Source organism: Crocuta crocuta, unplaced genomic scaffold, assembly GCF_008692635.1.
Source record: "Crocuta crocuta isolate KB4526 unplaced genomic scaffold, BGI_CrCroc_1.0 scaffold59-1, whole genome shotgun sequence".
Taxonomy (NCBI): Eukaryota; Metazoa; Chordata; class Mammalia; order Carnivora; family Hyaenidae; genus Crocuta; species Crocuta crocuta.
In genome coordinates, this window is record NW_027551579.1 from 614,515 (window position 1) to 686,603 (window position 72,089).

A 72,089-nucleotide genomic window follows, 5' to 3' on the forward strand; every position below is an offset into this window, starting at 1 on the left:
GCTATGAGATCAGTCCCAGATCTCAGCCCACTCTCACACGCTATTGAACAGTTTTTCCTTCTGGTTTATATACGAGGTGAGCATCTCTTTCCCCTGATGAACCGGCGTTGGGGTACAAAACCTATAATTACCTTCTACAGAGATGGCAGAGACTCCAGCAACCTCATCTGATCTCTAGAAAGAATTTCGCAGCAGAAGTCGTGTTCCTCATAAAGTCAAGGGACCTGGTTTGGAATCTTAACTCTGTCCCTTACTAACATTGTAACTTAAGGTAAGCTACTTCATTTCTCTGGGTCTCAGGTTCCTTGCCTTGGAGAATGTGAAAAATAATGACCACCTCACTGAATGTAATACTCAGGTGAAAGCACTTGGCAGTAGCAGGTGCTCAGAAAATGTCAGTTTCCTTCCTTCTACACGGCAAAGGAAGAGGCCACAGAGCTGTATTGGTCAGCTGCCGCTGTGTAAGAAACCACACCAAAACTCAGGGTTCATTCTCGCTCATGCAGCCACAAGTTGGCTGGGGGCACGGTTGTCGACTGTGCGTCATGAGGGTGGCTCTACCTTGGTTGTGTTGTCCCGGATCCCATGCTGATGGGACAGTCACTTGACTGCTACATGTTCTTGTTATGGTCGAGGCAGAAGTGCAGGAGGGCTGACCAAACACACGTGTGGCCTCTTCTGATTGAGGCTCAGAACTGTTGTGATGTCACTTGTACCAACTAGCCAAGCCTGATGTCCATGGCATGGTGAAATATTTACCATGTCCAGTGGAAGGAAATGCAAAGCCACATGCAAAGGGCATGGACACAGGAAGGGCAAGATTTAGGGAAGACGTGCAGTCTCTCAGAGAAGCCAAGACCTCCTAGAATAGGGACCAGACACCCAAAGCCAGGCTGATAAAATGCCCCACAGCCTAGGAGTAGAGGGACAGTGATGTTGACACAGCACAGGATCCCCTGCAGTGTCAGATGAGTTTGGTCTAAAAAAAGAAAAAACCTCCAAAACACAAATGAGGATGTTGAAAATAACTTCTGTGCTCTAACACCCATTTATCAAATGACACTTAGGAAGGGTTGAGTGGTGAATATCTACTTCCTGAGAACTACAAATTAACCGACACACACAGATTCTGTCTCTGCTCATTTCGTCATCCATGAATGTCAACTGGAACACCTGCTATGTGGCAGGCAGTGTGTAGAAAAATTAGCGAGGCGAAGACGAGTGGAGAGATGGACTCATAAGCCATCACAAAACGGCGTGATCAGCGCTATGCGAAGAGGAAACCAGGTGCATCTGGGACACACAGAATGGGTTAGCAAGCCTTGGGAAGCCTTGGGAAGGGGAGGGAAGACTCTGAAGAGGAGGTGTGACTAAACTAATTCCCTAAGCTAGGAATTAGAGTTAAGCAAAAGTTTTAGATCATAAGAGAAAAAGTGAAGTGTTTTATAGTGGTTTTAGGACTACTCTGGCAAAAAAGAAGAGGGACTTGCTTTAATACTCCCTGTTTATATGCCTCTCGGGAAGAAACCCAGCAGTGGTAGACACAGGGAAGGGTCTCTGTTTCCTGGCCACTTCTCACAGATTTAACTTTATTTATTTATTTGTTTATTATTTTAAAAATCTTTTTTAAGTTTATTTTTGAGAGAGAGAGACAGAGAGTGAACAGAGGAGAGGCAGAGAGAGAGGGAGACACAGAATCCGAAGCAGGTTCCAGGCTCTGAGCTGTCAGCATTGGGTCCGATGGGGGGCCCAAACTCACAGCTGTGAGATCATGACCTGAGCTGAAGCCGGATATTTAAACGACTGAGCCACCCATGAGCCCCAATTTAACTCCTTTCGATCATTCAACAAATACCACGTGCCTGGATCCCGCAATGCATGGGACAGCACAGGAAGGACCAGCATGCTGCCTCCTAGAGCTCCATCATTACAAGAAAGTCTGACGTGCTACCATGGCAGAAGCCTCCAGCATGTGAGCCCTTAGCAAGGGGATGTGACCCTGTCCAGGGCACGAAGGAAGACTGGCCGAGGAAAGGGCAGAACGGCCCACATGTATGGGTGAGGCATTACGAGGAAATGCAATCCTGCCATCCAGAAAACAAGAAAAGCAAATGGGATAGACAGGAAGCACTTAGCTTGTGAGGCAGAGGCAGAGATCATAAGATGTTTTAAGTCAAAAACCTGGGAGACATGTTGAACAGAAGGAATGAAGCATGTGTGTGCTACACGTGGGTAAAAAGCATGGAGCAAAGGAGTGTTAGTTACGCACAGAAAGAGATGGAAGCTCCGAGATGGACCTCAGACATTAATCAGGCACAGGCTGCCACTTCCAGGCTGATGGCAATGTCATTCCTACACTGGCTGTATTTGCTGTCACCTGTTCTGTCCTGTGTATGCTCTGTACCCCAAATTCAGGTGAAAGGCGAGCTATGCCGGCTGCGTGTGCTGCCCAAGTCTTTCAGAACAGGAGTGTACTGGATCCAGGCACCTTTCCTCTGCTGACCCCCCATCCAACCCCGAATCTGCTCCTTGGAATCACATCATAAGAAGGCTGGTGGGAAAACAAGAGAGGAAAGACCACCAAACACGGTAGACGGCACGGTTCAGGCACTACGATCCTGCCTGTATCCCTTTCTGTGCTAAGCGACCCTCACGTGTCCCTCTGCTTGCTGCTTCTAGCATCTTTCAGACTGCCCTGATATGCCATGTGGTCCAAGCTTCTTAACTCGACCCATGGGACCTTCCTTTCTGTGACCTCTGGGACAGGCTGCTGGGGCGTGAGCTGGAGGCTGGCACTGCCTCAGAGTGATTGCCTACAGGTCACGCTTTGTGAGTTTCTTCTGCCCAGCTCAGCAGCCACAGGATCAAAGCACCAGGAAGGTTGACAGTTGGGTTTATGTGGGGTTGGGCTAACACGAAGTAGGGTAGGCGATGGAGGACATTGGCAAAAGAAAGCCTGGAGTGATCGACCACGGACTTTAGCTTGATTAGGGAGTGAAGTGGGAGTAAGAAAGGAAGTCAGGGATTTGTGCGGGGCGGGGGAGAGGGACAGGAGGACCAGGAAGAGGGAGGAGTCTGGTTGGCGTGAGCCGCAAGCTAGAAGGATGGGGGGCTGTGGCAGGAGGGAGATATTTGAATGTGTGACTTCCCAAGAGATCCAGGTCACCTATGCGTCAAGTTTGTCATAAAACCTTGAGGTGATTGTACATCTGGGTTCAGAATGGGCTTAGCTGCACCTCCCTTGACTTTGCACTTCAGTACTGAGGACTCATGCTACGTCTCTGTAATAACGGATGATCCATTATGCTAAGACACCCTTGGATTTCACCCCCCGCCCCCTGGGATGGCTGACCGATGGCACGCAGCTCACAGCTGTCCACACACGGTAGTGTCGGCTGTCACATCGTCCCACTTCACCGTATTACAAGATGATACATGTCTTAACATTCAAACTATTTTTTAAAAAAAACTATTTAAACATTTTACTAATACAATCCATTCTCTCTCTCTTTTTTTAAATGTTTATTTTTGAGAGAGGCGGGGGAGGAGTAGACAGAGAAGGAGACAGGATCCGAAGCGAGCTCTGGGCTGACAGCAGTGAGCCCGGTGCGGGGCTTGAGCTCACAAAGTGCAAGATCATGACCTGAGCCGAAGTCGGGTTTTTAAGCACTGAGCACTCAGGGGGGCACTCAGGCTCCCCTAATACAATCCGTTCTTAAATTCAATTCAACACATGATCATTAAGTACCTGCTCAATGCGGGACACTGAGTCAGGTCCTGGGTCGAAGGGTGAAGAAGGAAACACAATGGCTGGCATGCTACGGCCACACTTTGGGGAATGGGGACCTTCGGTGGCATGTAGGTATGTACCACAGGGAGACGAGGAGCCATCCTGCTTCAGGATCTCCCCTGAGGTAGCCCCAGGCTCCAGCTGCACCTGTTTGAAAGCCTCTGCTCCAGTGATGCTAACTTTGTGGCAGGACATAAGTGATGGTCTTCCTCCTTTCTCAGAGTCACCAACACGGTGGACATGGGGAGTCTCCTCTGTCTCCTGGCTGTATACTTTATGTCTCTGTGCGTGTGGCTCTGTGGGCCCATCAAAACAGGGAGCATTGATCTGTTTTTTAAAAATTTACCTAACTAGCATGTTTTACATACTGTTCTACAACCTGACCCTCTCCCTCACCATTATATTTTTTAGTATGAGACCGCACCATCGGATGACGATGCCACACTTTATTCTGGCCAATTCCCCACTGAGGGACATGTAGATAATATTTCTTGTCAGTGAGGCACTGTCCTATGTGCCTTACAAACTCTCATTCATGTATCCTCATCACAGGCAGCATTGCAACAGCCTTATTTTATACACAAGGAAACAAACACAGAGAGGCTAAGTAGCCCATTCAAGGTCACACAGTTCCTAAGTGGTAGAACCAGGATTCAAACCCATATTATCTGTCACAGCAGGTCTTCCTCCTGACCGCTGAGCGATGATGCCTCTTTATGGTGTTTCGGTCTTTCCCTATTACAGTCTTGTAACACTCATTTTTTAAAAAAATGTTTAATTTTATTTTGAAAGAGAGAGAGAGACAGAGCATGAGCTGGGGAGGGGCAGAGAGCATGAGCTGAGGAGGAGCGAGAAATGAAGGAGACACAGAATCTGAAGCAGGCTCCAGGCTCTGAGCTGTCAGCACAGAGCCTGACGCGGGGCTCAAACCCACAAGCAGCGTGATCATGACATGAGCCGAAGCTGGACACTCAACCGACTGATCCACCCAGGCGCCCTTTGCAACACGCATTCTTATGCCTACTGCCATATGCACACAAGTGGAATTTCTTTCCGGTTTTTACTGAGAACTGGGATTGTAGGATCCAGACAGGATCTCTCGCTGTGATGAGTTTTACTAGGCTGGGGACTAAAACGTCATGGGAACAGTTCTGAGGCTTTGAAGGAATTCATAACAGTTAAATAGTTACTTCGATGTTTTATCTAGCTCTTAACTACAGACTTTCTTTCTGGCACTGAGATCCTCGGAGAGGAGGTTAATAGAATATAAAAGTGCTTTGAGAGAAGACAGAACGGCCCATGTCAAATAAGCGACTTTCCTGAATCGCTTATCTTGCTCATCACAAGTGCACTTTAGCACAGCTATATGAGGCCGTGCGATCCACCAGAAACTGACATTTCCTCTGTATGGTTTCAGCCCATAAACTTAACTCATTAATTCGTCTGCTAAACCACTTAGGGGATTCTGTATGTTGGCCTAAACCAATAATTTTGAATGCATTTTTGCAATATTATTATAGTAAGAACAGAACAGCTTTTGGTTTTGCAAACTTCTAGTACAATCGGTCTAAGTCTGAGAACGTTTGTGTGAGTTCTGTCTTGCCACTGTCTCATTCTGATTCGGGTCTGAACTATATAGCACGCTCATCTGAGAAGGACCACTGTATGTGTTACTGTCATATCCAAGGGCGCTCAGTGAATTCAACAAATACAGTCACCTTACAGACGAAATGTCCCCAGTGACTTCAAACATCAAAGTGGTAATAGAATCAGGGGGCTTTTGTTAGCCTTCTCTGAAGGCCTTTTTGCCCTGGCTGAGTCTGAAATAGCAAACACACAAACCACAACGTGCACCTCGGAAATGGTGAGGTCTATGCTCGCTCTTTCTCCCTCTCCGGTCCATCTCTGGGCCACTTTAGGGGAACTAGATACATGTAATGCAATGGAGGAAATCCTTATTTTTTGGTAGGCTGCAAGACATGAAGTTTTATTGCATGAATACTTCGATATTCCCTTTCCGAAGGAAGGACTCCAAGACTTGTAAGTGAATTGGCACACTGGGTGGGAAGAAGCTGATAGTTACACATGAAGAAGGATGCATTCATTCTGGGAGGGAGAAGGGTAGACAGAAGGGACCCTGCCCGTCACACGGGAGGAGTGGGGGAGAAGCACCCAAAGTTGGCGGGACAGATACATCCAAGGGGAATTATAAATTTGTGGGTGATGTAAAGCCTTCCTCCATCCCCCTTATGAAGTCTCCAGCAAAACCGACATTGGCCACTGGTGCTCTTAGTGTGAACGGAATTCTTTCTGGAGAATTCAAAGGCAGCCAGTCATCACACACAAAATAAACACAAAAGTGTTTTCTAAACTGCAGGCTGGGGTCCACTGGTGCGTGTATGAAAGCAGTTTAGTGTTTCAGGCCCAGCATGTAACAAACGAAGTAGAACAGAATAGAAAATATCGGGGCCCCTTGCACAGAATGAAGGTAAGGAGGTTTTTGGAAAATTTTGTATGTTTTTTTAGCCCATGTGGACTGCTATAACAAAATACTGCAGACTGATTGGGTAGCTTATAATCTAGAGGAATGTTCTCACAGTTCTGGAGGCTGGGAAGCCCAGGATGCGGGTGCTGGCACGGCATGGCTGGGTGGGGGCCCTCTTCCTGGTTCATAGCTGCTGACTTCTGTTTGCCCTCCTGCGGTGGAAGGGGCTAGGGAACCCTCCAGAGCCTCTTTTATAAGGGCACTAATCCCCTTCATGATGGCTCCAAGCACCACCCAAAGCTCCCACCTCCTAAGAATCATCTTTGGGGGGTTATGATTACAGCATATTAATTATGACTACGAATACAAAAATGTTAGACCACCGCATTATGTAGGTTCTAAGTTGTGCTATAAAGTTTTTCTTTTTATGGATCATGGTAAAGAAAGTGAGCCACCCCACACTACAGTATAATGCGCCAATTACAGGGGTCATCTTGACAGCTCGCTCAGCTCTGACGTGTGCCCTGTGTCCTCATAAAAGAGTCTTGATGCCCGTTTCCTGCCACACAATTCACAGCTGCCCAGAGGCAGAAGCAACCTAATGTCCGCGCAGGGATGAATACACAGGATACACACAGAATATGTACAAGATATATACAGGATATAACTCTGGTATATACATAGATGGGAACATTATTCAACCTTAAAAAGGAAGGACCCTGTCACGTGTCACAACCTAGATGAAGCCAGGGAACATTATGCCGAGTGACATCAGCCTGTCACAGAAGGACACATAGTGTATGGTTCCATTTATATGAAGTATATTAAGGTAAGCAGGGGCCTGGAAACAGGAAGTTAAATGGTGGTTGAGGGGCTGGGGGAGGGGGACATGGGAGTATAGAATTGTAGTCACTTAGGATGAGAACGTTCTAGAGATGTGTTGTACGACAGTGCATGGAATTAACAAAGCTGTATCGTATACTTAGACCTTGTTAAGAGGGCCAATTGATGTTATGTTTCCTCCTCCCCACCCCCACCCCCATGAGTCTCGCTCAAAGATTCCCCCGGTAGGGTACTAGCTCCTACTGTTGTGCCCGAATCGCAAGTCCCAGAGACCTCCAAGGAGCCGGCACCGATGCAAATACAAAAGGGTCTTTATTACAAGCTCGAGCAGGGGCTCACCAGCCTACCAGTGTCGTGGCAGCAGGGTGAAGCGAAGAACAATAGCGAATAGGGTTTTTAAGGAGTAAGGGATGGGGGTGTTACAGTACATGTAGCATCATCACATAAGCACCAATTACAATTGTACAGCACCCCACCCCTGGTAACAGCTTTGACCATTCAGCATCTGTGAGGTGTTCATTACTTTCGGTGGGACCCAATCATGACTTTTGAGAATCCTTTGAAAATGACCAATTACGAGGTGAGTTCAAAGGGCCCACGTGGGGTTCAGGCAAGCAGTGAGAAATTGGCTAGTTTGTATCTGCAGCTCCCAGCCTTGACTCAGACCATAGGAATGTTTTCTGATTAGCTGAACTGAGGGCAGTCCGAGGATGGCTTTAGCCTTGAACAGTCTGAGGCTTTTCCTGGGGCTGGGACTGGGGCTACGTGCAGCCCGAGGTTGCTCTTAATGGAGGACTTAATTTTTGGCTCTTCACTACCTCCTGTTCTTCCTGCTTTTCTGCTGTTTTCCAGGCCTTGCAAATCTTGTTTTGGCTCTTTGGCTGAGCCCACCTTGCTCAGGGGGCCGCCTCTGACTTGCGGGAACTGGGCTCCACCCGCAGCCCCCTAAGGGCCCTCAGACCCAGGCAGGCTGCCACACGACCAACCAACCGACCCAAGTAGGAGTGGCATCAGGGAGCCCCGCGCATGCGCGGATGCCACCAACCCCACGCCACCTGGCTGCGCCTGCGCAACAGGTGGAACCCATAGAAGAAGGTTGATTTTTTCTGTCCACTTTCCACCCACTGGCTGCCTCCTGGGGAGAGGCTCCTCGGATCACCTGCACGGCCACGTGTGCCAGCCAGGGTCCTTCCTTGCTGGGAGGTTGCTCGCTTCTTGCACTGACAGAGATGTGATCTCAGTGATCCCACTCTGCCCCGGCTCCCCTGGACAGGTGTTCGGCTACACATGACTTTGGGACTTCCTGTTGTTTCTGCGTTGTGCCATTTAGCAAGAATCCTCCTAAATCAGTTTATCCAGGACACCCCACCCTCGATATCTGATCACCTTCCGTAACTGATCCTTCTCCCCGCCCCCAGATCACTGATCACCATGCTGATCACCCCACTGACCCTCAGCAAGAATCCCCGACCCCTGTTTCCTCTCAATAATTTCCATCTACTGCCCCCAACCTGCTACTCGGCTGCGCACCCCCACTTGAGATGCTGTAGGGAGTAGAGCTCAATGTGTCTGACCCACTGCAAGATCCCATTGCAGTGGATCCCTCGCCCTCTGCCTTGAATAAAATCTGCCTTTCCTCTTCAATTAGCATCATGACTATTTTCATAACAGTACTCATGTGGTGGGTTTCAAAGTTCAACAGGTCAGGGACTCTGCAATCAACCTCCTCAATGTTGGGTCGGGGGAGCAGTTTTTGTACAGATGGAAGTAAGGAGCTGACAGCTGGAGTGCTCTGGACTGAATGCAAATCAGATGATGTCACACTCTTTCCCCAAAACTTCTATGGCTCCCTATTGCGCTTCCAGAAAGTCCAAACTCCTTACCTCAGTTTAGCAGGACCCTCATCGTCACCCTCTCCAGCCTGCCCTTTGCTACTTCTCCACTTCTAACTCCTCATCCAGGACTCCAGAGCTGCCTACAGCTCCCAGCCCTTCTCTCCCAAGCTTTTTTTTCACCCTGTCTTTGTCAAGTCCTGCTCTCCATCCCTATAGTTCTTTAGGATGGCTAATTCCTACATACTTTTCAAGTCTTAACAGAAATGGAGCATTTACCGTGAAACTAACAAAGCTTAGGCCTCAGGGTGTGTGCTAAGCCTTCATACCTAATTTTGTAACCTGGTATTCCTTTTCTTCAATAGGGCCCCCAAGTTGTATAAGCCCTAGGCCTCACAAAATCTGAATCTACTTCTGAGTCTCAGTGTAGACAATCCTGTCTTCCTAACTCCTTAAGACAGGGATCTTGATCTCTGTATGTGTTGCCCACTGATCCCACACCCCCTGGGACAGCCCTGACTATACTCCCCTGTGCGCCTATGGACTCAACAGTCTTTGCCCTGAAACTCTTAGAGAAAAGGAATTTTATCTTTGTCCTTCAAGTGCCAGGGTGCAAAGTGCATAGTAGGTAGTAAATAAAAATGTGAATATATGATGCACTGCATAAATTGATTTGGGGAAACACTGGTTTTAAGGCTTCACAAGATGTTCTATGCATAAACCTCTGACAGGAATAAAGAGGAGTGAGCACTGCCCAAGAAGGAATTTCTAGGGGAGCCAGGCTGACTCAGTCGGTTAAGAGGCTGACTTGGGCTCAGGTCATGATCTCACGGTTTGTGGATTTGAGCCCCGCTTCGGGCTTCTGTGCTGACAGCTCGGAGCCCGGACAGAGCCTGCTTCGGATTCTGTGTCTCTCTCTCTCTCTGCCCCTCCCCCCCTTGTGCTCTGTCTCTCAAAAATAAATAAATGTTAAAAAAAAATTTTTTTTAAAGAAGGAGTTTCCAAAGCATTTTCCTGGCATGTGTCTGCAGAGAGCCACTGTTCCAGATTCTGTCCGATTTCTTGTAGCTTGAGGGAATTTGTGGTGACTTCGCTAAATAAATGCAGCTTTATTGTCTGCCCTGCCACCTAAGGATTTCTCTGAAACAGGATGTTTTTATTAAAAAGAAAAAAAGAAAGAAAGAAAAGAGGTGAAAGATATAGCATCCCTTCAAACTTAAGAGCTGTCAAATTTGTCCATTTTTCTTCCTCTGAGAGCTCGTTATATTCGACAATTTACTTCTTCTTCTCCTTTCTTACTGGTCTCAAGTTAGAACAGTTGGACACTTGTCTGCTCTTGACCATGGCTCTTGTCCAGGTGCAGCCCTGGGAGGGTGGGGCCCCTTTCTGTGCTCTTTCTACCCTCTTGGATCCTTGGATGACACAGCGGTTGAAACATGGGCTCTGAAGTCAGACATCTTGGGGTCAAATCACAGCCCTTGGTTTTACTGATTGTGTTCTGTGAATTTGAGTCCGTGACTTGATTGGCCTTAAACATTCAGGAATTTTGCAAACCTGTTGATAAACTTGAAATTGGCCTTGAGGGGAATATCTACAACATGGCAATTGGCAAATGCTGCAGATTGGTACCTGCCCCCTTCCCTAACCTAGTCGTTTCCTTATCTATAAAATAGGAGTAGTAATAGTGCACACCTTCTGGAAAATTCTGGGGGAGTTAAGTTAAATATGCTTGCTTGTGCATGCTAAATACTCAGTAATTGTGACCTGCTCGGTGCTTCTCCTATTTTACATGCTCCAAAGTCTTTCTGCTTGGTGCGCCCCTTTCTGCCATGACTTTAAACACCAGGTCAGATCCAACACATACATTGGTAATACAATTTTTAAAAATCGCTTAGATTAATTAGGGCCTTAAAACAACTAGCTCATAATTGTTAGGAATTGTGTGATCTAATATCGTTTATAAGGCAGACTGTGATGACACATATATTACAAAATTAGAATGCTTCTAAATTTAGACCCGATTGCTTTTGCTGTACACATTTCATTTGGCTAGATGTTAGAAAGACTTTCTTTTCTGGAATAGCTATTCTTTGTCTCCCAATTAAGGCAAGGACTGTAAAGATAGTTTATTACAGCATTTGGTAATTCAGTAAACAAACATGTCCTAAAAATGTAAATAACTGCTTTGAAGTAAAATGTGCTGAAAATTCACATAAATGAGAGGAGGTTTAAAGACTTGGATGAGGGGCGCCTGGGTGACTGAGCTGGGTAAGTGCCTGACTCTTGATTTCAGCTCAGGTCATGATCTTATGGCTTGTAGGATTGAGCACTTCAGGCTCTGTGCTGACAACATGGGATGCTCTCTCTCCCTCTCTCTCTCCCCCTCCATGGCTTTTTCTCTCTGACTCTCAAAATAAATATTTTTAAAAAACTACTCATCCCCTCCTAGATAATTCTTTTTTAAAAATGTTTTATTTATTTTTGGGAGACAGAGAGCATGAGTGGGGGAGGGACAGAAAGAGAGGGAGACACAGAATCCAAAGCAAGCCTCAGGCTCTGAGCTGTCAGCACAGAGCCTGACATGGGACTTGAACTGAAGAACTGTAAGATCATGACCTGAGCCGAAGTTGGACACTCAACTGACTAAGCCACCCAGGCACCCTGCCCTCCTAGATATCTCCAAGATAATTCTTAAAAAACTAAAGACTTTGGTGAACAAATATAAACTCTTGGTAATATATTGCTGTTACCTGACTGCTAAAAATATAATATATAGAGATTCTGGGTAGAAGGAAGACCCTAAGCTTACCTCATCTCACAGATACAAGTAGATAACACCCACATCAGTGTATGTACAGTATGACACCATATACCTAAAATGTAGGGGGAGAGAAGTAAAGAATGGGTTTAAACTTGAGCCACCATCGACTTCATATGGACTGCTATATGTGTAAGATAGTATATACAGAAAACACAAATAAAAAACCAGCAACAGATATATGAAAAATATAGAGAAAAGAATCCAAGTCTATCACTGAAGAAAACTTGCAAATCATGAGCGAAGAAAGCAAGAGAAGAAAGGAACAGAAAAGAATTCCAAAACAACCATAAAGCAACCAAAATGGTGATAAATACATACCTATCAATAATTACTTTGAATGTAAGTAGACTAAGCACTCCAATCAAAAGACATAGCAATGATGAAATGGATAAAAAAGCAAGACATAGGGATGATTAGGTGGCTCAACCAGTTGAACATTGAACACTTGATTTCCAGTCAGGTCATGATCTCACAGTTCATGAGATCGAGCCCCACGTCACGCTCTGCCTTGAGAGTGGAGCCTGCTTGGGATTCTCTCTCTCTCTTCCTCTGCCCATGCCCTGCTTGCATGAGCCTGCACACATGCGCACACTCTCTCTCAAAATAAATAAAAGAACATTAAAAAAAAAAAAAGGCAAGACCCACCACATGCTGCCTCTAAGAGTCACATTTCAGACCTAAAGACATGGAGATTGAAAGTGAAGGATTGGAAAAGTATCTATCATGCAAACAGAAGTGAAAAGAAAGCCAGGGTAGCAATACTTGTATAGGACAAAATAGACTAAAACAAAGACCGGGGCGCCTGGGTGGCTCAGTCGGTTAAGTGTCTGACTTCGGCTCAGGTCATGATCTTGTGGCTCGTGGGCTCAAGTCCCGCATCGAGCTCTGTGCTGACAGCTCAGAGCCTGGAGCCTGCTTCGGATTCTGTGTCTCCCTCTTTCTCGGCCCCTCCCCTGCTCATGCTCTGTCTCTGTCTCAAAAATAAAAATAAGCATTTAAAAAATTAAAAAAAAGATACTTAAAAAATAAATAAAAGACCATAACAAGAGACAAAGGACACCATATAATCATAAAGGGAACAATCCAACAAGCAGATATAACAATTGTAAATATTTATGAGCCCAACATGAGCGTACCCAAATATACAAAACGGTTGATAACAATCATAAAGAAATGAATCGATAATAATGCAGTAACAATAGGAGACTGTAACAACCCACTTACATCAATGGACTGATGATCTAAACAGAAAATCAACAAGGCAACAGTAGCTTTGAATGACACATTAGACCAGATGGATCTAACAGATATATTCAGAACATTCCATCCTAAAACAGTGGAATACATTCTTTTCGAGTGCCCACAGTACATTCTCTAGAATGGATCCCGTATTAGGCCCTACTATGGAATATTTACCCAAAGAACACAAAACACTAATTTGAAAAGATATATGCATTCCTACGTTTATTGCAGCATTATTTACAATAGCCAAATTATGGAAGCAGCCCCCATGTCCATTGATAGATGAATGGCTAAGGAAGATGTGGTGTGTGTATATATATATATATACACAGTGGAATGTTAGCCATAAAAATAATGAAATCTTGCCATTTATAACAACATGGATGGATCCAGAGAGTATAATGTACGTGAAATAAGTCAGTCGGAGAAAGACAAATACCATATGATTTCACTCATATGGGGAATTTAAGAGACAAAACAAACGAACAAAGAAAAGAAGAGACAAACCAAAAAACACACTCTTAACTAGGAGAACAAACGGATGGTCACCAGAGGGGAGGTGGGTGGGGAGGATGGCGGAAATAGGTGATGGGATTAAGGAGCACACTTATCATGATGAGCACCCGGTAACCTGAAGTGCTGAATATTGAAGTGAATATTGTTCACCTGAAACTAATATAACACCGTACATTAACTATAATGGAATTTTTTAAAGTATTTAAGTAGAAATTATACTCAAACACTCACCAGTTAAGATACAAATGTCATATTGAAAAATCACTCATACTTTTCATATTAATTACTTTCAAAAACCTATGTTTAAAATGTATTTTAGCTATAGAATATGATTAAGTGGAACAATGTGACAAATTAGACATTTCAGACGCAAATAATACTTAATGGAGAGGTTTTACTTTTCATTTAAAAATACACTATATCAATTGTCAAAAAACTTGCTGAATAATTTAAAAGATATTATATATATACACCTGACTCACTTTGATCATTAATGAATAGATTGTTTATGTGAATTTAAATATAAATATTATGCCGGTAAAGCTTAAACTCAATGTTTTCTTTCTTTTTTAAATTAAAAAAATTTCTTTAATGTTTGTTTATTTTTGAGAGACAGAGCACGAGTGAGGGAGGTGCAGAGAGGGAGACACAGAATCCATAGCAGGCTCCAGGCTCTGAGCTGCCAGCACAGAGCCCAATGCAGGGTTCGAAGCCTAAACTCAATGTTTTCTTAAATGAGTCCTTCATTTATTCCCTGTAGGTTTTGGGGGGCGGGGTCTTATTTTCTGCTAGCCTTCATGATTAATGAAATATATATATATTTTTTAATCTAACTTTATCAATATTTAGGAAGAAAATATCTAGGAAGAAAAGCGTTACGATATAGTTGATCATAACAAAATCATGACAGATTCCACACCGAGGACAAATGGTACAGGATAACTCTTCAACCAAGATCCTTAGAGTTTCATCCCTTCAAATGCCTGTCCTCTTCAGAAAACAAAAGAAAGTAGCCTGCTTGTCTGGTGTTCAAATAATGGCAGATGATGGGGCACCTGGGTGGGTCAGCTGGTTAAGCATCTGACTGTTGACTTCGGCTCATGGTTCGTGGGTTCGAGCCCCACGTTGGGCTCTGTGTTGAAGTGGGGAGGCTGCTTGGGATTTTCTCCTCCCCTGCTCACTCTCTCTCTCAAAAATAAACATTAAAAAATATTTTTAAAAAAGGGCTGATGCCAACATGCAAGAAGACAATGGTGTTCCAAGGACCACTGAGGCAGAACTTGACAACACTGAAGCTCTTTGTCTTTCAAGATGCTCTGATATCAACGAATACTTTGCTTCTGGGAAACCTGCCCCTTGCAGCTGAGAACATTTTGCAAGCCTTTCTCCATTAGTGAGGTTGAGCTCAATATCGGCGACAGGTGTCAGGAAAATGAATATAAACAGTTACCGCCTCCACAGGTAGGAAAGGACATTCCCAGAAGATACTGGGTCTCCCCATGGAGTTTTCTCCCACTCTTCCCTGTTCCTGCTTCTTCCGGCTCCCAGAGGGGGTTTCCTGAGTCCTATACCGTCAGTTGCAATCCATGCTCACGTACCCTTGGCCCCATCTGAGAGGTTTGGCCCCACTCTTCCTGAGGAGGCTGACTCAGAAAGTGGTACCCATAGGCTGAAACTATGATGTTCTGACCACCGCCCGCTACCTGCTCTGCTCACGAGGCTTCTGCCCCGGAGTCTCCAGGCTGAGGTTCTCCTGCCTATTGTGTGTCCCAGTTTGCAGGATTAGGGGTCTACGATTGTCTCTGCCCCAATTCTTTATTGGCAAATTCTAGTTCTCCAGACATTCCATGGTTTCGGATCTTGCTCTAGCCAGGCCCGTCACGACTGGAGCTTGGCCCGGTGACCCTGCCTTGTGGCTTTGTTCTGGCTACAAAGGTTTGCAGGCTCTCCATCCCCATGTCCCTGTCCCCCATGATGACTGACCACCCGCTGGGGTTCTTCAGCATCACCTGCCAAGCGCGCCGCCCCCCCCCCCATGCCTTTGGTTCCCTGTTCAGCTGCCTACTATTTTCACTGGAACCCTGAGTATTGACTATTTCCTACCTGCTCCAGGGGCGGCAGAGCAGAGTGATTAAGAGCATGCGCTTTGGCATTAGACTTCCCGGCTTCCAGGCTTCTCACACTTCTGTAGGATAGAAGTCCAAGACCAAGGTGTCAGCGGGTTTGCTTCCTTCTGAGGCTGCTCTCTTTGACTTGCAGATGACCACCTTCTCCCTGTGTCTTCCCAGGGCCATCCCCTCTGTGTGTGTTTGTCCTAAGCTCCTCTTAGAAGGACATCAGTCGAGGGGAGGGGGCAAGATGGCGGAGAAGTAAGGAGCTCCATACTTGCACTCGCGCCCNTAAAGAGTCCTCTTGGATATAGCAGCGCTCAGAGATACAGAGAGCATTAACAGGTCTTTAAAACCAACAAGAGCCGGANGAGCACTGGGTGTTATGTGGAAACTAATTTGACAATAAATTATTTGGAAAAAAAAGAAATAATAAAAATCAGCAGATATCAATAAAAATAAACCAATAAAACAAATAAAAAAAAAAAGAAGAAGGACACCAGTCATGTTGGATTAGGTCCCTTTTAAAGACCTCACTTTAATTTAATTACCTCAATAAAGACCCTATCTCCAAATACAGCCACATTCTGAGGTCCTGGGGCTCAGCCCTTCAGCATATGACTTTCTGGAGGACACACTCAGCCTATAACAACAATTAAATAATTTGTGCCCAGATGCTGCCAAGTTCCCTAACAGCCATCCATTCCCCGCCATGGGGTTGGGGCAGCAGGTGGGCACTCCAGGCTCACCTCGCTGGAGCTACAACCCCCTTTCTTCAGCTTCCCGATGACCTGGCATCACAAAGCATGAGTCCAGCCTTTGGTGTCTTAGTGCAGTGTGCCTTCATTCAAAGTCATCTGACGAAGATAACAGATGGAGAAAAAACAACTCACCACAAAAAGATAGCACTACTTAGTACTCGTTACAAAGTGAAGTCCCAGAAAGCCCTCAGTGGTTCGCTGCCTCGGGTGAATACTGTGATCCCTTTCGAGACTCTGAATGTTTTACCAGACAAATGCTTTGACCTCCTTCTAATGAATGTTACCACCGCCCTTGCAAACAGCAGTCTGGAAATCTGTAAACTTATACCAACAGGCTTGACCACCTGCCCCATTGCCGGTTATCGTGAGGGCCTGCCTTGCCTGCATATCACGGTCTCTGGCCCATAAGGCAGTTCCTGGAATGTGTGGGGCCTAGGTTGTTTTTGTGTATAAAATAACCTGTAGTAGCGCCCAGGTGGCTCAGTTGGTGAAACGTCCGACTCTTGATCTTGGTTCAGGTCATGATCTCACGGTTTGTGAGCTTGAGCCCCATATCCAGCTCTGTGCTGACAACACAGAGCCTGCTTGAGATTCTTTCCCTCTCTCTCTGCCCCTCCTCTGGTCACTCATGCTTTCATTCTCTCTCTCAAAATAGATAAATAAACTTTTTTTTAAAAAAGCCTATAATTTTGATGTGTTAAGATTTGGGAATGTAACAGATGCCCAGTTACAGGCTGATAAGTTTGTACCTTCTCTTTCTTTCAAAGCACTCTTGTAAATGACAGTCTTATTGCAAATTCTGAGTCTCTGCCTGGTCTTGTTTCCACAATAATTGTGAACAGGGTAAATAGAGGTTAGTCCCTATTTGTTGAGCATGCATTCCATTCCAGACAGTGCTAAATAGTCACACTACCTCACTGAATGCTCACAAATATTGTTCTCCCCATTTCACTAGATGGAACGAGAGCACAGAGCAGCGGCGGGGCTAGGAAGCGGCAGAGTCAGAACCGGAACCCGAGTCCCTCTGGATCCAAAGTCAGGTTCCTCAGCACTCTATTTTTGTTTTGTTTTGCTTTTTTTTTTTTTAATCTTCTAAAATAACTCCTGGCTTGATCATTACTTGTCTACCAAATGGGGCCCCTCGTTTCTTCTTGTGTTGTCTTGTTCCTATGTCATTGTAACTAAAGCAAGACGTGCAGTGCGGATCTGTCCTTCCAGGGTCAGAGACCAGTAAGGGCACAGACGAATCAAGTTACTTGATCAGAAAACAGGTATCAGCATCAACTGCAAAGCACTGATGTTATCAGAGACAATGCTTTCTTTTATTCTGCCCTAAGAGTTGGCTTATTCTTGAGTTGAATGAAGTCTAACTTAAAAGCAAAAAAGAAAGTATAATAAAAAATGTAAAAGCTCCAAGTAAATGATAAGAATTTTACCAAATAACTTGGAAAGGAAAGTCAGACAATGAATACTTGTACACGCACCTGGCCATGGTTAATAATAGGTTGCTTTTCTCACTGAAACACTTAAATATCCCCTATTCCAAACAATGGGTATTAGGAGTGAACTAAAGTGACCCATGTGACCTTCATGAGATGATGCTTCCTTCCTCTTCAAGCTGTTTTCCCTTTGCTGACCCAGCAGCCCTACCCTGACCTTAATTACACAGCTGAACCGGCTTCAGCTGTGCAGGGGGAGGGTGCCTTTTCAGCACGCAGGTGCCATGTGGTTTTTAAACAGCCAGAAAGCGTGACCATTCCATAAAGTCAAGGGTATGCTTCAAGGTTTCCTAGTAGCTTTTATTTTGTTTTTTATTTTGGGAGACACAGAGATAGCATGAGTCGGGAAGGGGCAGAGAGAGAGAGAGAGAGAGAGAGAGAGAGAATCCCAAGCAGGCTCTGCACTGTCAGCATGGAGCCCCAGGTGGGGTTCAAACTCATGAAACCTGAGATAGTGACCAGAGCTGAAAACAAGAGTTAGATGTTTAACAGACTGAATCATCCAGGCACCCTAAGCTTTTTACATGTTTTTAAATGTGGGGTGGAGGAGATGAGAGACTTGTCTCTGAGGCTCTTGGTTTGACTCGAGGAAGAAGTCAGGGGCACCGACTGGGATCAACTTCAGTCCCTTAGAACTTGTCTGACTTTGGGCAAGTTCCTTTATTTGAGCTAAGCTTCCTCAAATACATATGAGGAACACACATGTACAGAATAAAGGCAATACATCTTACAACACTGTGGTTGTGAGGATTAAAAGGCAAACTCCTTGGCTGAGTGCCTGGCAGATGTAAACACTGCACAAATAATGGTTTTCCTCCCTCCTTCCCTTGGCTTCTGTTTCACGGCATCTTCTGAGGGCTCATTCAGGGGTTAGCAGCTTCTGGACGACCCTGAAAGAGAAGCACCTGTTGTTGAGAAACGACGAGCAGGGACTTGCACGCATGTATGTGGATAATGCTTTCGGAGTGGCTCTCATGTGTCAGCTGATACAGTAGGTGCTGGGACTGCCCGTGAATAAATGACTGCCCTCGTGGAGTTTAGTGTAGTTGGGGAAACAGATGGGCAGAGTGATCACATACACAAATGTTAAAAAAAAAAACAAAAAAACACTGTTCGGAAAGTTTCACAGCGCTGTAAGAATGTACAAACACCATTGACTTGTTTGGAGGGGTCAGGAAGGCTTGAACCCTCACTGATGTCCAAGCTAAGATCTAAAAAGTAAGTAGACTGGCAAAGCGAGGAGTGAAGGGGGGCACTAGGCAGAGCTAGCAGCAGGTGCAAAGACCCTGTGGCAGCAGGGACCAGGGCTGGTGAGGTAGGCTTGGATAATGGCCAGGGTGGATGAGCGCAGGGTTTGGAAGGGGAGTGAGGTATGAAAGCCACTCTGGGGAATAAGTGGAGGCCAGGGCAGGCGGGGCGGACGGAGGCCACTCTGTCAAAGGCGAACCCTTGAAAGTAAGCGGTTCGAGTAACATGAGTGTGTGGTTAATTACCATACAAGCACTTGAAAATTTTACAAGTTAGTATAGTGACTTACAGCTGAAACAGAATCAGGCGTAGGGGTTTTATCAGAATCCGGACAGGATGTCTGGTTCTGAGTTTATTGTCCACTACTGGCTGTACAACCTGGGGAGGGCCGAGTGGCGTGGCCCCCAGGGCACGAAGCTCCCAGGCCAGGGCAGGGAGACTGGTCCTCCATAAAAGATACCCTTGATCTTGTATCTTCTCAACGGCCTGAAGAGCTGACAGAAATGGAAGTGTGAATAAAGAGTCTGAATTCACTCCACGGTCCCTATTCTTCCTACGTCAAAGAGTTAGTTGTTACCATTTCTTTATTAGTATCTTCATTTCGAATTTGAAGTCACCAGAACAAAATTCCTTTGACCTTTGGTCTGTACCCCTACCATGGCCCCTTGGAGGGAGGCTGCTGACAATTCCTAGGCTCGGTGTTGCATTCCGTGGGGGCTGGAGCTCGGACTCCTTTTGACTCATACAGCGGGAGTCCCAGCGCGAAGCTAGTCTGTGATCACCCTGGAATTCAGCGTTCCCTCTCTGCAAGGACCCTGGCCACGAGGTAGCTGGGGGCAAAGGAGACAGCAATGGGTGGCCCTCAGAAGCAATCAGAGGCTTGAAAGGGGACCTAGGGGTGGCAGCACAGTTGAAAAGTCCACGTTTGTCTCTGGTGTCTATGGGCTGGGTGGCCAGGGGAACAGGGCCGCGTTCAGAAGATGCATCATCATGGGGCCAGCTGGTGCCTTGGCTGCCCTTCCGTCCTTCAGAGGTGGTGTCTGAGAACAGGGTTTTGTGGCCACCACCCCCCCATTCATTCCTGATGGTCAGGAGGCAGGAGGGGCCGAGAGGATGTCACCTGCCTCATGTACAGAGAGGTGGATCCAAGTGGGAATCCTCAGCGGGACTTCTCGCTGTTTTCCCCAAAGACACAGATATTGTCGCACGGCGCTCACAGATCTTGCCACATGGCGCTCACAGATCTTGCCGCCTGGGAACCATCTGCACTCTGCCGGCAGATGGTTCTCTGGCCAGATAGCTGTGCATTGTAAGTGTTTCACATTTCAAAATGTCGTCAAATACCCTCCTAAATGCTCCACTAATAACGTTTTACCTAAAGGGGAGTAAAAAGTTGAGTGAAAGAAAAAAAACCCAATAGGACTGATGGTGAGCCACAAAAGCCACTTTTTATTGAAGTGTAACATACATACAGAAAAGTGCATGACCAGAAGTATACAGCTCGAGGACTTGCGCGCACCGGACACACCCAGGTCACCAGCAACCAGATCAAGAGACAGAATATCCCAGAAGCTCCCCCTGTGCTCCTTCTGGTTCCCATCCCCCAAAGAGTAACTAATAGTCCCCTACCTGTCACAGCACAGATTAGCTTTGCTGGGCTTTGCCCTTGACATAAATGGAATTGCAGAGTATGTACTTGCCTTATGTCGTGAGCCCCACACTGTGCTGTGTGGGTCTTTCATCCCCGCTGCCGCACAGGATTTCACTGCGTGAACACACCGTAATCCCTTTATCCATTCAGCATGGGCATTTGTGTGCTTTCCGGTTTGGGGTTCTTGTGAATAGTGCTTCTACGCACATTCTAGTACTTTCCTTTTGGTGGATACATACATATATTTCTGTAAAATACACACTCAGGAATGGAGTTTTTAGAGCATAGGATAGGTATACCCAACCCAGGCTATTTCAGAGAAGAATAAGAAATTTAGTGGATAGAGCTTGGAGGCTCAAAGAATTGACAGAAAGCTAGAGAGGAGACCTAAAAGGATGTGGGGGGCCGGGTGGGGGCACGAGACAGCTCAGTGGGACCAAGGAAAGGGCAGGAATGGTCTGCTCAGGACTCCGCCATCCCTGGACGCTAGGAGCGGTGAGCACAGAATCCCTGCAGCCTGCTGGTCTTAGAGCCTCCCTGGCTGGACCACCGCGGGTCCCATAGAATGAACCTCAGTGCCTTTTCATGTCTGTGCCATTTGCTCTGAGCTTACAGGTCCAGGCAAAGGAGCCCAAGCAGTTCCCATCAGGTCACTGGCCCCTCCCTGGCCGGTCTGGTGCTGGAAAGGGGGTGTCCCCGGGAAGGCTTCCCCGCCTCAGCATTCACGGTGAACGGGGATTCTACTGCATCCCACTAAGTTGATATGCAGGAGGTGATCTCCCCCTATAGGAAAGGGGGTCAGATGCCGGCCACACTGCGATCACAAAGCGACAACTGTCGGCTGCAGAGGCACCCCATTTTGTTTACCTCCCAGTGACTGCTAGCAGGGCGAGAGGCTCATTCACATGTTCGTGTGTCTCACAGCCCACGTGAGTGACCTTGCCTTTAGGAAGGTGGCACTGAGCTCAGGGACACTTTAGAAGGGGCACACCACCCACACCGCCACAGGACTGGGAGGAAAAGGTGTGAGCACAAAGACAACACAGCGTCTCATGGAGGAAGGTAAGGAAGAGAGGAGGAAAAGGACTAAGAGGGAGAGAAAGGAGAGGACAGTAAAAGTTAAATACAAAGGAGAGAAGGTTCCGAAGAAGCCTAGAAGTATAGTTCCTTCCTGACCTGGAGGTTTAGCCACCCTCCGTGCTGCCCCACTTTCTCCGTCTCTCTGACGTGCTTCTATGAATGGTGCTTTGCTTTATCAGGTTAATGATGTTGACACGGACCAGGGAATAAAGACCCTCTGGTCACAAACCCAGACAGGGAAGGGTGTGAAGTCTTCTTATCACACCCAGCATACAACTCGGCTGTAGTCTGAGCACACGGCTTCCTGACCTCACTGGTCGTAACGGTGAGCTTTAGTGAAATGAAGAACGGCTTTCAGCAAAAGCAGCAAAGAATACACATGTACTGAAGCCATTTGCAAGGCGGCAAGTTAGGAACTGATCTGAAATTATATTTGGCTCTTCGTGGGCCATCTGACACTATTTCTCCGGCCGAACCGCGGTCTCTTTGCAGTCCGCCCTCCTGCCGCTATGACATTAGTAACTTATTTGTTTTCAATGATAATCAGGGCGTCCATCTCTGGAGCACCTCTCGGTGCCCTCCCAGACAGAAAGGCAGGAGGAGTCATTATCATCACCCCCGATTAGCAGGTTAGAACATTCCAGGTGCACAGTGGCTTGCCAGGATCACACAGCCAGCTGCTGGCAGAGCCAGGGAGCGAGGCAGTTTCTATACAAGAGGAATCACACAAACTCGGACATGGAGCTCTCTGTCCCCCATGGTTTATTCTCTTTTGTCGTTTTTGTTTTGGGCTGGGCCTGCAAGTTTGTCTCAGAAACACCAAGAGCTGTCTGGGGCATCCACATATCATCTATCTTATCTATCCATCTATCTATCTATCTATCATCTATCCATCATCTTCCATAAGCTATTGGCACCCACATTCCTCCTCCTGGCAAAGACGGCAGAGTGGACACAGCGAAGGCGCCTCACGGCGTGCAGCACAGGCTGCCTGGAGGCCTGCTGACCTGCAAACGGGCAGAGCCGAAGGCAGCGTGCCTCGGGGTTCCGGGAGGTCCATGGGGCCAGGCTCAAGCCCCAGATTTCCTGCCTTCTAATGATCATCTTGGGGAAACCACAGAACCTGTCGGTGCCTCGGTCTTCCTCTCTGTAAAACAGACATACTCTCGTGGTATTTTACTAATTGCCAGAGGATCGAATAATGAATGCCTGTCAGTGCTCAGATCGGCAGACGGCTGCTGTCCCTGTGGCTCACTGAGCTGGGCCACCCCGGTGAAACCCCGCGGGACCCCACGTTAGAACTACCGAGGAGGAGCCAGAAGAGGGGAGCAGGAAGGGGTGGCCTGTGGAGAGGGGAGCGGAGCCCCGGGCTGGCCTAGCTGGAGCGCATGCACAGTCAAGCTTGCTGCACTATTCACCCAACATCTACATTCGTAGGAGGCCCACCTCCCAAGTGGTCCATGATCATCGGGGGGAAACGGGGCCCTGTGTCCTCAGCGGGGTCTGGGCCCTGGTGAGGGACATATTAGGAAAACCGTTGGATGCTGTGGGTCATTTCGTTTCTAACAGGAGGACAGGAAGGCAGGGAATGTAGAACTTCCGGATGAAAAGAGATGAACCCTATACCCATGTGTTCCAGGTGGTTGAGATACTCTAATTTCAGAGTGAATTATTTGTGAACGGGGGATTGCCAAGGATAGTTTTCCTTCTTTTTTTAAAATTTTTAATGTTTATTTATTTTTGAGAGAGAGAGAGAGACGGAGCATGAGCAGGGGAGAGGCAGAGAGAGAGAGAGGGAGGCAAAGAATGCAAAGCAGGCTCCAGGCTCTGAGCTGTCAGGACAGAGCCAGACGCAGGGCTTGAACTCACAAACCGCGAGATCATGACCAGAGCTAATGTCAGACAGTTAAACAATTGAGCCACCCAGACACCCCTGGTTTTTCTCTTTTCAATAAATTATCCACTGGGATGTATTAATTTGATGTATTTAAATCCTCGAATTGATGTTTAAAAAAAAAAAGAAACCCTTAATCTCATACTTATTTGGACTTGGCGCATTTGTTATTTGCTACAAAAATGTCTACTTTCTTTGCTGATAATGCAAATAACACGAGAATGACAGGAAGTAGTGGAATCGAATGCAGAGAAGAAAACGGATGAAGGGAGACCGGCCCGGGCGGGTGGGGACAAGGTGGGGACGGGGGTGGTTGGAAGCCCTACTGCTAAGGACATGCGGGCTCTACCAGGGAGTTTCCGGACGGACAAGGAGACACTTCATAACGAACGGGGTCAGAGGATGGTGCAAAAGAACTTCTTCTCCCGGAAGGGGTTTTCTGACGCAGGCACTGGGATGATGAGAGGGTCTTCGCGCACGTGGGCTTCGCAGTAGGCCAGGAGGTCTGCGGCCGCCTGGGACACCTGCGGGGCGACACAGCACAGGGGTGGGTTAGAGGCCAGCCCCCAGTGCGTCCAGTGCAGAGGCGGCTGCGTGGCCCAGCCCAGGACAGGCCGTGTCATGTGCGCCACAGCCGCCCCAGCAGCCGTAGCAGCCGTTCCCAGCCCGGAGAGACAGGGTCTGCGCAAACCCAGAGGAGACCAGGTTTCAAGCACTCCTCTGAGGAAAGAGATGTGGCCCAGGGGCCGTCAGATCAACCTCCAGACAGGAATGAGAAGCCAGCAGGGACGGTCCAGACATCCTGTTCTGTTCCCAACTGCGTGATGAGTGGAGGCCTGGGACACTAGCTTCTCCTTACTCTGCTAAACCATTTCTAGATGGATAAAGCTGAGCGCTGGCCCTGCGCAGGCCAGTGGGATTGTAGTTAGTATTATTATTGGGAATTGTTTGATTGCAATCCACTCTGGTGATCACATAGCAGGTCATTTCATGCTCCTCAACAGAATACATATTAGCGTATTTTATATATCACATACATAAGTTATATACTCGAAGCACTTTTTTTAAGGTTTATTTATTTTTGAGACAGAGACAGAGACAGAGAGAGAGAGAGAGAGAGAGAATGAGTGGGGGAGAGGCAGAGAGAGAGAGGGAGAGAGAAAGAGAGCATCCCAAGGAGGCCCCGTGATGTGAGTGCAGAACTGGACACGGGGCTCGAACTTATGAACTGTGAGATCATGACCTGAGCCAAAATCAAGACCCAGGACACTTAACTGACTGAGCCACCCAGGTGCCCCTCTAAGCACACATTTCATCTCACAACGGCCACTCCCCCGTGTAAGGAGCTGCTATTGACCAGAAGGTTCCTTCTCCGTTTTCCTTCCAGTCTTGCGTGAAGCCCTGCTGACACAAGGCAGCTGAGCACTGCACTGTCCCCCTCGTTCAAACCCAGGGGTTTCGGAGGACCAAACGAGCTAGGGGCGGCAGACGGCCAAGGCACACTAGCTAACAGGAAGATGAAGTTCCCAGCTCATCTCACCCGTATGAGATGGGTCGCATGCTGGTCAGATGAGCAGCCTGTGCATTAATGCCTCCTGCTGATTATGTTGTTCCGCCTGTAAGTGCTTATTATGGGCTACAGGCGGGGTAAGTATACAGCAGACGAATGAGATCCTTTCCGTATATTCAAGGTCTTCATCTTTCCTAGAATGTTAAAAACGTTCCACAAACAATGAAAAAATGTTTTAGAGCCTTCAGGGTATACAAGCCACACACATTACCTCGAGGTTCTTAAAATTGGCCTGGCTTCCAAATTTTTCCAGAAATTCTTCTTCTTTTTAAAAAACTGTTATTTTGAGAGAGACAGTGTAAGCAGGGGAGGGGCAGAGAGAGAGGGAGAGGACCCCAAGCAGGCTCCACAATGTCAGTGCAGAACCCGACGCAGGGCTCGCACTCATGAACTGTGAGATCATGACCTGAGCCTAGATCAAGAGTTGGATGCTTAACCGACTGAGCCACCAGGTGTCCCTTAATAGTCTTAAAGCCACTTCACAGATGAGGAAACTGAGGCACAAGAGTTAAAAAACTTGCCCAAGGAGACACACACACACACACACACACACACACACACACACACACACGGCATGACCGGGGGAGGGGGAGAGAGGAGGAGACACAGAATANCAAGGAGACACACACACACACACACACACACACACACACACACACACACGGCATGACCGGGGGAGGGGCAGAGAGTAGGAGACACAGAATCCAAAGCAGGCTCCAGGCTCTGAGCATAGAGCCTGACATGGGGCTCAAACTCACAAACCTTTAGATAATGACCTGAGCTAAAGTTGGGCACTTAACCAACTGAGCCACCCAGCTGTCCCAGAGACTTTTTTTTAGTGTTTATTTATTTTTGAGAGACAGTGTGAATGGGGGAGGGGCAGAGAGAGAGACACACACACAGAATCTGAAGCAGGCTCCAGGCTCTGAGCTGTCAGCACAGAGCCCGACACGGGGCTTGAACTCATGAACAGTGAGATCATGACCTGAGCCGAAGTGGGACACTTAACCGACTGAGCCCCAAAGGTGCCCTGACAAAGCCAGGATTTGAAGCCACACTGTCTGGCCACAGATTCCATGTGCCATAGTAGCCGCTTGATTTGTTGATAATGAAACTGTAGCTGTCAAGTGGGCTGGAATGTTCTGCCAGACCAGAAAACTCTCCTTGGAGACCAGCTACCTGGGAACTCACACGACCAATCAAATAACTTCTGCTTTGGCATCTTCTCTATGAAACCTTGCCCCAGCTCCTGGGGGTGGTGTGCACTGAATTTGAATCGATGCACGCTCAAACAAACTCTTGAGAAACTTTAATGTGCCTAAGTTTACCTTTTCATGACACGATCCAGCTGGCCCGAAGCTAGCCTGCTAAGTTATAAATACAGCTTCCTTCCCCTGGATCGTACTTGTTCAGATGTTTGTTAACATCTTTCCGGGGCAGATGTGCATAGTTGAATTTCTTGGAAGCAACCGCAAGGGGGCACCTCTCTGGGAGCTGCTGCATAGTTAACCTGGCCATTGGGCCAAGGCAGTAGAGGAGGGGCCCCAAAATGTAACTTTGTAGATACCAACTTCCAGTTATAAAATAGTCACAGGGATGAAAAGTACGGCATAGGGAATACAAATAATATTTTAATAATGTTGTGTGGTGACAGATAACAACACTTATTGTGGTATTTTGTAACATATAGGATTGTCGAATCAGTTTCACACCCGAAACTGATCTAACATTGTACGTCAGCTATAGTTCAGTTTAAAAAATGAGGCTTGGTAGGACAGCTGCGTGAAGGAAAGAAGGGGCTGGGCTGTGATCCTGTCTCCTATCAGTGTATCTGCTGCCCGTTCAGCTCCGTGTCTTCATCACCCCAACGACTAAGCTGTTTGTGTCTGGCCTTGCTAGTTTTAAGCAGATCTAATCTAGGGATTTTTCTATCACCTCTAAAGGTGATATTGCACTTATTCTATAATTTTTCTTTCAGGAAAACAGGCTGTTCTTCGATTGCCTCCTTTTGCTATGGTGTTTTAGGATCACAAACACACTTACTGAGTTGTAACTACACTCCTCTGGACGACGGAGTCCTGTCTGGGCACCTGTACAGCAGGATGAATACAGAATGTAGCCTGTATTGGAGCCAAGTAATAGCGCCCACTTTCAGACCAAATGTGTGGATCTGGATTGGTTCCCTGCAGTGTTAAAATCCTAGATGCCCTAGTTGTGTTGAAATAACACTCTAAGAGAGTGTCGGTGGTTGTACAAGGAAACGATCAAGGGAGGTTTCTACCTCGGCCATCAGCCCCCCGTATTTCACACCGGGTCCAATGTTCCTTTATTCCTGTGTAAACAAAATATTCGGAGAACCCTTGAGTTTGTTGTTAAGAGATCTGTAAAGATAAACATAGGTAATGAGCATCTTAATGAGTCTTACACATGAAAGGTGACATCCTGACACACAGCTTAATATCTAGGCATTAATTAACCCAAATCTGCTCATTAGGTTGAGTGGGAGGGTTTTCTTAATCAGTTCTAGGTTGACTTTTATAGCAGAAAGTTTCACTTTATAAGCTCATACATATAAAGTATGAGCTGCAGCCATTGCCAAATTGCATAAAACATCTGCCATCTTTGAAACAAAAAAAAACACAAATGATTTGCTTTCAAAGAGAAAATTTTATTTGGGTTGGAAATTTAAAACTCCCTTACTGTGTATGCTTTCTCGTCAAGCCTCAAGTCTGCTTTACCTAAAGTCCTCTATTATGAAATGCCCAGAGCATCTCTGTCTCCTCTCGTTGGTACTAATCTGTTACAAGACAACAGATGTTGAAAAGAATCAGCAGCCTGGGAACAACTGCGGAATTTTACCATTGCATTTCAGAGTAAAAGAGGTGATTAAAACAGCCCAAGTTAGCACATAATCCTGTTAGTTGCACTATAATTACAAGCTTCAATGATGGGAGAAAATGTTGCAATTACTATAGTCAAATTCTTCGACAAGACAGATGACATAATTACTATTCTGGCTGTGACACCCACTGCATTTATCCCTTGCAACTAAAGTGGAGCAACTCACACCTAGCTCTCAGCAATCCTGGTCTATTTAACAATATTACTTGGAATCAATTTCAAGCCTCTTTGAGGGCTCTGCCTGTTCTTCCCTCCACCCCAAGAAAACAATGCAGGATTAATTGTTGAGGGCACAGCCAGGTTGGAGCCCCCCACGGTGCAACAGTATCTTTTACAAAAGTCAAACTTGGAGCACACTCTCAATAGAAGGAATCATGTGCCTGTTTTCCCTAGTGGAATCTTCAGGACATTCTATACCTCACCTCTAAAGTCTGAGCAAACACCGCCCGGGGTGAATCCTTGTGAATTTCATCTTCCTTCTAATGTTGCGATGTACTGAGATCAACACACCGGTTCCCAAGCACCCACTCAAGATATTTCCATATTATGACGCTGGAAACAGAATGTCTGTGTCCTCCCGCACCCCAATCCAAAAACGGAAGCCTAAATCTCAAGGTAGTGGTGTTTAGAGGTGGGGCCTTTGGGAGGTAATTAGGTCATGAGGGCCGAACCCTTATGAATGGGATTAGTGCCCTTCTAAGAAGAGAAATGAGAGAGAACGCTCTCCACTTGCCGTGTAAGGTCACAGCATGGAGGTGGCCATCTATAAACCAGGGAGGGAGCTCCCACCAGAACCTGACCATGCGGGCACCCTAATCTCGGACTTCTCAACTTGCAGAGCAGCGAGAAAGGAATTTCTTTGTTTAAGCCACTGGGTCTATGGTACTTTGTTACAGCAGCATGAACTAAGACATTTGGCTTCTAGTGGCTTGCACTGATCCATTTCATTTTAGGCAATCCTATTGCTGGGTTCTCAGCCACAGATATGGCAGCTAGTTGGGGGGTGGATGAGGTTATACCTGGAGGATGTCAGAGGGAGTGTAAGATATGTGTGAATACGTGAATAATATAACAGAGAGGCCCTCTCTGAATTCTAAAATCCAATGTTCATACTATTGGATTAGCTGCTGTTTACTATCATCAGCATAAAGGTGTTTTTTCTCCACATGAAAAGTTGATTGCACATTGAGAGGTATTTCCAAGATGCTTGAACTAGAGTTTTATATTTTTAAAACAATTTTTTAATGTTTATTCATTTTCGAGAGAGAGGGAGACAGAGCACGAGCAGGGGAAGGGCAGAGAGAGAGGGAGACACAGAATTCGAAGCAGGCTCTAGGCTCTGAGCTGTCAGCACAGAGCCTGATGCAGGGCATGAACTCCCAAGCTGTGAGATCATGACCTGAGATGAAGCTGGATGCCTAACCAACTGAGCCACCCAGGCGCCCCTTGAAAGAGAGTTTTAATATCTCCAAGTTAACCTAGTTAAGAGCTGATATTATATAGTCTTCACCACCAGAAGAGTGAAGCCCTCACTCAGCTTAATTAGAATGACTGACTCAAATCCACTCTCGACTTCAACTTAACAAAACCCCTTTAAGAGGTTGGTACACGTCCTATATGACTCTGACCACCTCTCAGTTTTGACACATCCCAATTTTCCAGAAAGGAAACCATAATTCAACCATTTTGCGAGTTCACCACGAGTAACTTATTTGGTGATGGGAACCAGTGTGAGTCACTGAAGAGGTTTCTGTGACTTACTTAGAGGTGAAAGGTGACTGTAGCAAGTAGGTTCTTGGCTTTAGAGATTCTAGAAAGCCAGTGGCATCTCTTCGAGGAAAAGCACTGGGCTGTGAGTCAAGAAACAACTTCTCTGACTGAGCGGCACTGGGCGCTAATGAGTTGTGTCATTCTGGGCAAGACTCTGCCACTCAGTTTTCACTCCTGTAAGTGGGGAGTGCATTACTTGCTGCATAGGATGGATGCTGTTATACACACAACATGCTCTTGCTTCATGATTCACCTGGCTACTTTCTGGGAGGGCGCTAAGAAGCAGACATGAGGAGGTGTCTCTGAAATTATTGGGGCAATTTGATGCCCACAGTGCCCCTACCCTGAATCTTTTCCAACAGGAAGCGTCCTTGGTCTTTTTCAAAAGACACCTTTTGCCTTCTTGTTCTACTATTTAATGTCCTTCTCTTTGATTTAATTCAAAGATTTTCCTTCCTTGATCTGATGGCTATTCTAGAATTGCTCATTCACATCCCCCTTTCTTTGAACTGATTTCTAAATCTGATGGTAGAAAGTTACCATGTGCGTCGGTCTGGGGGAGACCCGTGGACATGTCTGGTAGAGGAGGAGACAGTGACGGAAAGGCTCACAGCTGAACTGTTAAAACTGGCAAAAGGTGGGGCAACGAAGGGGCGCCACCCAGGGTTCAGAGGAGGCACAGAGAAAAGGCAAAATCAGTAAGCACTGCCTTGACTTCCGGCTGGGTCATAGAGCATCATTTATATTTACTTTCTTTGAGAAATGTCACTTTCAACCTTCACATCATTTATCATCTTAATCCGATCCTTTCCCTGGACCTTCTCTGGACCCTGTGAACCAGCTGTCAGTGACTTATCAGAACACGAGACTCCCTGCTTTTGCTCTTTTTCCATTTTCCAGAGGGAACACTGTGATATTTGAGCCCCGCTCATCTTCCGTTTTAATTTTTTTTTTTAAATTTCTGAGAGAGACAGAATGAACAGGGGAGGGTCAGAGGAAGAGGGAGACACAGAATCTGAAACAGGCTCCAGGCTCTGAGCTAGCTGTCAGCACAGAGCCTGAGCCCGATGCAGGGCTTGAACCCATGAACCGTGAGATCATGACCTGAGCCAAAGTCGGACACTTAACTGACTGAGCCACCCAGGTGCCCCTCATCTTCCGTTTTAACAACGACTGGCTTTTGCTTTAGAATTTTCTCGTTTGGCTTCGTAACTCAGCCATACGTGTTTTATCTCTTGGAAAAAATGGAGCCATAAAGAACATATTTTGTTCTTTTAAAGGAACTCACAAACCAGCAGCACTGTCATGACTCGTAGGAAATTCTAGAAAAAAAATAAGGGCAAGACATGTGAAAGACCTGGGGTGCCTGGATGGCTCTGTCCGTTAAGCGTCTGGCTTTGACTCATCATGATCTCCAGGTTCGTGTTTTAGAGAAAAGTGTACTTAATGTTTTCTGAATAAAGATCTACACCTTATCATCTATCTGTTTACCTACCCATCAGATCAACCTACCTGATTTTATTATTAATATCTGCTTACCTCTCTTTTGTCTAATCAATCCAGCATGGACTAGGAAACGCACCCTATACTCTTACACAACTTGTTCATCTTCCTTGACATTTCTTCAAATTTTGTTTTGCATATTTTTTATATAATTGGATTGTATGGTAAGACTATGTTTAGCTTTGTAAGAAACTGCCTTCCAAAGTGGCTGTACAATTTTTGCATTCCCATCAGCAATAAATGAGAGTTCCTATCACTCCACATCCTTGTCAGCATTTGCTACTGTTTTTTTTATTCTAGTCATTCTAATAGTTGTGTAGTAGTGTCTAAATGTTATTTTAATTTGTAATTCTCTAGTGACATATGATATGGAGGATTTTTTCATATGCTCCTTTGCCATCTGTATATCTTCTTTGGTGAAGTGTGTGTTCAGTTCTTTGGTCTATTTTTTTTAATAGGGTGCTTTGTTTTCTCACTGTTGAGGTTTAAGAGTTCTTTGTATATTTTGGATACCAGTCCTTCATCAGATATGTGTTCTGCAAACATCTTCTCCCTGTCTGTGGCTTGTCTTCTCAACGTCTTAACAGTGTCTTTCACAGAGAAGTTCTTAATTTGAATGACGTCCATCTTATCAATTCTTTCGTGGATTTTGTTTTTGGTGTTATAGCTAAAAACTAATTGCCAGACACAAGGTCATCTAGATTTTCTCCTGTGCTGTCCTCTAGAAGTTTTCTAGTTCTGCCTTATAGTTTGGGTCTCTGATTGATTTTGAGCTCATTTTTGTAAAAAGCGTAAAGTCTATGTCTAGATTTATATTTTCCATGGGGATGTCTACTTGTTCCAGCCACATTTGTTACAGAGACTATCCTTTCTCTACTGTATTGCTTTTGCCTTTTTATAGATCAATTGACCCTATTTATGGGAGTCTGTTTCTGGCCTGTCTATTCAGTTTCATTGATATATTTGTCTATTCTTTGTCAATATCACATTGTCTTAATCACTGCAGCTTTAAAGTAGGTCTTGAAGTTGGGTATTGTCAGCCTTCCTGCTTTCTCTTCTCTTTCTTTTTTTTTTTTTTTTAATGTTTACTTATTCATTTTGAGCAAGAGAGAGATACAGCATGGGGGAGAGAACAGAGAAAAAGGGAGACAGAGAATCTCAAGTAGGCTCTGCACTGACAACAGGGCTTAGACCCACAAATCGAGAGATCATGACCTGAGACAAAATCAAGAATCCGATGCTCAACCACTGAGCCACCCAGGTGCCCCTCTTCTCTTTCAATTTTGTGTTGGCTATTCAAATTTTTTTCTTTTCTGTTTTCCCTTCTCCATATAAGCTTTATTAAAAACATTGTTTAAATTTTTTTTGAGAGAGAGTGAAAGAGAGAGCATCGGAGTAGGGGAGGGGCAGAGAAAGAGAGAGAGAGAGAGAGAGAGAGAGAATCCCAAGCAAACTCCATGCTTTCAGTGCAGAGCAACACAGGGCTTGAACTCTTAAACCATGAGATCATGAGCTGAGCCGAAATCAAGATTTGGGCACTCAACCAACTAAACCACTCAGATATCCCGCCATATAAACTTTAGAATCAGTTTATCAGTATCAGAAAGCCAATTTGCTGGGATTTTTGACTAGGATTGTCTTGAATCTATAGACTAAGTTGGGAAGAACCAACATCTTAACAATATTGAGTCCTCCTGTCCATGAACGTGGGATATCTTCATTTATTTAGATTTTCTTTGATCTCTTTCATAGGTTTTGCAATTTTTCTCATTTAGATCTTGTACATATTGTAACCAGTGGTTACAAATGATTGACCTGAAATAGTGAAGGTGAGTGGATTAAACCTGAAGTGATAGCTATAGACGCTGAAATGAATTGCGTCAAAATCGACTGGGAGAAAAGTTGTGAACAAAGTGGCTGCTGATACAGGAAAGAGGGTGGGTCCTATTCCTGTTAGAGTTGGAGCTGTGACAGTTTTAAGTAATGCACAGCATAGTAGCTTTGGAGAAATTTGGGCCAGGAAAGTGGACTATTCAGCTGAAGCAACTCAGTCTCAAATAACACTCATCTCAAGTGATATTAATATAATACAATCTTGTAAACCAAACCCCATTGGTAACCTGGGCTTGCAAAGATGGTTTGTTTTCTAGGCAGACCTATGTGGTCAAACTAAGATTAAGATTGTGTTAAACATTAAAATGCTCAAAGCATAAATCTAATGAAAAATACATAGCAGTGACTAGAATAACCTCAAAGGTTGAAAGTAACAAACAATCACAATGGGTGGGTGTAAATTCTTCATCGGATTGTGCTTGTTTATAATCAACCTATGTTAGGGTCTAACTTTTGTAATAAAAGGTAGTGTTGAAGGTAGTAGACTCTCAGGTCATTCCTTTGGAAGAAGTTCACCCTCTGCCTTACTGGTGACATTCACACTATAAGACACGTAACGTTCTTTTTGCTGCTGTTGTTGATATTTATATAGTCTATGAACTGAAATAGATGGGCAGAGATATTTTTAATCATTTGGTACCCAATGAAGCAAAAATGTTGTCTGATGCTCAAATCTGAAGTCTATAAAGAGTAAAAATTGAAAAGAGTGACGCTATCACATTAATATCCAGCAGAATTCCAAGACTGAATATTGATCTAGAAATCATAACCTGGTAAAGACTTTGTATACCAGTGATAGACTTTTTTTTTTTTTAAATGTTTATATATCTTAGAGAAAAAGACAGACGGAAAGAGCTGGGGAGGGGTAGAGAGAGAAAGGGATAGAGGATCCGAAGCAGGCTCTGCACTGACAGCTGTTCTAAATAGATCAAGTCCATCCTTCAATGTGACCAATGCCTACTATGACCCACACAGGGTGTGGGTTGTACAGACAAGACACTCAGCCCCTTCTTGGATGGAGTTTCTGAGAAAAATTCCCCAGAAATTTCCAGTGAGATTTCCCCAGAAAATGTCTTATAGTCTTAATATATGTTATCATGCATAAATTAACACAAACTGTGCACATCTGTATCTCCTTTAGGGAAACCCAAATGGATAAAATGAAATAATTCTGCTAAAGAAAGGAAACACAAATGTGCATTATATTTAACTTTCTGCCTAATCGAGAGTATCATTTTTGTTGTCTAGGATTTAAGGGACCACTTGGCTACATAGAGTTCTTTGCAGAATTTTAGAATTTTTACATAATCTTAGGCTGCAATAAACTGAGATGCAATGCTGTCTAGACTGACATTTCTGCCCTTTGTAGGGAGGGCCCTGTAGTTTAATAGTAAGACTTGAGGTTCTGGGTTGGTATGCCCACTTCATCACATAACTGTGGGCCAAAGTTTTCTTGTCTGTGAAGTAGGGTGAAGCAGCACCAATATCTCAGGGTTAGGGTGAGGGCGCAAGCACTTAACACACATTAAGTTAGGTGTACTTGTCCTAAATCATTGCTTCCTCTGCCTGTATACTTAATGGGCTTTTTCTTTACTTTTGAGCTTAAGTAGCCTCAGCAGTCTATGTGTCTACGGGCTCATTATCCTCTATTATAGTCTTTCCTGGAACATGATGAGCTGTTTGCATCTGCAGATTCAAGTCTTCCTTTATTTAATGAAACCTTTTTACATTCTACCCTTAAGAGCATTTTCTATTCCATTTGTTATCTCTGCCAGGGACACCAGCATTCAAAGCTTGGAATATTGCTGTCAGTCTTTATTTCTATCACTCTCTCTCTAACTGCTTTGATCTGGCTGTTCATATTTTGCATTATGTAGGAGTTTCATAAGCCTGTGCTCCGTGTCACTAATTTGGTTTTCTCTAGCATGTGTTACACTCCTTGCTGCTTCTAATGGCATTTCCCATCCCCCATCAACTTTCTCCCTTAGTTTTTCTACCTCCTTTTTCAACTTATTATTTTTGTCTCTCCTTTGAGCTAGGGTTTCATAGATTCTATGTTTGCTTTACATTTTCTGAGACTATAAGGCAGTTACCTGAAGTTTTCTTTGGTTTTCTGGAAGAAAACTTTTTCCTACATGAATATCTTATTGGTCTTTTACATGCTGTAGCCTAGTCCTTGATTTTTTTGGCAGTACATTTACATAGGTCTATAAAATTTGTATGGAGCCATAAAAAGACCCTGTGTAGCCAAAGCAATCTTGAGGAAGAAGAACAAAGCTGGAGGTGTTTTGATACAGGGATCACAATCCCAGATTTCAAGATATACAATAAAGCTACAGTAATTAAAACAGTATGGTACTGTCACAAAAACATACACACAGATCAGTAGAACAGAATAAAGAGCACAGAAATAAATCCATGCTTGAAGTGCCTGGGGGACTCAGTGGTTTAAGCATCCAACTCTTGATTTTGGCTCAGGTCATGATCTCATGGTTTATGGGATTGAGCCTTGCAATGGCCTCCATGCTCACAGTGCAGAGCCTGCTTGAGATTCTCTCTCTCCCTCACTCTCTGTCCTTCCCCCCTGCTCTCACTTTCTCTCAAAATAAATAAACTTAAAAAAATAATCCCATGCTTCTATAGTCAACTAACCTATGACAAAGGAGGCAAGAACATACATCGGAGAAAACACAGTTTCTTCAAAAAATGGTGCTGGGAAAACTGGGCAGCTACACACAAAAGAATGAAACTGGGCCACTTTCTCACAGCATACACAAAAATAAACTCAAAATGGATTAAAGATCTAAATGTGAAAACGAAGCCATAAAACTCCTAGAAGAAAATATAGGCAGTAATTTCTTTAGCATCAGCCATAGAAACATTGTTCCAGATAAATCTTCTAAGGCAAGAGAAACAAAAAGCAAAATTAAACTGTTGGGACTACACCAAAATAAAAAGCTTCTGCACAGCAAAGGAAACAAAAAAAAAAAAGGAAAAGGTAATCTACTGAATGGGAAAATATATTTGCAAATGATATATCTGATAAGGGGTTAGTATCCAAAATATATAAAAAACCTGTACAACTCAACACCAAAAACACAAATAATGCAATTAAAAAATGGACAGAGGACCTAATAGACATTTTTCCAAAGAAGACAAGTAGATGGCCAACAGACACATGAAAAGATGCTTCACATCACTCATCACCGGAGAATGGGAATTAAAACCACGAGATGTCACACTTTATACCTGACAGAGTGGCTAGAATCAAATGCGCAAGAAACAACAAGTGCTGGGGTTCCTAGGAGGCTCAGTCGGTTAAGCATCCGACTTCGGCTCAGGTCATGATCTCGTGGTTCATGGGTTCGAGCCCCGTGTCGGGCTCTGTGCTGACAGCTCAGAGCCTGGAGCCTGCTTCTGATTCTGTGTCTCCCTCTCTCTCTGACCCTCCCTGCTCATGCTGTCTGTCTCTGTCTCCCAAAAAAATAAATAAAACATTTAAAAAAGTTTTTTTTTTCCACACTGAGATACCACCTCACACCAGTCAGAGTGGCTAAAATGAGCAACTCAGAGAACTCTAGATGCTGGTGAGGATGTGGAGAAACGGGCACCCTCCCCATTTGGTGGGAATGTAAACTGGTGCAGCCCCTCTGGAAAACAGTGTGGAGGTTCCTCAGGNTAAAATAAATAAAACAATATGAGCTATGTGAAAGAAAAAAAAAGGTGTTTTGTTTTTGTGTTTTTTTTTTAAAGAAACAAGTGTTGGTGAGCATGTGGAGAAAAAAGAATGCTCATGCACTGCTGGTGGGACTGTAAAGTAGCCTCTGTAGAAGATGGTATGGAGGCTCCTCAAAAAGTGAAAAATAGAACTATCATATGAGCCAGTAATCCTCTTAGTAGGTATTCACCCTAAAAAAACAAAACATTAATTTGAAAAGATATATACACCCTTATACTTATAGCAGCATTATTTATAATAGTCAAGATATGGAAGCAGCCAAATTTCCATTGATATGTGGATGAAGAGGATACGGTATTTACCTACAATCAATATTACCCAGCCACACAAAAATAGAAATTCTACCACGTGCAACGACATCGGTGGACCTAGAGGGTACAATCAATAAAAAGGGAAGTACCACAACAGAAAATGTGCTTTTAAAGTGGAGTGGACAGCGACATGTAAAAATATTAAACTGGACAGTTTTTTTACACCATACACAAAAATTAACACAAAATGGAGTGAAGACTTGAATGTGAGACTTTTCAAAAATTGTTTGGGGGCACCTGGCTGGCTCAGTCTGTACAGCATGTGACTCTTAATCTCAGGGTTGTAAATTTGAGTCCCACGCTGGGTTATATAGAGATTACTTAGAAAGAAAATATTTAGATTTCACGGTCTGTGAGATGAAATCCCACGTGGGTGCAAAGCCTGCTTGGGATTCTGTCTCCCTCTATCTCTGTCTCTTCTTCTCTTGCTCACTCTCTCTCTCTCTCTCTCAAAATAAATAAACTTTTAAAAAAAGGAAATGAAACCTTTAAAAAATTGCTTGAAACAGAAATTGAGGGGCACCTGGGTGGCTCAGCTGGTTGAGTGTCCAATTGCAGTTCAGGTCATGATCTCATCGCTCATGAGTTCGAACCCCTCCTTGGGCTCTGTGCTGACAGCTCAGAGCCTGGAGCCTGCTTCAGATTCTGTGTCTCCCTCATGCTCTTTGTCTCTTTCTCTCAAAACTAAAATTAAAAAAAAATTTTAAAGACCACAAACTTATTCTCAAAATAGTATATAAAAGCATAAATTGAGGGTACTTAAATGTTTCACTCTCTTCCTCCACTGACTCCCTGGCTCTCTGAATGCCAGGGAGAATGCAGATGAATGAAACACGCAACCACCATCAAACTGGTCTGGCTCTAATAATGGTACAAGGGAGAGCCTGGGGAACAGACTCATTCATTGCTGATAAGAATTTAAACTAGTACCATGTTTCTTTTCATTTTTTAATGTTTATTTATTTTTAGAGAGAGAGCTCGCATGCAGGGTGGGACAGAAAGAAAGAGAGAGAGAGAGAGAGAGAGAGAGAGAGGAAATGAGTGGGGGAGGGGCAGGGAGAGAGGGAGAGAGAAAATCCTATCCAAGCAGGCTCTGAGCTCTCAGCTTGGAGCCTGCCACGGGGCTCAATCCCATGAACCATGAGATCATGACCTGAGCCAAAATCAAGAGTTGGAAACAACCCACTGAGCCACCCAGGCGGTACCACTTTTCATAGGGAAGTCTGATTTGGATTCAGACACTTTAGAATAGAAAATATCCTTTGACTGGGCAATTTCAGCCCATAGGAATTTATCCTAAAGAGATCATGAAACACGTGCAAGTTTTATCTAGCAGTGTGTTTGCTACAGTGTTTTTAAAAAAGAAATACTGCAAAATTGGAAATAAGGGAAATGTCCAAGGATAGGAGACCAGTTAAATAAATTATTGAAAGAGAAAAGAGACAGTAGAAATGACATTTTAGGAGAGTATTTACTGACGTGGATATATCATCACAATATACTGTTTGGTGATAAACCAGGTTGCAAAAAGTAATAACCACAATTTTATAAAAAGAAAGCCAACATCTAGCCAACAGCTAGATGGAAAAATATTCAAGTGTACTGGTTATAAATTATTTACATTTCCTTCCTTATACTTTTATTTTCCAAATTCTTGAAGTAAATGAATACCATTTTCATGAACAGCGAAATAGTGTTCTTTTCAAAACAGGAATTAAAGCCCCCAGAACAGGACACCTACTTTCTCACAGTCTCACTGTTACGGAGAAGGACTGTGAATGACTGTCATTACTTGGCATGATACACTCTCTTTTCTTCCATGTCAACCACTTCCCACACTAGTCTACTTCCACCTCTGTTTCTTGGGCTTCAGTTTTAAAGCATGCATCAACTGACACTGTCCCCACTGCCCTCATTTTTTAGTCTATACAGCTCAAGTTGATATCAAACCAGTTGATCTATCTATCAGCAATCAGCACATCAAGCTTGTGTTGACAAAATTAATCTCTGCCTAATGACAGCCCCATTAGGGATTGTTAGCCCATCCCACAGACGTTTAAATCACCTGCCACAGGCCGTCAGGCAAGAGACAGACAGACAGACAGACAACTGAGCATAATGTCGCTCAGCAAGTCTGTCGGCTGTTTCCTGCTGGTCTTGTTGGAGAGTTACGTTTGCTAAAGGGTGTTGTCCAGCTCCAGAGCGCACCAAGTCACAGCCCCCCGGGACTGGCTCAGCACCAGCTGTTCCTTTTCCCCCTGGGGTCCGGGGAATCAAAGCACCCTCAGTGGTGCCCGGGCAGAGACCGCTTCCACAAGCCTTCCTCGGAGCCTGCGGCCCAGCCTGCTCAGGACCCAGGTGCCTTGCCCATGGGACACCACCTTCCCCACAGCTGCTCTCCTCTGGGGCTGACAGGCCAGCTCCAGAGACCGTTTTCTCCACTTACACCTCTTACGCTTTGCTCAGCGTGTATCTGCCACAGCCGTTCGACGAATTTCCACTGTTTGGTGATCAGTGTCATTTATGCACCTTCCTGACAGAATTTTATGTAGCATAAGCCTCTAATAGGTTAGAGAGAGAACAGGCTATGGGGTATTCTTTTCCCCAGGACCACAGCAGTCTCCATGACGTCATCTGTATGTGTTTTCTATTTCTTTTTTAGGACCCTGAGTATCCTTTCCCAAGATTTTTGCTTTTGGGGAGGCATAAAGCTATGTTGAATCTTCTTTGCTCTTACAATACATTGTGAATATATACTTTTTGGCAGCTGATAGAGCAGTTTCTCTTCTTTCCCCCTTTAACAGACATCCCCTTTATTCTCATGAACTGCAAGCACCTTCGTCCCCTTCCTTCCACATTAGACACTCTCCCACACACGTAAAACTGCAACGCCCAGAGGTGGGCTCCGCAGTTGGCTACGTACCCTGCCAGCCGTGTCCTTTTCTGCTTCCTGCCCGACACCTGTCCGAGCTCGCGCTGTCTTCCGGTCCAGCTTCCATGTAGGGGCTGGCTTCCGGGGAACTTGCAGTTGCGATGATTTCCTCCGAGGAGCCTCCAGATGTTTCCCCTCCAGTGTGTTCTTCCCTCTCTCCAGGGCCCCACAAAGGGCAATGCACACTCACCTTTTCTGCGTTTTCCCCATACACTCAGCCTGTCCTTTCCAGACTCCCCGTTTCCTTCCCCCATCCTCTAGTGGCCTCTTGCTCATTCTAGAAAGTCCATTTCTCCCTGGTGATTCTCTTTCCTCCCTCTTCAAGGCCCTTATCAAGGTCAACTCGGAGTGTCCTTGATGGCTTCTTTTTCTATTGTCTGGCTAATTGATACCAATACACGTCTCATTTTGCCAAAAGTTGCATTAAGTAGATTTCCCCCCAAAGCCATGCTGTGTTCAGAAGCAAGAGGGGTCAAGTACTTAAAACCAGGTGTGAAGGGGCACCTGGGTGGCTCAGTTGGTTAACTGTACGACTTCAGCTCAGGTTATGATCTTGGTTTGTGAGTTTGAGCCCCGCGTCGGGCTCTGTGCTGACAGCTCAGAGCCTGGAGCCTGCTTCCAATTCTGCGTCTTCCTCTCTCTCTGTCCCTCCCCCGCTCGCACATGCTCACATGCTTGCTCTCTCTCTCTCAAAAATAAATAAACATTAAAAAATTAAAAAAAGACACATGTGGACTTCACACTCATTAGGATGGCTATTATATTTTTTTAAAAAAGGAAAAGCAGCATTGGCGAGGATGTGGAGAAAACGGAGTCCTGGGGCACTGCTGGGAATGGCCGCCGGCGTGGTGGTTCCTCAGATAGCTGAACAAACCCCTGCCATGTGATCCAGCAATCCCACTTCTGGATATATATCCATGAGAACTGAAACCAGGGACTCCAAACACTTGCACACCCATGTTCAGAGCAGAACTACTCACAAAAGCCCAAAGGTGGAAACACCCCAAGATGATGAACACCAGCAACAGATGAAAGGGTACAGAAGATGGGGTCTCTGCAGTGCAATATTCTTTAGCCATAAAAAGGAATGGAATTCTGACACACACGACAGTGTGGACAAACCCTGAAGACGTGTGCAAGGGAAATAAGCCACACATAAAAGGACAAACAGTGTATGAGTCCTCTTACATGAATGAGGTGCCTAGAATAGTCAAATTCATAGGGACAGAGAGTAGAAAAGAGGTTGCCAGGGCCTGAGGAGGGCGGGATGGGGGGGCTAGAGCAGATCTCTGTTGGAGATCATGGAAAGTTCTGGAGATGGATGGTGGTGATGAACCCACAATACTGTGAATGAGCTTAACGCACACTTGAAAATGGTTAATAAGGGGGGGGTGGTGGCTGGGTGGCTCAGTCAGTTAAGCGTCCGACTTCAGCTCAGGTCATAATCTCATGGTTCATGGGTTTGAGCCCTGCATCAGGCTCTGTGCTGACAGCTCAGAGCCCACTTCAGATGCTATGCCCCCTCTTCCTCTGTCCCTCCCCTGCTCATTCTTTCTCAAAAAATAAACTTAAAAAAATGGTTAATATGGTACATGTTATGTGTACCTTACTACACTTAAAAAAATAAATAAACGTTGGGGCGCCTGGGTGGCTCAGTCGGTTGAGCGTCCGACTTTGGCTCAGGTCATGATCTCACGGTTCGTGGGTTCAAGCCCCGCATCGGGCTCTGTGCTAACAGCTAGCTCAGAGCCTGGAGCCTACTACAGAGGGAGATTCTGTGTCTCCCTCTCTCTCTCACCCTCCCCTGCTCACACTGTGTGTGTGTCTCTCTCTCTCAGAAATAAATAAAACATTAAAAATTAAAATAAATAAATAAATGTTGAAGGTTTTATGAGTGAGAAAACACGTGATTGCACAGCAGGGATGTGGGTCCTTGGGGCTACCGCTCTCCTCAGGAAGCCCTGCGTCATCTCTTCAATGACAACTCTGCCACCTCGGAAGCAAATGTGACATGGCTATCAGTGGCCTCCTGCCTGGAGTCACCACAGAGTCTGAAGGTGTCTCCAGGAAGCCCCTTCCTGGGATCCAGGAGCCACATTTCCATAGCACAGTCACCCCAGGAACCAGATGACCTGCCCCTCCAAACACCATCGAACAAACTTGACTTTGAATTGGCTGATGGTTTCTCCTTGGTCTTTAAGAGACTGCACATGGGCCCCTAGTGACTCTTGAGGAGCCCTTCATTGCGGGGACATGTGGTGACTGTCACAAGTGAGGGTCTGTTTTTACAGAATTTGTCTTCCTTGCCAGAGTCGGACCCCCTGGCGTGGCAACGGTCCCGGGTGCCTGTGGTCCTTCCAGCCTCTGGCCATGGAGTTCGACGGTTGGGTTACGACTTCTTGCTCCCTAGCACCTCCCACGTTGACTACCTGAGATCTGCACCCATTTCTTGGGGCATCTGCTTCTCTGACTCCACCTCAGCTCTTTGCTGCATGCTACACCTGCTTCTGTAGCTTTGGCTGCCTCCTGCCTCATCTGCCACTGACAGGTCAGTTCATCTCCCAGCCCAGGCTCCACACGTACTCGTCCGCGTCATCCACACCTGTGTACCCGGCACCCCCAAGCTGCCCACGGCCACCTTCCCCGGCACAACCGAAAGGAGCCCTGGTGAGCTCACACGAGCCTTCCCTTCTCCACTATCCCCTCAGAACCAGCTCCCAGCTCAGCAAAGCCCTCTCTCAGCGACAGGACGTGGGCATCATTCCGTTGGTGTTTGCATCCCAGCACCACGCCTCGAGCAGAGCAGGTACTCAGGCGCGTTTATCAGAAGAGCGAGTCTCCGACACCCCCCTCCTCTCAGCAAATGTCTGTCCCTGGGGAGCACTCACTGTCTATGGCGCTCATTCTCACATCCGTCTCTGCCCTCATGGGGCTCTCCCCCTTTCACGGTGGTTTGCTTTCTCCTCCCTCCTCTAGCCGAGACTTCAAGGGGCGATGCCTCATCTGCAGCTGGTACTGGAGTGTGCAAGGCGGAGACACCTGGGTAACACTGGTCCACTTAGACCAATTTGCATCACGCTGGACTCCCTCCTTGGACTCCCTCCTATCGTTATGTCACTTCCTGTGCATGCTACTGCCTCCTTGGATATCAAACCCCAAAGCCCTAGCGGGGAGAATAACTGTCCCAGTAGAGGCAGGAGCCGGTGCTATCTAGCCATAACTGCAGCATGAGTTGGGGGGGGAGGGGGTCTTGGTGATGGGAACCTTGGGGAGGGACCGTCTGCTCTGCCAGCGGAAGGCTTATTAGTCACCCGTTGCCCCCATGCAATCTGTCTTCTTTGAATCCCTGACGCTGGGGCGAGACCCTGGACCCCTGTGCCCGAGGACCATAGGACCTGAGCCTCCCGGTGTCAGACTCCCGGCAGGGTTCCAACTCTATCACTGTCAATGGATGTGAATGGTATTTCAGAGTGACATGCTCTGCCTGGCCTCCTGCAAATCTAAGTGACATCCGGAGACGAGGTGGCTTCATTCTGCCCTGGCTCTCCCAGCATGAACAGATCTACACTCAGCGGCGAAATGAACACGGCAGGAGGCGACTGGCACCTCCTTCACTTTCCCCAAAGGAACATATGACAAACACGGTGCGCGGTTCAATGCTTCACTCTCAACAGCGCCTCTGTCAAAACACCTGATGTCGCCTAACCTCGAAGCCACCAGATCAGGGGGGAGAACTCTGATCTCACCATTAAACTCTCCCGCTTATCGGCATGACAACAGAGCTAAATAGAGCTGAGACGAATGTGTGTCTATTTTTGGCAGCTCCTTACGGAATTCATGCACACTGTGTATTCGGCATCATTTGGAGCCTTGAGCACACTTGGAACTCGGAGGCGAACACTCATTTGTAAATGTTACAGCTGCCAAGGCTGGCCGGCTGCTCTGCTGGGTGACGTGTTAACTCTCACAGGGAAGCAGGAGGATTGCTCTGAGCTGGGTCTGGGGCAGATGGTAAGGTTGGCTTGGGTGTGCTCACCTTCACCCTGTCCATACAGGCTTCCATTTTCAGCTGCTCGACAGCCTTCCGGGCTTGGGAGATGCTAGTGGTGCTGTTGTTGGACATGCCTTCTTTCATCCTCTGCCCCTGAAACAAAGTCAAAGGGTTGGAAGTGCTGCTCTCCCCAGAGGTAAGACGGATTCCTCGCTCTTCCGCCTGCTCCCACCACCCGCAGCGTCCCTGTCCAAGCCAGGGAGCATCTGTGAGCAAACCTTCCTAGGACGAGAGAAAGAAATGTTTCACGAGGGGAGCAAGACCTTATGCTTTCGGTTGGTGAGACTTTCCCAGCCATGGGTAGAGGGAGCAGAAGAGACCAGATGGTCCCAGCGTCAAACCCTTGACTTTTGTGTAGTGCTTTGTTAGTAGTAAATCATTTTCCTACACATTTGTTCATTCATTCCTCTAGAAGCCCTGAAGGCTGGCAAAACACATAAAGTTTTGTTAAGTAAGGAAAGTGCAAAACTCAGAGAAAATAAGCCAATAGCTAAAGGTCTCACAGCCAAACTTTGTGGATCCAGAACCCAAACTCAAAGCTTCAAAACCTAGCTAAGGATTCTTTCTATGGCTTCATACAGCCTGTTGGCATTGTACAGCTCTCAGAACAAGTTTCCCCTGGATCCAACTGCTTTATTATTAATGTTAATTTTTCCTTGTTCCAAAAATTCTATAGACTTTATGCTGGGAGTTATTTTTAAATGTTTATTTATTTTTGAGATAGCACACACACATGCGGAGAAGGGGGGGCAGGGACGGGCAAGAGGATCCAAAGCAGGCTCTGCCCTGAAAGCAAAGAGCCCAATGCGGGGCTCAAACTCATGAACTGTGAGATCATGACCTGAGCTAGAGTTGGAGAGTTGGACACTTAACCATCTGAGCCACCCAGGTGCCCCTGAGAGATTGTTTTTAAACAATCACTCACTCACACACACACACACACACACACATACACACACACACACACCCTCCCTATCCCAAGCATAGATCTATATTTCTAAAGGAAGAAAGAAATTCTCCCTGATCCGACATGTAATGATGCCACATGACTAAGCAATGTTTCAGTTGCCCCATCTAATGAAAGATGACTTGGCAGAGGCCTCATCATTCAGCCTCAGAGCTGCAGGGGAGTCACACAGGTAACAGTGGCTTCCAAAGGCACATAGTGAGGCTCGAGGTGACCCGGCCAGTATCCTGATGTACAGGCCACGCTCTGTGGGTTTTCCACATATGTGCTAACTCTGTGGTCCAGGTGAGGCATGGCAGTAGCTTCATTTGTTCACAGGCTATTTTTTGAAAAATAAGTTTCTTGTTTTTTTATGTCTGTTTATTTATTTTGAGAGAGACAGAGAATCCTAAGCAGGCTCCATAATGTCAGTGCAGAGCCCACTTGGACCTGAGCTGAAATCAAGAGTCAGATGCTTAGCTGACTGAGCCACTCAAGTGCCCCAAAAGTTTCTTATTACAAGATACAGATCAACCACCTAAACTAGAGTTTAGGTTCCTGTGTTAGTTGGGAGCTTCTACTCAACAAGAAGAGAAGGAGAATAATAAATAGTTGGGGCTTGGAAACCCAGGGGAGCAGGCACCTAAATCCCGCTACGTAGAGATGTGCATGCATTTCTACATGTGTGTTCAGGTCTGTGTGTGTCCCTGTGTGTGCCCACATGCCTGTGGTGCGTGCCCTGTGCCAGTCCATGTGTGTGTACCTGTTCCTCTGTGGGTGTGGGTGTTCATGTGTATCTGAGTTCCTGTGTGTCCACACAAAAGGAAGAGGGGCCACAGTCTGGTTCCCAAGCCTCCCCAGCCTGATGCAAGTAAAAAAGGATCCTAAAATCATTGCTCTCAGATCCTGACCCTCCCTTCCCATTCCAGAATTCATCCTTCTCTTTGGTCTTGGGATTTTAGAAGTTGGGGGAAATCACCAAACCGGGGCTCAGGGATGGCTGAGGAGAAGGAAGCTGAGGCCAGGAGTGAAGACGGAAGACACAGGGGAAGGGTCAACCGAGGAGGAGGAGAGGGGCTCTGCATTGAGTCTGTCTGGGTGAGTGTGAGTGTGTTTAAGCGAGAGCAGGTGTGCCTGTATCAGAACTGTTACTAGCAGAACCAGAGCCTTGTCAGACCCTGGAGCAGCTTTCTCCTTCCCTTTGGCCTCTGACCGGCTGCATTTAGAATACCCCGATCCCACCCCATGACTTCCTCATTCTTCCTCTGTTTACAGAAAGGGGCACATTGTCAACTACTCCACTCCGCAACACAGGAGAACTCTGGCTGATGGCTTAATATTCAGAAAGATCCCAATGAGATGTGTTTGGCTTCTTCTGTCTTGGAGATAAAATCGGCTGGTGGGGAGGGGGGGTCCAGAACATGAGATGCATGGACTCTTCACCCTGCCTTGTCCTGTAGCCCCTCCACCTCCCTGGGGGCCCCTCCTGTGTCTCCTCCAGACTGTGTCTGTCCACAGACCCAGTGTCACCTTCTCACCACACCCTCTGAGCCTTCCTTGCTCACCCCTTTCCTCCCTCTCAGCCTCAAAGTGCTATGTCTCTCTGTGGCTGTCTCCTAGGTGACTTCCCTAGTGTCACCCAGGGCCACAGTTAGCCTAGTGGACAACCCAACTCACAGTCGCTCTCACTCAAGACTTGTCTTTCCTTTGTACTTCCCATCATATCAATCCGACACCCTCCACACTCCACTCACCCTACAGGGCTGCAAGGTGCTGCTCTGGAAGTCTCGCATGTGCTGGGATCGGTGCCATCACACACAGTCAGCCTTAGCGGGCCCTCAAGGCTGCCCACCATCTCACGCCCATTCCCAGTTATCCCTCGTTTACCGCCCTCATTGAGGCACAAGAGGAGAAACCCCATCTCTGGCTGTCTTGACTGGGTCCTGCCATACTGGCCACTGGGGACTGACCCCAGGCAGAGTCAGGAAACACACAGGGAAGCCAGCTGGAGCCCTGAGCTGGACGTACCTTAGACAGTCTACTTTTTAAAAGAAATACATATTTATTTTTGGGAGAGCATGAGCAGGGGAGGGGCAGAGAGAAGGAGACAGAGGATCGGAAGCAGGCTCTGCACTGACAGGCTGCCAGATAGCAGCAAGCCCGATGCAGGGCTCCAGCTCATGAACCGCGAGATCATGACCTGAGCCAAAGTCGTACGCTCAACTGACTGAGCCACCCAGGGGCCCCTCCTAGACTGCCCACTTCTACTCCGTGGTACTGGGAGAACATATCTTCACAGTTCAGGCCACGTCTACTGGGTCACCTGGCCCTTGTAGCTGGAAGTATGGCCTCATCCAAGGCTGATACTGCGCGTGTGGTGGGCCCATCCCTCCCCAAGCTCCGCCCTGTCACTCACCCCTCTTTCTCCTGTAATGTTGGTGTCTGTGGGTGCCCTCTCCTCGGCATATACAGATATACTGATGTCTCCTTCAACACGTTAAAACAAATAGACAACAATGAAACAGAAATCCTTTGCTCTCCCCAATTCCCACTCTTGCTCGAGAAAGAAGAGGAAATAATTAATTACAGATGCCCGTAAAACGGCCCCCCTCCACAATCAATAGTGGAGATGCAACAAATAAGGACAGGAGGCACTCTTCCTGGGACACAGGATGACAAGTCTGGTCCACTCCACCCCCTCTGCTCTCCTTGGCCCTGTCGGACCCCCTTATAGGGGTTACTCTTATTGCCATCAGTGACTGTACTGTTGCATGTCTGTATGCTCATGATCTCTCTCCAAGTGGCCAGTAAGCTTTCTCCCAGCACACGTACTCAGGACCTAGACTGTGACCGCCCCCCCCCCCCGCCCCGATCTAGACACTTGTACTTCACAACCTCCTGAGGGGATTCCAGCATGGGCCACAGGGGGAGAACCGTGGCTGGCTTTAAACCAACTCTGTGTTCACCAAATTATCTTTTGAGGTGTTCCATGCACCTCAGGACTCTCTAAATCAGTCCTGTACAAAATTTAAGAGGAGTCTGGGTGGCTCAGCTAGTTCAGCATCTGACTCTTGATTTAGGATCAAGTCATGCTCTCACAGTTTGTGAGTTTGAGCCCCGGGCTGGGCTCTGTGCTGACAGCGTGGAGTCTGCTTGGGATTTTCTCTGTCTCCCTCTCTCTCTGCTCTGCCCCTCCTCCACTCATGAGTGCACACATTCTCTCTCTCTCTCAAAGTAAATAAACTTATAAAAAATTTAATCAGTGTATGAATCTCTGGGGATCTTGATAATACACAGATTTTGATGGAGTAAGTTTGGGTATGATCCAATAATCTGCACTTCTTTTTTTTTTTTTGGAGAGAGAGAAAAGGAGCATGAGAGGAGAGGGGCAGAGGGAGAGAGAGAATCCCAAGCAGGCCCCATGCTCAGTGGGATCACGGCCTGAGCCCAAATCAAGGGTCGGACACTCAGCAGACTGAGCCACCCAGGCACCCTCAAGAATCTGCATTTTGTAAAAAGCGAAAGATTTATACGATCTGAAGAGAAACCAGAGTATAAGAATCTGCATTTTGAACAAGCTCCCAGTTGCTGCTGATCCGTGGACCACTCTGAGTAGCTAGGCTCCGAACTGCTGAATGTCAATGTTGGAACTTGGAGGTCCAGGTCCAATCCCCTTACTTTTCAAATGAGGAAACCTATTCAGGAAGGTTCAATAACTTAATTTTGTTGGGCTCCCAGTGGAAGTGGGAGGAAGCATTTTCCTAGCATGCCTCCCAGCTTGTCCCCTCTCCTGGGCCTAGTAAGGCACCTGGGGCAGGAACAGGGTTTCTCCCTTGCCACTGGTCTCTCCTGCTCTCCCAGGACAGACTCACCCCTTGAGTGGTCCTGAACTTTGCCTAACTTGGGACTGAGACAGCAGGGGGCCTCCTCCGTGGTAGCAGGGTGACGCAGGGAGATTAGCTGGTGCTTTTGCCAACCGGAGCTAAAGGCACTGAGGCTCTTAAAGATGACCCACAGGAAGGTGTGTGAGGCTCTCCCTTCCCAACCTGGCCAGGTGACTCTTAGGTAGCCCCTGAATGACATGTCTGTCCTGCCAAGGCTATCCACACACTGGACTTGCACATGAACTGACAGTGTCTCCCCACCTGCACCAGTGCACCCCCAACTTGACCCAAAAAGAAAAATGGGCATACTGACAAAGCAGAGATGGAACCAAGCTGAATGTGCACATTGGCTACTGGTAGATTGTTCACCTGACTTGGATTTTTAGAAGACGAAGCAGAAGGGACACTGAGCCAACTGCTCGGGGCATGGGCTCTGTCACTGCCATGGTCAGACAGTCTTTTCTTCTTGGGCACACAGGAACCCACTGACACACAGGCAGGTTTCACAGGGAGATACTTACAGGCTGCGTCCTGCAGTGTGTAACTCAGAGTCAGGTGGGAGGGGACAGGCAGCGCAAGGTGCACGCCATCCGGGCCCACAGCCCACGGAGCTGCTTGGTTCTCCTCCCTTCTCCCCCAAGAGGGGACCCAACCACTCACATGGGGAATGACATGAAGGGGAGGGCAATTTGTAAGGTTGGCTTCATAAGCGCCCTACATCTGCCACGGAAGGGGGCTGGGGAACAGGATGATGATGGTGGGTGTGAGGAGAAAGTGACACGGAGGACCTGGCCACACACGGAGGACCCTGACAGCCCAGCCTCACCCAGGCCCACATGCGCACCGCAGGCAAAGACAGCCGCTGTCCAGAGGGAACCCGTTTCTGGACAGGACACATCACTTCCTTACCTGCTGAGAGGCGGCGGTGACAGGCCCGGGCAGGGGACAGGTGGGTGGTGGCAGCAGTGGCTGACGGCTGTCAGATGGGAGGCTGATTTGGAGCTCCTGCTTTGAGGCTCACCTGGAGGCACAACCAGAGACGGGTCGGCAGGTGTGGCAGAAGCCGGCTGTCCCCCAGCCGCCCAGCCCCCAGTGCCCTCTGCTCCTGCTTTGCCGGCTGTCTCTGCAGCCCGCTGAGTCTCTGTATCAGACCGCACAGGAGACGGCGAGCCACAGGCAGAAAGAGAAGCCCCGATCCCACATAGCAGAGCGGGAACACCTCGGGGCCACGGGCCGGCCTGCCCGTCACCCCAACCCCAAACGCCACCCCACTTCTGGCCAACCTCTACCAAACAGAAATAGTTTAGACATCTTTTCTTGTTATAAAAAGTGAAGCCCATTGTAGAAATGTGGGAAGAGAGAAAATTACAGCAAAGAAAATAAAAATCAGTTAATAGTGCCTTTTCCCATTCATGTTATCCCTACACTTATTAGAAATAATCTGATTCCAACCAAACAACATTTAGCACAGAAGAGATGACTTGATCAGGTGGCTTTAAAAGTTTCTTTAATGCCAAGGACTCTTTGGAGGGACGCCGAGCCTGGTGCTTGCTCCCTCCTCTGGAGAGGCCGACTCTGGGATGATGGGCTCGTCCCCAGGGGTTTTGTGACCATCCCACGCTGCAGCATACATGTCCCAGGGATCCCAGTGAACTGCAGCTAACATAAAGGCTGGCCAGGAACGAGTGGACTTGGGGGAAGGATGTGTGAAGTTGTGCCCGGCGCATTTTCCCCAGCCCAGGGCGGAGGGTGGAATAGTTCCCACAGTGAGTTTCCCTCACCCTGTCCATCTTCCAAAGGGAGACAGACAGACAGACAGACAGACAAAGTCTGAGAAAGGAGGCCTGCTGTCCTGCAGGGGCAGAGCATAAAGCCTGTCCCCTCAGCAAGTGATTTTATAATTTTTTAAGTTTATTTATTTTGAAAGAGAGCGAGAGAGAGAGCAGGGGAGGGGCAGAGAGAGAGAATCCCAAGCAGGCTCTGCGCTACCAGCATAGAGCCCCACGTGGGGCTTCAACTCATGAACCATGAGATCATGACTGAGCTGAAATCAAGAGTTGGGCGCTTAACTGACTGAGCCATCCATGCGCCCGTAGGCAAGTGACTTTAAAACTGGGCTCCAGGGGTCTTCCCTGCACACCCTCTGGACAGACAGGGAACCCCGAGGCTGGGGAACAAGCCACAAGACCAACCCAAGACCCCTTCCAAGTCTTGACCTCTGCTCCAGTTATGTGATCTTTGTCTTAAAATCAGATATGCCCAGGGCAATGCGCTATACTCTCACTGTCTTCGTCTTTAAAAGAAAAGGCAGACGGTCCTCTGAATGGGTCCACATCACAGGTCCCCACAAATGTCCTGCAATAAATGCTACAAATGGAATGAAGAAAGCTAGGACTATCTGCTTTATGAAGTAGACTAGACAACCGGGACACATCCTGTCGTAGGGGTCTAAAGGCTTTGGACAGCAAATTCTCTTTTCAAAAAAGTTTTAAGTTTATCTGAAAGAGAGGGACAGTGCAAGTGGAGGAGGGGCAGAGAGAGAGACAGGGAGAGAGAGAATCCATGCTGCTAGCACAGAGCCTGATGTGGGGCTTGAACCCAGAAAACCGTGAGATCATGATATGAGCCGAAGCCAAGAGTTGGACAGTTAACCGATGGGCCACCCAGGCGCTCCTCAAGTTTTTAAAATGTTTATTTTTGAGAAAGAGAGAGAAAGCAAGAGTGTAGGGGAGGGGTAGAGAGAGAGGGAGGACAGAAGATCCAAAGTGGGCTCTGGACTCAGAGCAGAGAGCCTGCCATGGGTCTTGGACTCACGAATGGCGAGATCGTGACCAGAGCTGAAGTCGGACACTTATAACAGACTGAGCCACCCCGGCTCCCCTGGGCAGCAAATTCTCTCGTTTGGCTCCATGAAAAAGGGTTCTCTGGTCATAGACGTTTGAGAAATGGCCATTACTCCACTCCCCCATTTGGAGGGCCACACCGCACACTAGCCCAGAAAAGGCTCTGAGGGGTCCTGCAGTGAAGAAACCTGTTGACTGAAACCTGCCAATTCCCAAATGACTGATTCAGGAACACCCAGGTTTTGTTTCTGTTTTGGATGCAACAATGCATCTCACACTGTTGCTGTCCCACACTGGGCTGAAGAGACCCAGTGAGTCAGCCGGCTGCCCAGAGGGCTGAGGGGACGGGGAACGGTGCCGCACCTGCTGCTCCCCAGCCCACCGTGGGCAGGTCCACCTCTACCAGCGGTGCCTACACCGGCAGACTCAGAACCACTCAGGAACCCAATTCCACTCCCATGACCCTGGCGTCGGTTCCTTCCTGGGCTCTCCAGGGGATTCTGTCGCCTCAAGTCCCCAAACCACTGCCCCGCTCCATTGGTTCTGAGGCATGGCTGTGCATCTCAATCAGTGGGGCCTTTAGAGAGGAGATGCCGCGGTCACACCCCAGACCACAATGACTTTTGAGGAAATTCCAGTGTGCAAGCCACATCTGAAAAGACACAGCTCTAGTCTGCATCTAAGCTGGGCCTTGCCATACTCTTGTCACGTGATTCACGTGGATCTCAGAGGCTTACTGACAGATCCAGGTGGGTCTGGGAAGGGGACAGATACAGAATCTCAGGTCCCACCCAGACCTTTGAAATTAAATCCACATTTTCACCGGAGTGATTCATGTGTAAATTAGAGTTGGAGATGTTCTGTGTTAGGGCTGGGAGTTGTGGGGGGCGGGGGGAGTGCCACTTTATGGAGGGTCTCTGACCCCAGGGTGAAGAGACTTTATTGAAGACACAGGAGTCAGTAGGTGGGGGGATGGCAGAGCTTCTGCTCTCCTGACCCTTCTGCTATTCACAGTCCCATCCAGCTCTCTGTGCTGCTCTTCTAGATGATTTAGTTGATTGTGGTAGTTCTTTGAGAATTGTATTTCAGGAAAAGAGTATCAATTTCTCCTTGTCCACTGGGCATTTGCCTAGCATTTTCCATCCAATGCTTGGGGCTTTCTTCAGATGTCATCCCACCAAACTGCCCTGGGCCCCAGGAAGGAGCTTTAGACACCTCCCCGTATCACTACTGCTTCTCAAAGTGAGACAAATTATTGGTGCTGACAGGAATTAGCTCCTGACTGGTCTGCTTGATCTGTAAGTAAAAAACACTGCTTTAATGGCACTAGGGGTGCCTGGGTGGCTCAGTCGGGTAAGCATCCCACTTCGGCTCAGGTCATGATCTCACAGTTTCTGGGTTTGAGTCCCGCGTCGGGCTCTGTACTGACAGCTCAGAGCCTGGAGCCTGCTTCAGATTCTGTGTCTCCCTCTCTCTCTGCCCCTCCCCTACTCATGCTCTGTTTCTGTCTCAATAATAAATAAACATTAAGAAATATTTAATGGCACTAAATATGCTGCCATGATGTTTTCATGGCTTTTTTCCTTCTTTAAATAGGAAAAACATATTCATCTGTGAACAAAATGCTATGGTCTCATTGTGGAGAAGGTTCTACCACGTGGCCACCAGCTGGCTGGGAGGCCCTCAAGGGCAGAGGGTGCTTTTACTAATGTCTGTGTGCCCAAGACTATCTCAGGACAGGCCCTCTGTCCATGTTCATATAACCATGACTCATGTCTACATGAAAGAACTATCTCAGGCTTCACAGCAATGATGTTGATTCTGCATGACTGCTGTGGTTTCAATTCTTAAATGGAGCTAATTCAGCTCCCAGTTGTGAAGTGTAATGACCTAAAGTCATGCATCTTTGCTGATGGTGTGGGTGCTGGGTCTTGAGGAACAAAAATCATAGTCTCTATTCTCACAGGGCTTACTGTCCAATGGGGTATGTGATGCACTGTTCAAACAATCATACTGATGAATCCATTCTCATACATGGAAGCACACAATTCTTAGGGGGTGTATAACCAAAGAACTTGACCTGACCTGAAGACCTACGTTGGTTTCTATGAGAGATTCTGAAGCCACAAGGAGGAATGAGACTTCCCTGCCCTCACAGAGCTCAGTGCCTGAGGGGAAAAAGGTAAATAAGTAATGGTCATAGTGTAATAGGTGTATATGGGGATGAATCCATTCTCTCCTTTTCTTATAATAATATAATTGTGGCCAATTCTGAGGGGAGTAGGAAGATTCTGAGCTTACCTCTTCCTATGCACATACCAAGGCTGTAACTACACATAGAGCAACTCTTTCTGAGGGTGACCTGAAGACGACAGAACAGATGTTCGGCAGCTAAAGACATCAGGAGAGATAAAGGCACGAAGTCCTCCTTGAGGAGTGAGGAGCCCAAGCCCCAAACTGGGCACCCCCTGCCCTGGGGATCTGCACCTCCAAGTAGACAAGCCCCCAGTACACCTGGTCTTGAAAATCAGCAGGGCTTAACTCTGGGAGCTGATGTGCTATAGGAAACTGAGCCTCTACTGTTAAATCTCTCACATTCTGAGAACCATAACTTTGAAAAGTGTCTGGGTTATGTGTGGAGATTTTATTTATTTATTTTTTTATTTGAAAGAAAGAGAGAGTGTGCACACAGGGGAGAAGGGCAGAAGGAGAAAGAGAGAATTCCAATCAGGTTCCATGCTCAGCACAGAGCCTGATGTGGGGCTTGATTCCAGGACCCTGGGATCACGGACCTGAGCTGAATCCAGGTGAGCTTAAGTCAGACACTTAACCGACTGAGCCACTCAGGTGCCCCTGTGAAGATTTATTAATTAATTTTAGGGTATGTGCCATAGGGACAGGGTTCTGTAGGAACTTTCTCTGGGAATGGAAGTGTGGGCAGGTGGCACTTTTTCTTGCCCTCCTTCAGCCTAAATGACAGCAAGAGGAAAGACAACACTTATACACAAGGGGAATCTCTGCTGATTTTCCAGCAGAAACTTTGCAGGCCAGAAAGAGTGGCATGATAGCTTCAAAGTGCTAAAGGGAAAAAATCTGCAACCAAAAATATTCTACCTGGCAAGGTTATCATTCAGAACTTGATAGGGAAAATCTGTTGTAAGGTGGCCCGCAGGACTAATAGGAAACACCTGTCCCTGATCAAAGAGGAATGCAGAAGTAACAGGCTATAAATTGTTCCCTCTGCTAATGCTCTGGGCTCAGACCTCTGGAGAATGATCCCTTCTGAGCCCACTGGTGTAAAGTAAACCTCCTCCCTTCCAAGATCTCTGAGTGCCGCTTGGTTCTTCTGCTGGGTGATCCAGACCAGATTTGGCAACAAACTGAAGGAGAGATAAAGAGTTTCCCATATAAATAAAGTTTAAAGAGTTTATCACCATTAAATTGGTCTTATAAGAAGTGTTAAAAGGACTTGTTTGAGCAGAAAAGGCCATAACTAGAAGTAAAAAAAAATTATCAAGGAAAATAAAAAGATGTAAAACATGGAGAGGGGACTAAAAACGTAGTGCTCTTAGGATGTGTACAAACTTAAGCAACCATCAACTTAAAACAGACTGCTATATCTCCATATGGTGTTATATATGAACCCCATGGTAACTAAAACCACAAACCTATAATAGATCTACAAAAATAAAGAGAAAGGAATCTGAGCCCAAGACCAAAAAAAGTAATCAAATCATCAAATGACAAGAGAAGAGAGCAAGAGAAGAAAGGAACAGGGAAGAACCACATAAACAACCAGAAATAATGAACAAAATGGCAATAAAAACATAGCAATCAACAATTACCTTAAATGTAAATGGAACAAATGCTCCAATCAAAAGACAGAGAGTGACTGAATGATAAGAAACCCACGTCTCATCTATATGCTGCCTACAAAAGACCCACTTCATATCCAAAGACACATGCAGACTGAAAGTGACGGGATATAAAAAGATAGTTCGTGCAGTGGAAATGAAAAAAGCTGGAGTAGCAATACATATAGCAAATAAAACAGACTTCAAAACAAAGACTTTAAGGGGTGCATATGTGGCTCAGTTGGTTAAGTGTCTGACTCTTGATCTCAGCTCAGGTCATGATCTTATGGTTTGTAGGTTCAAGTCCCACATCGGGCTCCACATTGACAGTACGAGGCCTTCTTGGGATTCTCTCACCCTCTCTTTTTGCCCCTCCTCCTCTCTCTCTCTCTCTCAAAATTAATAAACTTAAAACTAAAAAAATATAAAAAGATTGTAACAAGAGACATAGAAGGACATTAGGTAACAATAAAAGGGTCAATCCAACAAGAGGATATAATAATTGTTAATATATATGCACCCAACATAAAAGCACCTAAATACATAAAACAAATATTAACAGACATAAAGGGAGACGTTGACACCAATACAATAACAGTAGAAGACTTTAACACCCACTTAAATCAACAGCTAGAACAGACAGCAAATCAATATAAAAACCAGTGGCTTTGAATGACACATTAGACCATATGAACTTAACAGATACATATGGAATGTTCCATCCCCCAAAGGTAGAATACAAAGTCTTTTTTAGTGAACACAGAACATTCTCCAGGAAGAACCTTATGTTAGGCCTCAAAAGTCTCAAAGAAAAATTTAAGAAGACTGAAATCATCTGAAGCATCTTTTCTCCCACAATGCTATGAAACTGAAATGACTGGCTTTATTACGAGAAAGTAAACCTGGAAAAACACAAACATGTGGAGGCTGAACAACATGCCAGTAAACAACCAGTGGGTCAATGAAGAAATCAAGGAGGAAATTAAAAAGGTACCTGGAGACAAATGAAAATGAAAATGCAACATTCCCCAACCTCTGGGATACAGAAAAGCTGTCCAAAAAGGGGGTTATAGAGGCACAGGCCCACATCAAGAAACAAGAAAAATCTGAAATGAACAATCTAACTTATACCTGAAGGAACCAGGGGAAAAAAACAAAGCTCAAGGTAGTAGATGGAAAGGAATAAAGATCAGAGCAGAAATAAATGAAATAGAGACTAAAACAAACAAATACATGGGACTCCAGGGTAGTTTAGTTGGTTGAGCATCTGACTCTTGATTTTGGCTCAGGTTGTGATCCCAGGGTCACGGGATTGAACCCCATGTTGGGCTTCTTGCTGACTTCTGTGGAGCCTGCTTGAGATTTTCTTTCTCTCTCTCTCTCTCTCTCTCAAAGAAGGTTTAAAACAAAAACCAATAAAAAAGGTCAATGAAACCAAGATCTGGTTCTCTGAAAAGATAAACACAATCGATAAAACTAGCTAGACTCATCAAGAAAAAAAGGAGAGGACTCTAATAAATAAACTCAGAAAAGTTACAACTATCATCTCAGAAATAGAGGACTTTAAGAGACTATTACAAAAAATTTTATGGCAACAAATTGGACAATCTAGAAGAAATGGATAAATTCTTAGAAACATATAATCTTCCAGGACTGAATCAGGAAGACATAGAAAATCTGAACGGACCAATTACTAGTAATGAAATTGAACTGGTAATCAAAAAGCTCTTAACAAAAGTATAGGACCCAATGGCTTCACAGGTGAATTCTACCAAACGTTCAAAGAAGAGTTAAGGTTTATTCTTCTCAAAGTATTCAGGAAATAGAAGGAAAACTTCTAGATTCATTCTATGAGGCTGGCATTAACTTGATATCAAGACCAGACAAAGACACTACAAAAAAAGAATTATAAGCCAATATCCCTCATGAACAGATACAAATATCCACAACAAAATATTGACAAACTGAATTCAGCAATAAATTAAAAAGATCATTCACCATTATCAAGTGTAATTTATTCCACGGATACAAGGATGGTTCAATATTTGCAAATCAGCGTGATACACCACATTACCAAAATGAAGGATACAAATCAGAAGATTATCTTAATAGATGCAGAAAAAGCATTGGACAAAATTCAATATCCATTCATGATAAAAGCTTGAAAATACTTTCAAATCTTGACACAAAGTAGTAATTTAAGAAATTCTATTTGGAAAACCAAATGTGAGGCATTAATTATAGCAAAGATTCCTCCTTGTGAAACCGTGTTCACTTTCTGGGCATAGACTGGTGGGGCGGGCTGGCCAGATCCCGTATGTCCCCAGGAAGCAGCTCACTGGAGAGAGAGCCTGACACACAGCCCTGGATCACTAACCACACCTTGGCCTTGAGTCACTATTTCCAGTACTGCGTGGTACCTGTCATGCAGATTTGCTCTTTGGTCCAATCCCCACAGGTTAGTAGAAATGTAAGGATGTTGCTGTTTTCATCCTACAATCGTGTTAGATGTCAGGTGGCACTGCCACCTGGGCATAAAAGCTGAGGAAAGGATCTCCCAATGTTCACAAAATCATTTAGTTATGATCTCTCTTCTTTAGCTTTAAGACAAATTGGTTTTGAATTGCCACAAAGATTTTATATATTGAGTCAACATGTTGGGGTGTCTCCCCAACAATGGAGGTCACATTAGCTTCAAAACAAGGGTTGTAAAAGGGAGAGAGGTCTTTCACCTGGAAAGTCATAACCACTGTAGTAGCAAAGGGTACAGACTTTATGTACCACACACCCAGAAGCATAAGGTGGTATTTTAGTCTCCCAAGAGAAATTTTGCTTCTTCCCCCAGCCATCCCAGGACAAAGCCAAATATCTTGATCCCTGAGCAGATAATCAGGTGCTGTCACACCAGTCTGCAGTAGGAACATGGTCCCCGTGGTCCCCTCAGTAGGGACAAGGCCACGGCCAGCCCCACCCCTGCTTGAACTTCCACTCTGCAAATTAAATACTGTGATGGTCTAGCTCGGTGCAGTTTACAATCTGGGTCTCAATTACTCAATTTACATCTTGATTGCCTGACAGCATCTGCCTGATCTGATAATATGTCATCACACTGATGCTAAACAAACAGAGTTAAGGAGCCTTTAGCCTGGCACAGATTGTAAGGGACCCAAGGGGCAAGAGGTTCTTAGGAGAGCACTGGGAGTCTGAAAGAGGCTGGAGCCTGCTGGTCAGCAGTCACCATGTGACTGCCCTCCTTATCTGGCCTTGACTAAGGTTAAGAAAATTAGAGAAGGTTGGCAGACCAGCCACTATGTTTAAGGGCATTTGACAAGTCAGTGCAGAATAAACAGAAAGAGAAAGCAGGTCCATCTTCTGTGTGACCCTTAATACCTCCCAGTCTCTCATCTACGTGGCTACCCCAGGCATCTTCTAATCATTTCTTTGGCCTTGCAGATGGAGTCCAAAAATCTTATTTGACAGGAACAAGCATGCCAAGAGCGAGACGGCACCTGGGTGGCTGTCAGTTGAGCGTCCAATTTCCGCTCAGGTCATGATCTCATGGTCCATGGGTTCAAGCCCCATGTGGGGCTCTGTGCTGACAGCTCAGAGCCTGGAGCCTGCTTCAGATTCTGTGTCTCCTTCTCTCTCTACCCTTCTCCTGCTTATGCTCTGTCTCTCTCTGCCTCTCAAAAAAGTAAAAAATAAACATTAAAAATTAAAAAAAAGAAAGGCCAAGAGCTGTTGCTCTTCCATCAGCCTTCATAGAGTATGAAGTAAATTCTTTTTTTTTTAATTTTTTTTGTTTTTTTTTAAATTTATTTCTGAGAGAGAGACACACAGCATGAGCAGGGGAGGGTCAGATAGAGAGGGAGATACAGAATCTGAAGTAGGCTCCAGGCTCTGAGCTGTCAGCACAGAGCCCGATATATGGCCCGAACCCACGAACCGTGAGATCATGACCTGAGCCAAAGTCAGACGCTTAACCGACTGAGCCACCCAGGTGCCCCTGAAGTTAATTCTTTTACTGCCTGCCGGATTACATACTTATTACTCAAACTAGACCATGCCCTTGCCTAGTGTGAATACAACAGCAAAGACCCATGTCCTGTGTGAGGTATCTTACAGTATATAATGAGATACTTTTCCTTTGTCTCACGGTGAGTCTACTGAAATGGGGAGATGGCTGCATCAAGGAGGAAGGGGTAGTTGAGAAGTGATGTGGCCGGGCCAATGTACGGTTTTCCTAGGACCGCCATAACAAATCACCACAAATTTGGTGGCTTGAAAACTGGTGTTATTTATTCTTATATTTCTGGAGGCAAGAAGTCTGAAATAAAGAGCACGTTAAGACCGTTAAGACCATGCAAGGGCCATGTCCTTTTTGAAGGCTTGAGGGGAGAATCTTTCCTCTCCTCTTCCCTGTCTGGGGCCTCCCAGTTATCCTTGGTATTCCTCGCTTGTAGACACATCACTCCAATCTCTGCTCCCATCTACACAGCCCCCAATTCTCCATGTTTCTGTATCCCCTGCTTTTCTTATAAGGGCACCAACCATATACTGGATATAAGGCCTTCCCTAATCCAGTATGACTTCAGCTTCAGCAATTACATCTGCAAAGACCCTACTTCCAGATAAAATCACACTGTGAAGTTTCAGGTGGGTAGGAATGGGGTGGGCAGGGGATTCAACCCAGTAGCATCATGAACCCAAGACTGTGGCCATGGGTCTACGGTCATTTTTGCAAAGAATCCTCTGTTTTGTTCTTTGTAAGACTCATTAAAGAAATGCTTCTCTGAGAATGGCATGGTGTTTCATGGCCGTGTGAAAGAAACTCATCTTGGGCTGATGGGACACTGAGGAGCAAGCAGTCTGTACAACAGAAGTGACGACCTATACCCATCTCAGTCCCCTCGCCTCACAAATGAGATGACTGAGGTCCAGCTAGTTATTTTCCCAAAGTCATTAAACAGGTAATTAGTGGAGGAAATATGAGAACTCCAAATTGATCACCCATTATTCATTTATTCAGCCTTAACTGTGTCAGGTACAGCACTCAAGAAATGAGGGGGTGATTCAAACATGGTTGTCGCCCTCTATTTAGTGTGGGAGACAAGACTAACAGCAACATATGCAATCATAGAGCCAAGGGGCCACCACAGAGTGTGAAGGGGAGAGGGTGGTAAGGAGAAGAGAGGGAAGGCTTCATACTCACTCTGAGCCTGGGAAGGTGAATAGGAGGCCACCAGGAAGAGGGAACAGCATGTGTACAGGCAGACAGTGTGTAAACAAGCCTGGCATGTTCTAAAAGCTGCATACTTCTTGGTTCCTGGGGCCCAGGGTCAGATCACGGAGGGTCTCAAATGCCACTCTAAGTGGGTGAGACTTGAATCAAGTAGGCAGCTATAATCGATTGAAGGATATTTAAGCAGAGAGGTAATAAGTTGCTTTTACATTTTAGAAAGATCGCTTCAACTCAGTGTGGAGAATGTACCAGAGGTGAATGAGATACACAAGCAGACCAGGTCGGAAGCTCCATAAGTCTCGATGAGAGACTCACTGTGTGCACTTGAAGCTCTGGCAGGGAGATGGCGGGGCAGGGGGGTGGGGATGGAAAGCTAAAACTGGGATGGGAGGAGGGAGAGGATGACATAAGGATCTGAATTCTGGGGAAGGAAGGTGCCTGGCAGACTTTCAGGGAAACACCAGGCTCAAAAAGAGAAAGTGGGGTTTAGCAGGGGTGTGTAGTGAGTTCACGTGAGACAGGCTGCACTTAGAGTGACTTTAGGACACTGAAGAGAATGTGCCCAGCAGACAGGTGGACTGACAGGGATGCAGCTTAGAAGTGAGTCGGAGCTGAAGATGGATGGAGAGTTGTGAGTTGTGACTGTAGGGCCACCAGAAATCCACTCGTGGAAGGGCTCAGAGGAAGGGGGGCATGAGTCAGAAGGCAGGGCCAGGTGAGAGCCGTGGCTCAAACCAGCGTGGCAGGGCTGGGCAGAGGAAGAAGACCCATGCTCAGCTCTGCTCTGTTTCTTTGCTCTTCAGTCTGTGTTTTCAGAACTGTAGAAGACTTAATACTGAAAAAAACCAACAAATTACTGGCTGTGGCCGATAGACCAAAATGGCCGGGGCACAGCCATCTTCCTCGCGGATGCCTGGGTAAAGGAGCTGATGCTGGTCACGTCCTTTATCATTGGGGACCTCGCTGTAATAGTAGCCCCCTCAGCCCCTTCACCAAATGCTCCATCATGATCACCCAGGCCGTGCCCAGAACAACCCAGTGGCCATTTGTGATCATGGGAACACATCCCACATGCCCAGTGGCCACATGGACCCTCAGGGGAGGCTTGGAGTGGTGGAAGAAACTGTGAATACCTCCAGTAAGAGGGCGGCGCCCCCCGCCCTGCCATGGCCAAGAAAATGTGAAAAGTGAAATATACCAAAAAATACATCATTCATTATGGACGAAAGGGCACAATATTGCTACGACTATGTCTGAGGCTTCATATGGTGAAATTCTGCATGATGGAAAAGTGACAGAGGAGCTGTTGTATCACAAAGGACACCAAACTAATGTGTACTTCGTACAGAGAGCACAGTCTTAAATGAGAGTGTTGGCCATTGCCATTGGGTAGAATGTGGGACGTGCTCTTGGAGAAACATCTGCCTACAGAAGTAGCCACACAGCTCATACTGTGAATAATCTGAACTATATGCATTTAACCCTGGAACAACATGGCAATTAGGGGTGCCAACCCTCCATGCAAGCAAAGTCTGCATACAACTTCTGACTCCCCCCAAAACTTAATTATTAATACCTACTATTGACCAGAAGCCTCAACAGTATCATAAACAGTCGATTTACTCTTATTTTCTATCTTATAGGCATTATATTCTGTATTCTTACAATAAAGTAAGCTAGAGAAAAGGAAACATTATTAAGGAAATCCTAAGGAAAATACATTTACAGTACTGTACTGTATTTATCAAAAAAAAATCCACATATAAGTGGACCTCACAGTTCAAATTGTGTAGTTCAAGGTTCAACTGTACGCTACACATCACAAACCTTGCAGTCAACAACGCCAGCACACATTCAGTGGGTTGTGCTCTTTGATGGGGGAGAAGCAGCTCATGCCAATTCATCTGTTGGCCTCTCCCAGCCAGACCCCTCCCACCCCTTGGTTTAGTCATCCTGCTAGGGTTCAGGCGAACCTTCCAGTATCAGAGCGAAAGCAGTGGCTATCGTGAGTCTGGATGCACTACGTCTCTCTGGGAGGGTTTCTAGAACAGCCCTCTCCCCTCACTATGGTGGTTCTTCAAATGCCACAGCCTGTGTCCTGCTGGGAAACAGTGGTCTTGTCAGACAGGCCAAGCCACCCAGTGAAGATGAGGTGATTCCATCCTCTGGGATCAGTTTCAGGAAACACTATTTCTAAAGACTCCAGCTGCTGGCAACTGCATTGTGTCTCTTACCGTTTTTTTAAGACAACGTTTACAGTGAAACGCTTGAATTTCTAAATAAATGTGCTGAGGTGAAATTCACCTGGCATAAGTAACTATTTTAAAGTGAATGTTCGGTACAATCATAATGTTGCACAAAACCACCTCTAATTTCAGCATGTTTCCATCACTCCAAAATAAAACCCCATACTCATTAAGCGGCTCTGTCCACAGCTTCTGGCAACAACCAACCTGCTGTCTCAATGGATTTGCCTATTTGGACATTTCACATAAATAGAACAATTCACTATATGCTCCTTTGTGTCTGGTTTATTTCACTAATGTGATGTTTTGAGGTTATATCCACGGTGCAGCAGGTATCAGTACTTTATTCCTTTCTGTGGCTGAGTAATATTCCACTGTATGGATATACCACAATTTTTTGTCCATACTTTGCTTGACGGACATCTGAGCTCTCCCTACCTTTTTTTTTTTTAATGTTTTTTAAATTTATTTCTGAGAGAGAGAGAGAGAGAAAGAGAGAGACAGCGTGAGCAGGGGAGGGTCAGAGAGAGAGGGAGATACAGAACCCAAAACAGGCTCCGGGCTCTGAGCTGGCAGTCAGCACAGAGCCCAGCATGGGGCTCGAACCCATGAACCGTGAGATCATGACCTGAGCCAAAGTCAGACGCTTAACCGACCCAGGCGTCCCATCTCCCTACCTTTTGACTACTGTGATTACTGCTGTTTTGAACATGCATACGCCTGCATTTGTCTGAGTACCTGTTTTGAACCATTTTACACTCCCACCAGCAATGCAGGAAGGTTCCGATTTTTCCACATCCTCACCAACATTTGTTATTTTACATTTTGGGGGGGATTATAACCAGTTCAGAAGGTGTGAAGTGAGACCTCAGTGTGGTTTCCATTTGCATTTGCCCAGTGACTATATTGCTGAGCATCGTTTCATGTGCTTGCTGGCATCATTTACTTTTTTAGAGTGGTCTTAATGTCAAACTTTAAAAATTTTGTAACAATCTCCAGTTTACAGAAAGGTTCCAAGTATAGCACAGAGAATTTTTTTTCTCTGAACCACTTAAGCATGAATTGCCAACCTGACTCCCTACTATGTATTTCCTGGGGTGCCTGGGTGGCTGAGTCAGTTAAGCATCTGCCTTGATTTTGGCTCAGATCATAATCTCACACTTTGTGAGTTTTGAGCCCTGCTAATAGTGTAGAGCCCACTTGGGATTCTCTCTCCCTGTCTCTCTGCCCTTCCCCCACTCACACTGTCTCTCTCTCAAAATAAATACATAAACTTAAAAAATATTATGCATTTCCTAACAACAAGGACATCCTCTTATATAACTACAATATGACCATCCAGGTCAGGGAATTTACACTGATACATCACTCTCATCTAAGCCTCACACTCCATTCAATGTTCAAACAAAAAATACCAACAATGCCCTTAACAGCAAACCGAAATCAACCCTGCCAGCACTTTGGTCTTGGACATCAGCCCCAGAACTGTGGGAAAATAAATTTCTGTTGGTTGAGCCACCTACTCCGTGGTATTCTGTGATGGTAGCCACGGAAGGCTAATATAGCTCCTCACTGGTCGTAAGATGAAAGCCAACCACCTCAGCCCAGGACAATACTGAGGACTGACCGAACTTTCAGACATGCATGATTACAGCACAACACAGACCAATCTATTCAAAAAGCTAGGACAGAAGCCCCAGCTTGCCAGCACGACACTGTCAGCACATGTCACGAGGAGTCCTTCAGAAGTTCTTACTGTGGTTTACATGGCGTTCAGGAGTTCTTATCCCCAAGGGGTAGCATGGTGCAAAGAGATGAGATCTACATTGGGAGGGGCAAAAGACCCCTGCCCACAGAAGCAGTATCTCTTCAAAATAGCTTCTAGGTCCCCACAGGGACATGCCACTTATAGAAGTCACCAAAAACTTGGGAAAGCCCAAAGTGTAGTGTCCACATTGAGTGTTTTAAGTTCCTTCCCAGCTGCATCCAGTCCATAAGTAATTTACCAAGCAGGGGACATCTTTACCATGAGCAACGTTGCCTGACAATACAGTTGACATACATTCTTATCTGCCTTGCAGAGTATAGTAAGCAAGCAGAAGAATGGCTTCCCCAAGATGCTCATGGCCTGATTCCCAGAACCTGCGTATACTCTATGTAACACGACAAGGAGATAGCAGATGGAATTAAGGTTGCTCATCAGGTCACTTAAAATTTTTTGTTAAATGTTTATCTATATTTGAGAGAGCATGAGTGGGGGAGGGGAGAAGAGAGAGGGAGACACAGAATCCTAAGCAGGCTCCAGCTCTGAGCTGAGAGCACAGAGCCCGATGCAGGGCTCAAACTCACAAACCGAGAGATCATGACCTGAGCCAAAGGCAGACGCTTAACTGACTGAGCCACCCAGGTGCCTCTAATCAGTTGACTTTAAAATAGGGACGTTATCCTGGATTCTGTGGATGGGGCCAAGGTAATCACATCTCTTTATAAGAGAGAGAGAGAGAGGGGAGGAGAGTCAGTGTCAAAGTCTGAGATTTTAAGATGCTGCACTGCGGACTCCATAGTGGAAGAGGAAGAGGGCCACCCCTCAAGGAACGTTGTGCAGCCTCCGGAGGCTGGAAAGGGCAAGAGAATGGGCTTTCCTTCAGAGCAGAAACAAATGTTCTGCCAACACCTTAATTTTAGCCCAGTGAGACCCTATTGAGGCTTCTGACTTCTAGAACCGCGATATAATAAATGTATTGTTTCAAGCCACTCGATTTGTGGTTGTGTGTACAGCTGCACAGCCGGGTAAAAGAGCTAGCTGGTTAGCAAGGCAGAGTTCTTACCCAGCAGGGGAAGAGGGTATGTGCCCCTCTCACCCACATCTGATATACAGCTGGTCCCTCCTATCTCCCCAGCTTCATTTCCAAGGCTTTCCGCTGTATTAGTCTGCTCCGGGTGCCACAACAGAGTACCACAGACCAAGGGGCTAACGCAACAGATGTTTACTTTCTTACAGTTCAGGGGATCAGAAGTCCAAGGTCAAAGGGCTGGCAGGTTGGTTTCTTCTGAAATGTCATCCCTTAGCTTACCAATGGTCATCTTCTTGCTGTGCCCTCACATGGCCTTCCATCTTTGTGTGTCTGAGTCCTAATCTCCTTTTTTTCTTTTAAGTTTATTTATTTTGAGAGAGAGAGAATGTGTGAGCAGGGAAGGGGCAGAGAGAGAGGGAGAGACAATCCCAAGCAAGCTCTATACTGTCAGCGCAGAGCCTGGTGTGGGGCTGGAACTCACCAACTGTGAGAACATAACCTGAGCCGAAATCAAGAGTCAGATGCTTAACTGCCTGAGCCACCCAGGTCCCCATGTCCTGATCTCTTCATATAAGGACACCAGTCCCATTGGATAAGGGCCCATCCATAGGACCCCATTAATTAACTCTTATAAGGCCTGTCTCCAAATAGAGTCACATTCTGTAACATTCTGAATGTGGTGAGGGATGCAATTCAGTCCATAATACTCTGCCTCTGGCCCCCCAAAGTTGATGTCCTTCTTACATGAAAAGTAAATTCACCCTCATCCCAACAGCCCCAAAGTCTTAAATCTTATCCTGAAATCTCATCTAAATCAAGTTTGGATGAGCTGTGAGGTATGATTTATCCTGAGGCAAAAACTCCACTCCAGCTGTGAACCCGTGAAATCAGACAAGTTATCTGTTTCCGAAACACAATGGTGGCCCAGGAGAGACTTTTCCAGGCCGGAAGGGAGAAAGCAGAAAGAAGACAGTGGTCATGGGTCCCAAGCAAGTCCTTTGAAAGGCAGCGAAGTACTTCAGACTATGTCAAATCCCATCTTCATGTGACATTATTTCAACAAAAAACCTATTTTCACAAGGTGGAAGTTTCTGACTGTCAGAAAAGTAGCACATTTGATTTTTCCATGTGATTTTTAATTGAGAAAAAGGCAACTGTTGTCATATTTCAGCTCCTAGCATTATTCAAGAATAATGCATTTTTCTATAAATGTTCTTCAGCAAGCCACTAATTTGCACTTGGAGAACTCATCTTTTTAAGATATGACATGATTTTGTTCCAAAGTATCAGGATTCTACTTTACATCGTGTGTGTGTGTTTACAAATTTATTTCCCACCTCAGTTGCTTTCTACAAGATTTTTAGTGGAAAGACAGATCAAATAAGGTTTCTCTGTCATCCTTGGCTCCACCACGATTCCCTCTCACTTCTAGAAACCTATTATTTGTCTGGGTCAAGACTGCTATTTGCAAACAGGCTCCTTCCTGACCCTCAGAGAAAGACTGTTAGCAAATTGTAGCTCTTGGGAAATCTGTAACACTTTGCTGACTTTCTCCAACCTGGAAAGGAGCTCCCAGGAGGACCCAGAAAAGAAGGACCAGAAGGCAGGTGAGGCCCCCGCATGACAAAGGTATTCAGGGATCTTGGTGAAAGGAAGGAGGAGTGATCCCTTTGGCAGGGTGAGCCTGTGACCTACACAGAGCCCCAGGCATGCTGTCACTTCCCTGGTCTCTCTCCTCTTGCTCAGGACTATACTTTCCTTCCCCACCTTCCAAACTTTCCTTCCCAACCCTCTCAACTTCTTAAAAAAAAAAAAAAGGCTTTGTTTTTCAGAGCAGTTTTAGTTTCACAGCAAAACTGAGCAGAAAGAACCGACTTCCCATGTCCCCCCATTCCCATGTCATCCCATGACACTCTAACGATGACATGTGGCCATCGTTAGAGTGTCATACAGAGTAGTTTCACCGCCCTGAAGACCCTCTGAGGGTTAGGGATATTATACCTCCCTCATGGTGGAGTTTTGAAGATTAAATGAAATAATGTGAGTGAAGGGTCTCAGTGTGAGGAGAGGTGTGGGGGGCCTCAGTAAGTGGCAGTTATCAGTACGACGGAGGCCCATGTAACATTCTGAATGTGGTGGTGGGGCTTGTGCCAGGGGGCTTGTGATGTGGACCATCTGCTCTCCGCAGGGCTCTGTCTGGGAGTGCAAGTCTTCCATGCGTGTTAACCTATCAGGAAGGAAAGCCAGGCTGCCTGCAGTAGAGTGAAGCCTAAAAGAAAACCCAAACAAGTACCTTCAAATACAGGGATCACCTGGCACTTACGGATGTTGACCCACACCTCCCCAGCCACGGAGGGACGGGTGCAGTAGGCTAAACAGCAGACACGCCTGAGAGTCTTAGACTTTTGTTTCCAAAGCCTGAGGCTCAGAGGTGGGAAAGAGTTCAGGAGATAGAGGGGAAAGCAGGATGAAGAGTGGAGTTGCCCCAGGCCCAGAGGGTGACCCTCTCTAACAGCCAGGGGGGCTGGGGTTGGGGGTGGGAGTCTTAGTTGGGGCTTGGGGGGTGGTAGCAAGACCCCAGAACAAAATGGCCACCTTCTGCTATGAAGGAGAGAGGGTCCTGGAGGAGAGTATTGTGACCCCAGGCAGGACCCAAGACCGCCAAGAACCAGTAGCCTCACGGGCCAGTGCCAGTTGATGGTAGTCTCATTGGTCACCTGGTGGACAGATGCCTAGAGGACCACGGGGGCACCTCTCCCACATCCTGGCCTTTGCTAAGTCCTGGGGAGACCCTGAGGCAATCCCAGGGAGGCTGGGGACACCTGGTAAAGACTGAGACTAAAGTTCCTTGCCAGCCAGAAGGATTCATGCTTCAGTTAAAGCTGAGTTACTGGAAAGTTAGAAGAATCACCTTTCTCCTCCACACCTGAGTTTGTGGATCCAGATTCACACTGGACCTATTCATTCTGACTCAGAGCGCTGTACGGTGGCTCATGTTAATGAACGGGCCCCCTGCAGCAAGCCCAGCTTCCTGTCCATGTGCTTCATTCAGTGGCTTCCCTCCACTTTTGTGATCTGAATCCTCAGCCTCCTTTGATTCTGGGGCTTCATGCAAGTCCCTGGTCAAGGGCGCCTGCTCTCAACATCTCATCCTGCTCACTAGTCATTTATTACCAGGCTGCCTCTTTGAAGGCTTGTTTCCTCGGAATCTTTGTGACTGAACTGCGGCAACCAGAGCACACTCGTGTTAATTACTCCACTGGGTCCCACAGAAAACTGAGCAGGACCAGAAGACAGCCACGCAATCCCTCTGAACAAAACTGGCATTTGCTCTACTTGGAAGTGATGAAGTTTGACACCTGCTTGATTTTTTCACTCAGGAGTTAATAAGTAAAATAGGCGAGGCTGATGTTCATATAAGGCAAGAAAAAGCAGAGGCTCAGATAAAGCTGTTATGTTATTTCTGAAACCACATTTAATGTAATGGGGCATGAATTCTTTTCAAACACCAAATATGAGGTGCTTTAGAAAACTGATACCAAACTTCCTCCATATAATATTCAAAATTAAATACAGTAAAACCTTGGATTGCAAGTAAGTTGTTCGGCAAGTGTTCCGCAAGAGGAGCAAATATTTCTAATAAACTGTAACTTGATAAACGAGTGATGTCTTGCAATATGAGTACTATGTGAGGCCAGGAATGTCACATGATCACAACTGAGCCAGTGGTTTTTTTTTTCCTCTCTCTCTTTCGCTGTGGGATTGTAGGTGATCATCTCTCAGGCTCAGATGCTTGGTCTCAGGCCGCGGTGTTTGGCAGAAATCAGTGATCTTTCAGAATGTTGGAAGGCGCCCACAACTGGCACTAGTGTATTTTGTGTCACTTCAAAGCACCTTTGGACAGTCCTTTGCTTTTCCAGACAAGTGGAAGCTTAGGAATGCTTTGCTTCATGCTAGGTCAGGCTGCCTGCAGATATAGACCCTTTCTTCTGCTGCCTTATTGCCAGTTGTATTTATACAGTATATGACAAGAGTTTATTAATACTGTGCTTTAGTCAACATCCGTGCAAATGTATACAATGGCCTCCATGCAGAAAAAGGTTGAAAAGAAAGGTGGTAAAAAGAAGGAAATGATTGATTACAGTAGCCGTTAAGAAGGAAATTGAGGGGTACAAACGAGGTATGCGAGTGGCCAGCATTGCGAGATTTTATAAGAAGTCTATTTTGATCATTTGTATAACATTAAAGAAGAAATAAGGGGGCTAGATGCAGCAAAAGGAGTCATGAGAAAATCAAAGCAATGGCCACGTGTTCTGGAAGATGTAGAAAAGTTAGATAAACAAGAAGCAACTAGCAGGTGATACTGTGATCGAGAACTTTATCTTGGGAGAAGGCAAAGGCCTTGTACACTGACCTTGTAAGTAAACTGCCAGGTATTGCAACAGAAAATAAAGGCTTCAAGGCAAGCAGGGAATGGTTTGATAACTAAGAGAAGTGGCACCCATAGTGTTGTGAGGCATGGAGAGGCTGCGAGTTCAGATGCCAAAGCAGCTGAGGAGTTCACTACCAACTTCCAGAAGCTCCTGGTTTCCAAGCATTACCTGAAGGAGCAAGTTTTTAACTGCAACACGATGGTGTTTTTTTGGGAGAAAAGATGCCAAAGAGGACCTACATTACAGAAGAGAATACAATGCCCACTCACGAACCCATGAAAGACTGTCTCATCCTTTCACGCTAATACAAATGGGGAGTTCAAAGTCAAGCCCCAGGTTGTATTTCATTCCGAGGATCCATGAGCCTTCAAGAATGCAAGGTGCATGGGGCGCCTGGGTGGCTCAGTAGGTTAAGCATCCGACTTCAGCTCAGGTCATGATCTCACAGATCGTGAGTTCAAGCCCCACATCGGGCTCTGTGCTGACAGCTCGGAGCCTGGAGCCTGTTTTGGATTCTGTCTCCCTTTCTCTGCCCCTCCCCTGCTCATTCTTTCTCTCGCTCACTCTCACTCTGTCCTTCAAAATGAAATAAACATTAAAAAAAATAAAATAAAATAAAAAGAAATGCAAGGTGCAGAAGAACCAGTTAAAGATTACATGGAGGTCCAACAGCAAGGCTTGGGTCACTCGTAGCTTCTTTGCTGAGTGGATCAATGAGCTCTCCAGTCCTGCCGTGAAGAATTACCTTTTCGCAAAGAGTCTGCCACTCAAAGCCTTGCTGGTTATGGATAATGCTTCTGTTCAGCCTCCAGGCTTTGAGGACGACTTACTGGAGGAATTTGAGTTCATTAAGGTCAAGTTTCTTCCTCCCAATGCCACTCCAATCCTCTGGGCCATGGATCAGCAGGTCATTTTGTACTTTAAAAAGCTTTACAGCAGAGCAGTGTCTCAGCAATGCTTCAAGGTAAATGAAGGAACAAACCTTACGCTCTGAGAGTTTTGGAAAAATCATTTCTACATCTTGAACTGCCTCCAGATCATTGATAAAACCTGGGATGGGGTCACCAAGAGAATCCTCAATTCTGCTTGGAGAAAAGTGTGGCCTGATTCTTGGACAGGATTTAGCTGGGCTTGCTCGCGAACAAGTGCCGCCAGTTGTCGATGAAATTGTGTCCTTGGGGAAGACCATGGGCCTGGAAGTGAATGAGGACGACATTCAGGAGCTGGTGGAGGAACATGTCAGGAACCAACGAATCTGCATCGCGAGCGACAGCAAGCGATAAGGGGGAGATCTCGTCTGCAGAGGACGAGGAGGAAAAGGTGGAGGAATCCCTCACTTCAAATGAGATTAGGAAGGTGTGCAAAATGGTACAAAGTTTTGTAGAAAAGCACCACCCAAATAAGGC

General features: G+C 46.1%; 1 protein-coding gene across 1 annotated transcript; it reads right to left on the reverse strand.

Annotated features, from left to right (window-relative positions):
* Positions 1-23,624: 23,624 nt before the first annotated feature.
* GNG4 (G protein subunit gamma 4) lies at positions 23,625-50,281 on the reverse strand. The gene is made up of 3 exons (XM_077751707.1): positions 50,180-50,281; positions 44,426-44,533; positions 23,625-24,294 (listed from the first exon to the last, which is right to left on the reverse strand). Exons 2-3 carry the CDS (start codon positions 44,522-44,524, stop codon positions 24,166-24,168), a joined length of 228 nt encoding a protein of 75 aa, XP_077607833.1. The 5' UTR covers positions 44,525-44,533; positions 50,180-50,281; the 3' UTR covers positions 23,625-24,165.
* Between the last annotated feature and the right edge of the window lie 21,808 nt (positions 50,282-72,089).

What these genes read in the sequence shown, in the direction of transcription:
- GNG4 (XM_077751707.1), bottom strand. Translation starts at nt 44,524, where the DNA reads ATGAAAGAAGGCATGTCCAACAACAGCACCACTAGCATCTCCCAAGCC. An exon ending in CCTGTATGGACAGGGTGAAG is followed by an intron (nt 24,295 to 44,425) that starts GTGAGCACACCC and finishes GTCGCCCCGCAG; the next exon opens with GTGTCCCAGGCGGCCGCAGA.